At 53.3% G+C, this 69,754-nt stretch overlaps 2 protein-coding genes across 4 annotated transcripts; one reads left to right on the forward strand and one right to left on the reverse strand.

Annotated features, from left to right (window-relative positions):
• The first annotated feature begins 19,651 nt into the window (after positions 1-19,651).
• EVI5L (ecotropic viral integration site 5 like) lies at positions 19,652-50,550 on the forward strand. 3 transcript variants are annotated; one of them, XM_064280495.1, is made up of 19 exons: positions 19,652-19,698; positions 32,982-33,164; positions 34,024-34,213; positions 34,932-35,156; positions 35,310-35,384; positions 36,011-36,136; positions 37,476-37,619; positions 37,758-37,847; positions 38,771-38,868; positions 38,950-39,010; positions 41,981-42,034; positions 43,982-44,122; positions 46,396-46,524; positions 47,925-48,065; positions 48,135-48,290; positions 48,418-48,564; positions 48,652-48,747; positions 48,828-48,923; positions 49,046-50,550. In XM_064280495.1, exons 2-19 carry the CDS (start codon positions 33,028-33,030, stop codon positions 49,322-49,324), a joined length of 2,385 nt encoding a protein of 794 aa, XP_064136565.1. In that variant the 5' UTR covers positions 19,652-19,698; positions 32,982-33,027; the 3' UTR covers positions 49,325-50,550. The 3 variants fall into 3 exon arrangements, with proteins under 3 accessions (XP_064136565.1, XP_064136567.1, XP_064136566.1); XM_064280497.1 differs by lacking the exon at positions 19,652-19,698 and adding an exon at positions 43,008-43,040 and having other exon boundaries at positions 20,508-33,164; XM_064280496.1 differs by lacking the exon at positions 19,652-19,698 and adding an exon at positions 20,508-28,035.
• Positions 50,551-52,606: 2,056 nt separating this feature from the next.
• PRR36 (proline rich 36) lies at positions 52,607-57,314 on the reverse strand. Its single transcript, XM_064280494.1, has 6 exons — positions 56,837-57,314; positions 56,625-56,724; positions 56,258-56,370; positions 55,141-56,174; positions 53,991-55,053; positions 52,607-53,831 (listed from the first exon to the last, which is right to left on the reverse strand). The coding sequence occupies exons 1-6, from the start codon at positions 57,093-57,095 to the stop codon at positions 53,317-53,319; spliced, it is 3,084 nt and encodes a 1,027-aa protein (XP_064136564.1). The 5' UTR covers positions 57,096-57,314; the 3' UTR covers positions 52,607-53,316.
• Positions 57,315-69,754: the final 12,440 nt, after the last annotated feature.

The following is a 69,754-nucleotide window of genomic DNA, read 5'->3' on the forward strand; positions in this document are numbered from 1 at the left end:
GACAGGGAGCAAAAATCTTGTGAGTGGATCACTAGGGGTAATAGTGAATGGTGCCACTCCCATTTCCACCCCTCGATTCCTGGGCCCATGAATCACGGCTATGGGAGAAACAACACCATATGCTGAACTCTAGTTTAGAGTATATACAGCCTCCTGGCATTGCCACCTAACTGGTACCGTAATTTTGTCTTTAGAAGGTCATTCCATCATTCTATCAAGCCAGCTGCTTCAGGATGATGGGGGACATGGTAAGACCAGTGAATGCTATGAGCATGGGCCCACTGCTGCACTTCATTTTCTGTGGAGTGAGTCCCTTGATCCAAAGCAATGCCGTATGGGATACCATGATGGTGGATAAGGCTTTCTGTAAGTCCACAGATAGTAGTTTTGGCAGAAGCACTGCATCCAGGCAAGGCAAATCCATATCCAGAGTGTCTGTTCCAGTAATAACAAAATGCTGTCCTTTCCATGATAGAATTGGTCCAATGTAATTGACTTGCCACCGGGTTGCTGGCTGATCACCTCAAGGGATGGTGCCATATTGGGGACTCAGTGTTGGTCTCTGCTGCTGGCAGATTGGGCACTCAGCATTGGCTGTAACCAGTCAGCCTTGGAGAGTGGAAGTCCATGTTGCTGGGCCCATCCATAACCTCCATCCCTGCCACCATGGCTACTTTGTTCATGAGCCCATTGAGCAATGATGGGAGTACCTAGGGGAAAAGGATGACTGGTTTCCACAGAACACATTGTCCTATTCACCTGATTGTTAAAATCCTGCTCTGCTGAGGTCCCCTTTGGTAAGCATTCACATGTCATGCAAATATCTTCACTTCTTAGGCTCATTCGGAGGTCTATCCACATACCTCTTCCACATAAATCCCTGTCTCCAATTTTCTAGTTATGTTCCTTCCAAATCCCTGACCATTCAGCCAAACCATTGGCCACAGCCCATGAATCAGTATAAAATTGCACATTTGGCCATTTCTCCTTCCAAGCAAAGTGAACAGCCAGGTGCACTGCTCGAAGCTCTGCCCACCGAGAGGACTTCCCTTCACCACTGTCCTTCAGGGAGGTCCCAGAAAGGGGCCGTAGTGCTGCTGTTGTCCATTTTCGAGTGGTGCCTTTGTATCTCCAGAACCGCCAGTGAGCCAGGCACAAGTTTTCTCTTCTTCAGTCAACTGATCGTAAGGAACTCCCCATAAGACCATAGGTGAAGACTAGGAGATGGAAGGTAATGTGACAGGAGTGGAGACCATGGGCATTTGGGCTACTTCTTCATGCAACTTACTTGTGCCTTCAGGTCCTACTCAGGACTGATCTCATATATACCACTTCCTTTTAATGATGGAGTGCTGATGTGCATGTCCAACTTTATGACTCTGTGTGTCAGACTACACTCAGCTCATGATGGGCAGCTCAGGCCTCATGGGGACTTAATGGCCTGTGGTTAAGTGTTCAGTCTGTACTAAGGTAACAAGCCAAAAGCTGTTTCTCAAAAGGAGAATAGTTATCTGCGGAAGATGGCAGGGCTTTCTCGAAAATTCTAAGCATCTGCACTGTGATTCACCAATGGGGGCCTACAGAAGGCTCCAAACAGCATCCGTATCTGACACTGATACTTCAAGCACTGTTGAATCAGCAGGATCATATGGCCCAAGTGGCATAGCAGCTTGCACAGCACACTGGACCTGTTGCACAGCCTTCTCTGGATCTGGGCCCCACTCAAAACTAGCAGCTTTTCTAGTCACTTGATAAATAAGCAGGAGTAGCAGACCCAAATGAGGAATACGTTGCCTCCAAAATCTAAAGAGGCCCACTAGGCATTGTGCCTCCTTTTCAGTTGTGGGAGCAGCCAAACACAATAACTTATCCTTCACTTTAGAAGGAATATCTCAATATGCTCCACACCACTGGACCCCTAGAAATTTCACTAAGGTGGAAGGTGCCTGAATTTTTATGGGATTAATTTCTCACCTTCTAGCACAAAAATGTTTTACCAGTAAGTCCAGAGTCATTGACACTTCTTCCTTACTAGGTCCAATCAGCATAATTTCATCAATATAATGGAGCAGTGTGATGTCTTGTGAAAGGGAAAAGCAATCAGGATTCCTGCGGACTAAATTATGACATAGGGCTGGAGAGTTGATGTAACTCTGAGGTAGGCATCTGAAGGTGTATTGCTGGCCTTGCCTGCTGAAGGCAAACTGCTTCTGATGGTCCCTCAAAACAGATATGGAGAAAAAGGCATTAGCCAGATCAGTAGCTGCATACCAGATACCAGCAGATGTATTAATTTGCTCAAGCAATGAAACCACATCTGGAACAGCAGCTGCAATTGGAGTCACCACCTGGTTAAGTTTTCAGAAATCCACTGTAATTCTCCAAGATCCATCTGTTTTTCGCACAGGCCAAATAGGTGAGTTGAATAGGGATGTGGTGGGAATCACCACCCCTGCATCCTTCAAGGCCTTGATGGTAGCAGTAATCTCTGCAATCCCTCCAGGAATGCAGTATTGATTTTGGTTTACTATTTTCCTAGGTAAGGGCAATTCTAATGGCTTCCACTTGGCTTTTCCTACCATAATAGCCCTTACTTCATTTGTCAGAGATCCAATGTGGGGGGTTCTGACAGTTGCTGAGTATGTCTATTCCAATTATGCATTCTGGAATTGGGGAAATCACTACAGGATGGGTTCAGGAACTCACTAGACCTACTGTGAGATGAACATGAGACAAAACTCCATTAAAAACCTGATCTCCGTAAGACCCCACTCTGACTGGTGGGCCACAGTGACATTTGGGTCTCCTGGAATTAGTGTTAGTTCAGAGCCAGTATCCAGTAATCCCAGAAGAGTCTGATTATTTCCTTTTTCCCAATGAACAGTCACTCTTGCAAAAGGGCATAGGTCCCTTTGGGAAAGGCTGGGAGAGACACTAAGAGTAAAATTTTTGGCAGTGTATTGGAGTCCTTCCTCAAGGGGACCTGGCCTCCCCATCATTTAAGGGGTTGTCGGTCTTTACACTCGCTCAAGCCTGGGAATTGATTGAGGGACCGTGACTCTCTGTTCTGGCAATTCAAGTTAGATTGCTGTTCACCTGACTTAGAATTCATCCCTTTCTACGGATCAAATAAATTATTTAATAGATTCCCTATCTATTTCACTCCTAGAGACATCATGACTAAGTAGCCATAAGCCCACAGGAGTCAGACTATTCTAATTACTGCTTCAACTTCCCTGTCCATTACAGTAACCACGCCCACCTCGTCTTTGTTGATTGAGTGCAGCCACTTTGCTCCTACTATCACAGGGTCCAATCAGCCCCATTGTAATTATATGTCTTAATTCAGTTACAGGAGTTCCCAGGGTTAAATCTGATTTACATAAAATAGCAATCATAGCAGTCTTCAAGGATGCTGGACTCCCTTCACAAATTTGTTCCTCACAGTTGTGCTAAAAGGTGTGTCCTCTGGGCACTCCATGTGTAGGTCTGTGGGTTCCACCTGATAAACCCACTCTAGCATGCCAATTTCCCTAAGCCTTTGGATACTTTCTTCTACAGCATACCAAGGCAGGTATGGTACGTCAACTTGATTTAGTGTAGGCCACCAAGTAATCCATGCTTCAGCAACCCAACCAAATAAACTATTAGAACATTTCCTAACTTCTCAAGCTGAAACGTTGAATGAAGAATTTGTGCTTAGTGGACCCATATCAATAAACTCAGACTGATCCATCTTTATGTTCCTTGTACTATTATCCCACACACTTAATACCCATTTCCACACATATTCCCCAGGTTTCTGTTTGTACATATTAGAAAATTCAAGCCGGTCTTTAGGAGTGTAGTGTACCTCCTCCTGGGTCACACTTTGTACTTCACCATTTGGGGATCACTGGGACTTAAGTCTAGTTACAGGTCTAGAAGCCAGAATCAGTAGTGTGGAACTATTTTGAGAACATTCCGCATTGTCTTGTAAAACATCTGCCTCAGGCAATGCCCTAGGCAATAACTCAGGCAAGTGTACTTTAGAGGCAGCTGAACGAAGGCTAATCTCATTAGATAGAAGTGGAGGGGCTAATGGTTTTCCTGGGCAGAATGGTTTAGCAGAAAAACATGAAGTAATCTCTTCAGAAGATGTCTAAATTATCTAATGCTGCTATAACAGAAATACCACAAGTGGATGGTTTTAACAAAGAGAAACAGTAAAGGAAGCTAAAAGTCCAAATTCAAGGTGTCAGCTCCATGGGAGGGCTTTTTCTCTCTGTCGGCCTTCTCATCAATCTTCCTCCAAACTAGGAGCTTCTCTGCATAGGAACCCCAAGTCCAAAGGATGCACTCTGCTTCTGGCACTGCTTTCTTGGTGGTATGAGGTCCCCTGTCTCTCTGCCTGCTTCTTTCTTTTATATCTCAAGAGATTGCCTCAAGACACAATCCAGTCTTGTAGATTGAGTCTTGCCTCACTAACACAACTGCCACCTATCCCCTTCCATTAACATCATAGAGGCAGGATTTACAACATATGGGAAAATCACAGTACAGGGAATCATGGCCCAGTCAAATTGATTCACACATTCTTTGGAACACAGAATTCAATCCATGACAGAATGGAGTGGTCCTGTTGGCAGGAATGGTTCAACAGAATTTAGGGACTCAGTATCTCCAGCTTCCTGATTATCTGCCCATATGTCCCCATCCCAAATTTCAGGGTTCCATTTCCTCCCAATTAATGCCCTTTAACTTCAGACACCTCTCAAGGTTAGCAATTGACCTGGCATTGTAATTCAGTCACTCTTACAACAAGACGCTTCTTTTGATGTTTGGCAATATCTGTTCTGTTACTACCAGAAATAAAGCTTTCTTTCAAAACACAAGTGGAAACTTTGAGGTCATTTATGTGGCACTTGAGCTTTGACTCTGAAGCCCTAAGCTCATCTCTTTCTTTCACCACTTCGTCTAGCAGAAGTAGAACCAACCAACCAGCTTTCTAATACGTCTCATTCTGACAAAACTACAGAAAGATATCACACATGTGTTCACCCAGAGCCTCACCTTTCACCAAGACCTGATCTATTGGTGGTAATATTTTGTGTATTTGCATCACCACCTCACTCCATGGATTAGCAGTGCCCTCTTTCCTGCTGGAAGCAGAGTCATCAACATCTTTAAGACTAACCAGATTTGAGAAGCAATATAGAAACCTCATCCTTAAAATTTTGTTTCTCTTGACCTACTCTTGGTGCGAAATGTCTCAGGCTGGGGTGTCTAGAGAAGCAAAAACAGTGAAGCATATAAAATATAGAGAGATTTATGTCAAGGAAATGGCTCATGAGGTTGTAGAGGCTGGAACATCCCAAATCTGTGGATCAGGATCGAGGCTTCTCCTGATTCACACAGCCACAGGCTCTGGCAAACCCAGGATTGGTAGGTTGGCGAGCAGGGCTCTTGCTCAGAGGCTGTAAAGATTTATGAATCCCAAATTTGGCTGGTAAGCTCCTAGCTCAAATCCCAAGAACCAAAGGCCTTACGAACAAGAGCCAGGTGCAGGATCCAGAGTGAGTAAAAAGCCAGGATGTCTGCTTATATTTGGATGCAGGCCATGAGCCCAAGGAAACTCCCATTCACCTGATTGGCTACTCAAAGCAGATCCCATCATGGAAGTGATCACATGTAAATCACTGAATATCATATCCCAGCCAAGGTGACACAGTATTAACCATCATAGTTGCAACCCCACAATGTGTCAACACTCTCCCCTTCTCCACCCCAAGTTCCCTGTTTTCATTCATCCAGTTTTCCTGTTCCTTCCTGCCTTCTCTTCTTTGCTTTTGGGCTGGTATGCCCATTAGTCTCATATACATGATTGAACTATGAGGCACGTTCCTCACATATGTTATTGTTGGCCCTATAGGCCTGTCTAATCTTTGGCTGACCTAATCTTTGGCTAGAGGGCAAACCTCAAGAGTGACTTCAGTACTGAGTTAAAATGGTATCCGGGGCCATACTCTCGGGGTTTCTCCAGTCTCTGTCAGACCAGCAAGCCTGGTCAGTTTTTTTGTTTTTTGTTTGTTTTTTTACTTTGTTTTGTTTTGTTGTGAGTTTGAATTTTATTCCACATTTTTCTCCCTCTCTGTCTGGGACCCTTTATTGTGATCCCGGCCAGAGCAATCTGTGGTGGTAACCAGGCACCACCTAGTTTTTCTGGGTTCAGTCTGGTGGAGGTTATGGTAGTTGTGGTCTATTAGTCCTTTGAACTAATCTTTCTCTTTTGTCTTTGGTCTTTTTCATTCTCCTTTGCTCGATCCAGGATGGGACCAGTAGATGTGTCTTAGATGACTGCTTGCAGGCTTTTAAGATCCCAGTCACTACTCACCACAGTTGAATGTAGAACATTTTCTTTATAGATTATGTTATGCCAGTTAAACTAGATGTCCCCAGTGAACAGTAACTGTTTTGTTGTTGTTGTTTTTAATGGTGCTTATAGGAGCATTGGTGGTTCAGTGGTAAAATTCTCACCTTCCATGCAGGAGACCTGGGCTCACTTACCAGCCAATACACCTTATGCACAGCCACCACCTGTCTGTCAGTGGAGGCTTGAATGTTGCTATGATGTTGAACAGATTTTTCAGTGGAGCTTCCAGACTAAGACAGACTAGGAAGAAAGGCCTGGTGATCAACTTCCAAAAATCAGCTAATGAAAACCCTGTGGATCACAACAGTTCGATCGACAACTGATCATGGATGGCACGACACCAGACAGCATTTTGCTCTGTTGTACGCGGGGTCATCATGAGCTGGGGATCTTGACTATAGCTAACATCTAACATAGACAATTATGGTGCATTGATTGCAATGGCAAAGTTGAGTGGCTGTGGCAGAAACCATACGGTCTACCAGGTCAAAAAGTATTTACTAGCTGGCCCTTTAAGAAGCCCTGTTGAGGCAATGGTTAAGTGCTCAGCTGCTAACTGAAAGGCTGACGGTTCAAATTCAAGAGCTGCTCCGCAGGAGAAAGATATAGCAATCTGCCTTGGTAAAGATTACAGCCTCGGAAAACCTATGGGGTAGTTCTACTCTGTCCTATAAAACAAAACAAAACTGTTACCGTCGAGTCGATTTCAACTCTGTCCTATAAGGTCACTACAAGTCAGAATCAACTCAACAGCAGTGGGTTTTTGGTTTATCTGGTCCTTTGAAGTGTTTGTGAATCCTTGGTCTAAAAGGTTACATTCTGGAGGAAAAATATAACAGATAAACAAATTTTGATACTTCCCAGCTTAAGAGGCAAAACAATCCTTTTTTTCTTTTTTTTTTTGAGCTAGTTTGAGTTGGGGGTACAGAGCTAAATGAAACTTGCTTTCACAATTTGAAATCCAGCTCTACTTTTGACAGCTGATGGACCATGGGCGTTGATGTTGTTCGGTGCCATCGAGTCAGTTCCGACTCATAGCGACCCTCTGTACAACAGAACAAAGCACTGCCCAGTCCTGCACCATCCTCAGAATCATTGTTACGCTTGAGCCCATAGTTGTACCACTGTGTCAGTCCATCTACTGAGGGTCTTCCTCTTTTTTGCTGACCCTCTACTTCACCAAGCATGATGTTCTTATGCAGGGACTGATGGCTTCTGATTACGTGTCTAAAGTATGTGACATAGTCTTGCCATTCTTGCTTCTAAGGAATATTTTGATTGTACTTCTTCCAAGACAGATTTCTTGAAGAAGAATTGATGCTTTTGAACTATGGTGTTGGCGAAGAATACTGAATATACCATGAACTGGCAGAAGAACAAACAAGTCTGTCTTGGAAGAAGTACAGCCAGAGTGCTCCTTGGAAGCAAGGATGGCAAGACTTCATCTCACGTATTTGCACATGTTATCAGGAGGGACCAGTCCCGGGAGAAGGACATCATGGTTGGTAAGGTAGAGGGTCAGCAAAAAAGAGGAAGACCTTCAATGAGATGGACTGACACAGTGGCTGTAACAATGGGCTCATAAATAGCAACGATTGTAAGAATGGTACAGGCTCGAGCAGTGTTTCGTTCTGATGTACGTAGGGTCTCTGTGAGTTGGAGCCGACTCGACGGAATCTAATAACAACAACATACTGTATATATATATTTATGTTTTATGTATTTTTAAATATATTTGTATATGTGTGTGTATATATATATATAAAATACTTCACTGGTTTTGCTTTTCCAGAGAACCCAGCCTAAGACATTTGGTTCTATAGAAACAAAATTTTAAGGAAGAATTTTCTAAATTGCTTCTCAAGTCTGGTTAGTTTTCAAGATTCAATGACTCTGCCTTCAGCAGTAAAGAGGGCACTGCTAATCCATGACATGAGATGGCAATAGAAATACACAAAATATCACCACCAATAGATCAGGTATTGGTGAAAGGCAAGGCTCTGAGTGATCGCATGTTTGGTACCTTTCTACACTTTTGTCCGAATGAGAAGTATAAGGAAACTGGTTGGTTGGTCCTACTTCTGCTAGACAAAGTGGTGAAAGAAAGAGATGACCTCAGGGCTTCAGAGTCACAGCTCAAGTACAGCATAAATTACCTCAAAGTTTCCACCTGTACCTTCAAAGAAAGCCTTATTTCTCACAATAACATAGTTGATATTGCCAAAAATTAAACCCAGAGTCTTACCATAAGAGCAATTGAGTTACAACGTCAATTAAATTCCCAACCTCAAGTGGTGTCTGAAGTTAAAGTGAGAGCATTGGTTCGGAAGGGATAGGATTCTGAAACTTTGAATGGGCACACATGGGCAGATAATCAGGAAACTGAAGACACTGAGCCCCTAAATTCTGTTGAATCACACCTGTCAACAGAACCAGCCCCTTTCACTCCCACTTGAAGAGATTACTCCACCTTTTTCTGCCAAGCCACTCTCCCCAGTAAAACCATTAGCCCCTCCACCCCTATCTGATAAGGTTAACCCAGCTGTGTCTGAAGAGCCTTTGTCTTAGTCTTCTCCTAGAGAGGCATCTGAGTCATTTTCTGGGACATAACCTTAGGCAGATGCCTTACAACCCCTTGCTGAGTGTTCTTAGAACACATTCCTACCATTCATTTTTGCTTCTATACCTATAATTAGACTTAAATCCCAGAAAGCCCCCAAAGGTAAAGTACAAAACGTGACCCAAGAGGAGGGACACTACATTCCAAAAGAACTACTTGATTTTTCTAATATGTACAAACAGAAACATGGGGAATATGTGTAGGAATGGCTATTGAGGGTGTGGGACAATGGTGCAACGAAAATAAATTCGATCAGTCTGAGTTTATTGATATGAGCTATCACAGACTGAATTGTGTCCCCCAAAAATGTGTCAACTTTGTTAGGTCATGATTCCCTTGTATGATTGTATGATTGTCTACCATTTTATCTTCTGGTGTGATTTCCCAATGTATTGTAAATCTTATCACTATGATGTAATAAGATGGACTAGTGGCAGTTATACTGATGAGGTCTACAAGATTAGATAGTATCTTAAGCCAATCTCTTTTGAGATATAAAAGAGAGAAGTGATCAGAGACACATGGGGATCTCATATCACCAAGAAAGCAGTGCTGGGAGCAGAGTACATCCTTTGGACCCGAGGTTCCTGCACTGAGATGCTCCCAGACCAAGGGAAGACTGATGCATCACAAGGCCTTTCCTCCAGAGCTGACAGAGAGAGAAAGCCTTCCCTGGAGCTGGTCTCTACTAGCCTACTGGACTGTGAGAGAATAAACTTCTCTTTGTTAAAGCCATCCACTTGTGGTATTTCTGTTATAGCAGCACTAGATGACTAAGACATAAGCCCACTAAGCACATATTCATCAACGTTAAAGCTTAATAAGTTATGAAAGGATCTAATAATTTATTTGGTTGGTTCACTGAAGCATGGATTACAGGATGGTCTACACTAAATCAACATGAAGTACCAGACCTGCCTTGGTACACTGCAGAAGCAAAACCAGTAATGTGTATAAATATAGAGAGAGAGAGAGAGTTTTTTTTTTTATTAACTTTTATTGAGCCTCAAGTGAACGTTTACAAATCAAGCCAGACTGTCACATATGTTTATATACACCTTACTCCTTTCTCCCACTTGCTCTCCTCCTAATGAGTCAGCCCTTCCAGTCTCTCCATTCATGACAATTTTGCCAGCTTCCAACTCTCTCTATCCTCCCATCCCCCCTCCAGACAGGAGGTGCCAACACAGTCTGAAGTGTCCACCTGATATCATTAGCTCACTCTTCATCAGCATCTCTGTCCTACCCACTATCCAGTCCCTTTCATGTCTGATGAGTTGTCTTCGGGAATGGTTCCTGTCCTGGGCCAACAGAAGGTTTGGGGACCATGACCGCCGGGATTCCTCTAGTCTCAGTCAGACCATTAAGTATGGTCTTTTTGTGAGAATTTGGGTTCTGCATCCCACTGATCTCCTGCTCCCTCAGGGGTTCTCTGTTGTGCTCCCTGCCAGGGCAGTCATCGGTTGTAGCCAGGCACCATCTAGTTCTTCTGGTCTCAGGATGATGTAAGTCGAGAGAGAGAGATTTTTGAAGGGAAATAGTTCACACGGTTGTAGAGGCTGGAATGTCCCAAGTCCACAGGTCAGGATAGAGGCTTCTCCTGATTCACATAGCCACAGGGGCTGGTGAATCCAAGATCGGCAGGTCAGAGAGCAGGGCTCTTTCTCACAGGCTGTGAAGATCAATGAATCCCAAGATCAGCAGACAAGACTGCCGGTAAGCTGCTAGCTCAAGTCCCAAGAACCGGAGATCAGATGAACAGGAGCCAGGTGCAGGATCCAGCATGAGCAAAAAGAACCCAAGCCTTGCCAGACTGTCTACTTATATTCAATGCAGGCCACATGCCCAAGGAAACTCCCCTTCAACTGCTACTCACAGCAGATCCCATCATGTTGGTGATCACATCAAATCTAATCATGGAAGGTGTCACATCATACGACCTCCAAACCACTGAGAACCATGGCCCAGCCAAGTTGACACAAAATCTTAATCATCACAAACATCATGTAAGAAGTCCAATTTCCTTGTAAGACCAGACTTAATGGTCTGACTGAGACTGGAAGGACCTAGGTGGTCATGGCCCCTGGACCTTCTGTTGCTCCACAACAGGAACCATTCCCGAAGCCAACTCTTCAGACATGGATTGGACTGGACAATGCGTTGGAGAGGGATGCTGGTGAGGAGTGAGCTTCTTGGATCAGGTGGACACTTGAGACTATGTTGGCATCTCCTGCCTGGAGGGGAGGTGAGAGGGTGGAGAGGGTTAGAAGCTGGCGAAAAGTACACGAAAAGAGAGAGTGGAGGGAGAGAGCGAGCTGTCTTATTAGAGGGGGAGTAATTGGGAGTGTGTAGCAAGGTGTATATGGGTTTTTGTGTGACAGACTGACTTGATTTGTAAACTTTCACTTAAAGAACAAAAAAGATTATTAAAAAAAAAAGTCCAATTTCCCTGAGACTGCTGTGTTGGAAGGGTTAGATGGAGAGAACACATGAAGAATCCCTAGTAGAGAGAGAGATCCCCAACAAGACCCAGCCACTTGAGTTATCCCCTCTCAGGAACCAGGCATGTGAGTGAAGAAACTCCCAGATAATTCCAGCCCCCAGTCACTCAACTCACCCCCAGCCATTCAAGTCTTCCCAGCTAAAGCCCTAGATATCATGGAGCAGAAACATGCTATCCCCACTGTGCTCTGTCCAAATTCCTGACCCATAGAACCCATGAACATATTTTAAATAGTTTCTGTTTTATGCTACTACGTTCAGGAGTGGTTTGTTACACAGCAATAGAAAACTGGAACAGATGGCCTCACTCATGGCTGGAAGTTGGCCAGGCGGTTGTGGTTGGGGTAACGTGAAAGAATGAGTCGTGCACTTCTTATCTTCCAGGCTAGCGCAAGCTTATGCAAATGGTGGTTAAGAGCAGAAGCTGCAAGACCATGGGAAGTCTAGGCTCCAAACTAGCACCACATCATTTCTAGTGTGTTCTAGTGGTCAGAGCAAGCCACGAGGCCAGATTCAAGTGATAAGGAGACAGACTCCACTTCTTGGTGGGAGGAGCTACAAGTACCGTGGCCTCTTTTCTTGTCTATAGAGTTCCTGGGTAGTGCAAACAGTTAAGCTACCAGCCAAGAGGTTGGAGGTTCAAGTCCACCCAGAGGCACCTCAGAAGAAAGGGCTGGTGATCTACTTGCAAAAAGCAGCCATTGAAAACTCTATGAACTGCAGTTCTACTCTGACACACAGGATGTTGCCATGAATCAAGGTTGAATCGGTAGCAACCGGTTTGGGCTTTTTTTGCTTTTTTTTATTTATTTTTTTGCTATCTTTGCGAAAAAGTGTGAATTCAAATCCACATTGCTCAGGATTCATAACAACACAGTTTTGAATCCAAGATGTGACCCAGAAAAAATTTTGACCATGGAAAAATGTGTTACCGGCTAAACATGAACAGAAGAAAGTATCTTTTTTTAAAAAATCTAATATGCAAATCAAATGTGCAAAATGCAATTTGGAAGCAATAACAACCACAAGACTCACAGTGGTAAGAATCCATAGTTGGTAAAAATTGTACAGAAACAACTTGATGGATAAATCAAATGTTTACTGTAAAAATCACACAGAAAAGAAATGGTCCTGATAAAAAATGATTTGTCAAATGAAAAGGAAAATTGGACCAAATTTGGAAGTGTTTTAACTGTACTGAATGGAAAAAGGAATCTAGGAATTTAATTGTCTAAATGCGATTTGTGATTGAAAAGCCTTTTCCAACAGAAATATGTTGGATTCTTTTCCACTTGCAACATAAAAATGGAATCAAAGTGACCCTAGAATAAAACCATCCTTTGTGTCAAAATGGCAGTGCAAGAACCAGGAGATCCAAACATCCTGAGTGTCTTCATTGTGTCTGATATTATTCCCCAGAAACCAGCTGCCATTTATATCCCTGAAAAGACTTCAGACTCTGATGTAGAAATTTTTTTGCTGAACCCAAGCCCCACCAGCCCCAATCCTTCCTAGACTCCTCTGTCTCCCTGGCTACTCTTCTAGGAGTCCCCGGGTGATGCAAACAGTTAACACACTCAGCTGCTAATTGAAAGGTTGGTGGTTCAAGTCTACCCAGAAACACCTTGGAAGAGAGGTCTGGTGATCTACTTAGGGAAAATCAGCCGTTGAAAACCCTATGGAGCACAGCTCTACTCTGACACATATGGGGTCGCCATGAGTTGGAATTGACTTGATGGCAACAACACACAGACACACACAAAAATTCTAAGACCAAAGGCTCCAGGGTTTTCTGTTCCTAAGAAGCTGAGGCTCAAACCACACTGTTCTTTCCTGAGCTTGTTCACAGGGAGATCTCGGGGAGTGGTAGTGAACGCCAAGACTTGGGATCTGGTGATGGCTCCCGAGTCCTTCACACTGTGGGACCACAGGCATCATGTCTCAGGATGGCCCCTCGCTGGGGTCACTTGGCTCCACTCCTATGGGCATCAGCCCTGCCCCCTGACTTAACACCCTGTAACACAACACTAACCATGTCTACGGGGGAGGGGGTACAGCCTCTCCCAGACCCCCAGGGCCTCAGGAGTCAGAATCAGGGGACAGTGTTGATGAGATGCACTTCAGTGTCACTCTACAAAGCCAATGTCACCTTATAACTTCATCAGGACTATAAAATGCCTGGTACACAACCTGCCTTGTACGGGATGAAGGTAGAGACCCGCTTTAGAGAAAAGGGGTGGGGATCAAAGACCTAAATATAAAGCCAAAAACTATGAAGTTCATAGAAAAAAAAAATAGGATCAATGCTAACCCCAAAAAAACCCAGTGCCCATTGCTAGAGACCCTGATATACAGCATTAACAGGATACAAATCACAACCAACACACAAGCTCCAGAGGATAAGCTAGATAACTGGGATCTTCTAAAAATTAAACACTCAGGCTCATCAAAAGACTTCACCAAAAGAGTGAAACGGGAACCTACAGACTGGGAAAAAAAATTTTGGCTATTACATATCAGACAAAGGTCTAATCTCTAAAATCTACAAGAAAATCCAACACCTCTACAACAAAAAGACAAATAATCCAATTAAAAAATGCGCAAAGGAAATGAACAGACACTTCACCAAAGAAGATATTCGAGTGGCCAACAGACCCATGAGGAAATGCTCACGATCTCTAGCCATCAGAGAAATGTAAATCAAAACCACAATGAGATACCATCTCACCCCAGCATTACTGGCACGAATCAATAAAACTGAAAATAACAAATGTTGGAGAGGCTGCGGGGAGACCGGAACTCTCATGAACTGTTGGTGGGAACGCAAAATGGTACAACCTCTTTGGAAAACGATATGGCGCTTCCTTAGAAAGCTAGAAATAGAAATACGATATGATCCAGCAATCCCACTCTTAGGAATATAGCATAGAGAAATAAGGGTCATCACACCCGTGTTCATTGCAACATTGTTCACAATAGCAAAAAGGTGGAAACAACCTAGATGCCCATCCACAGATGAACGGATAAACAAACTGTGGTACATACACACAGTGGAGTATTACCCAACGCTAAAGAACAATGATGGATCTCTGAAGCATCTCATAATATGGATGTATCTGGAGGACATTATGCTGAGTGAAATAAGTCAATCAAAAAGGACAAATATTGTATGAGACCAATACTGTAAAAACTTATGAAAAGGTTTACATACAAAAAGAAAAAATATTTGATGGTTACGAGGGAGGGGAGGGGTGGGATGGGAAAACACTTAACAGACAATAGATAAGCCATAACTTCGGTGAAGGGCAAGACAGTACATGATACTGTGGAAGTCAGCACAACCTGTATAAAGCAAGGCCATGGTAGCTCCATAAACATCCAAACTCCCCGAGGGACCAAATTGCTGGGCTGAGAGCTGTGGAGACCATGGTCTCAAGGAACATCTAGCTGAACTGGCATAACAGAGTTCATAAAGAATATGTTCTACATTCTACTTTGGCGAGTAGTGTCTGGGGTCTTAAAAGCTTGTGAGCGGCCATCTAGGTTACTCCACGGGTCTTACCCCTTTGGGAGCAAGAAAGAATGCAGAAAGCTAAAGACATAAGGGAAAAATTGGTCCAAAGGACTGATGGACCACATCTACCATGGCCTCCACCAGACTGAGTCCAGTACAACTAGATGGTGCCCGGCTACCACCAATGACTGCTCTGTCCCTGACAGAGCTGGAGATAAATGTAGAACAAAAATTTAACTCAAAAAGAAAGGCCAGAATTTCTGGCCTGACAGAGACTGGAGAAACCCTGAGAGTATGGCCCCCGGACACCCTTTCAGCTCAGTAATGAGGCCACTACTGAGGTTCACCCTTCAGCCAAAGATTAAACAGGCCCATGGAACATAACAAGACTAAAGGGGAGCAATAGCCCTGGGCAGGGACTGGAAGGTAACAGGGAACAGGTAAGCTAGTAATAGGAAACCCAGGGTTGAGAAGGGAGAGTGTCGACATGTCGTGGGGTTGTTAACCAATGTCATACAACAATGTGTGTACCATTTAATGAGAAACTAGTTCATTCTGTAAACCTTCACCTAACGTTCAATTAAAAAAATTATAAAGAAAAGAGGATTGGGTGATATGGAAATGTGGAGAGAAGGAATGCATTCTATTTATTTTTACCACTCGAGTTTTCAGAAATATGTTTTTGGGATTATCGTTTCCAGAATTTTAATAGATGCAGTATAGATAGAAAGGGTGTGGGGGGAGGAAGGCATACAGAGGCAGAGAGAGTTTACACAGAACCAGTGAGAGTATAGACAGGGAGACAGAGTGTAGACAGGGAGAGTGTAGACAGGACAAGAAGAGTGTAGACAGGGCAGAGAGGGTGTAGACAGGGCAGGGAGAGTGTAGACAGGGCAGAGAGTATAGACAGAGCAGGGAGAGTGTAGACGGGGCAGGGAGAGTGTAGACAGGGCAGGGAGAGTGTAGACAGGGCAGAGAGAGTGTAGATAGGGGCAGAGAGAATGTAGACAGGCCAGAGCTAGTGTAGACAGGGCAGAGAGAGTGTAGACAGCACCAATGAGAGCGCGGACAGGGCAGAGAGTGTAGACAGGTGTAAAAATGGCATGGTGGGGGGCTTCTGACTTCCTCTAACTTCACGAAGGGGAGAGAGAATCACCATCAGCAGCATCAGCCCAAGGCTGATTCCTGTGAAGCAGAGGTCAGATATGCCTCCTCTCTCCAACCTTTTTACCTAATTCTGACACCAGCCGTACCTCCCGTGGCACTCTCTCCTTCTCTGCTGGGTTCAATAATTCGTTGCAATGGCCTCACAGAACTCAAAGACAATACTCAGGATTACGGGGTTTATTAGAGAAGTAAGATTACAATTCAGGGTCAGGAAAGACTCAGGATACCATTCGTGGGTCAGGACAGCCTCTTCTCAGCTGTGCTCAAAGGCAGGCCTCTTTCTGGCCCTTGGCCCCTCGTCCCCTTGGGCCTCTTGGGCCTCTTGGACCTACCCTCCTTGGGCAAGAGTTACAAAGTTCTTTAGCTCTGCCAATAAGTGCCTAGAGGCACCCCATTCCACCAGCAAGCCCGCTGCCCTGCTATCCAAAGGCACTCAGCTCTCTCACTCCATGAGCCAGGAAGCCCACTGTGCCATCTCCTGTCTATCTCCTGCTGTCTCTGTTGTTGCTGTTTCTCTACCGCTGCTTCTCGTCATCTCTAGTGTTATAGTTCTCTGTCTCCTGGGTCTAAGAGGTTCATCAGTGCAAGGACTCTGGGTCCAAAGGAGGTGCTCTGTTCCTGTCTCTTCTTCTTGGTGGTAGTCAAGTCCCCCCGTCCGTCTCTGAGATGGCTCATTTTAAGCCAGCAGGATGAGAAAACTGATCAATCCCCCTCAATAGGATTCCATACATCTTATTTGCATGGTCCTATCCCCACAAGAGTGCCATGCACCTTACTTGCATTACCAAGCTATCCAAACATCTTGGTGGGACACAAACATCTCATTTTCATAGCTTCACCCAATCTTTTGGTGGGAGTTTCAAGATCATGGCTAGAAAGCCAAAAAGCCCACTGCCATCAAGCCAATTCCAACTCATAGCAACCCTATAGGACAGAGTAGAACTGCCCCGTAGAGTTTCCAGGGACAGCCTGGTGGATTTGAACTGCCGACCTCTTGGTTAACAGCTGTAGCACTTAACCGCTACGCCACCAGGGTTTCCATCATGGCTAGAAAGGTCAAATAATATTGTGATCCATCGTACCACAACAGGGCAGAGAGAGTGTATAGACAGGGCAGAGAGTGTGGACATGATCAACGAGAGGGTAGACAGGCCAGAGAGAGTGTAGACAGGGCAGAGGGAGTGTAGACAGGACCAACAAGAATATAGACAGGGGCAGAGTGCATGTGGACAGGGCAGGGAGAGTACAGACAGGGCAGAGAGAGTGTAGACAGGACCAACAAGAGTGTAGACACGACCAGCAAGGGTATAGACAGGGCAAGGAGAGTGTAGACAGGGCAGACGGAGTGTAGACAGGACCAAGAAGAGTGTAGACAGGGGCAGAGTGCCTGTAGACAGGGCAGGGAGAGTGGAGACAGGGCAAAGAGAGTGTAGACAGGGCAGGGAGAGTGTAGACATGATCAACGAGAGGGTAGACAGGCCAGAGGGAGTGTAGACATGACCAACAAGAATGTAGACAGGGGCAGAGTGCATGTAGACAGGGCAGGGAGAGTGTAGACAGGACCAACAAGAGTGTAGACAGGGCAAGGAGAGTGTAGACAGGGCAAAGAGAGTGTAGACTGGGCAGGAGAGTATAGACGGCAAAGAGGGTGTGGGGCAGGTACAGAGAGAGTGTAGATGGAGCAGAGAGTGTAGACAGGGCAGAGATTGTAGACCGGGCAGAGAGAGTGTGGACGGGGCAGAGAGAATGTAGACAGCGGCAGAGTGCAGACAAGGCACAGAGAGGCGCACAAGGGCAGAGAGAGCTCGACGGATGTCGGGCATTGCTCCGAAGAGCAGAGCCCCCTACTGTTAGAAGGTGGAGATCTCAGCCTTAGAAGGTCCTGACACACCCCACTCTGGGTCTCAGACTTCTGGATCCTCCCTCCGTCTCCCTATTTTCAGCCCCAATTTCGGTTTCAGGAGTCTTGGTGGCGCAGTGGTTAAGTGCTGGGCTGCTAACCAGAAAGATCGGCAATTCGAATTCACCAGCCCACCGAGGGATAAAGATGTGGCAGTCAGCTCCGTAAAAATTACAGCCTTGGAAACCCTACGGGGCAGTTCTACACTGTCCTATAGGGTCACTATGAGTCGGAATCGGGTTATTTCCGACTTCTGTCATGCTAGTCTGTTCTGTGATGGAGTCCTTCCCTGCCCCGCCCCCTGACGGCCCATCCCTGCATCTTGGCGTGGAAGCGCGTTGTCCTTTCTGCTGAATGCCTTTCTGCCGTCAGTGCCTGTCTCTACATGTCCTTCCCCAGCCTGAGCGGCTCTCTCCCCTCACATCCCTGTTAAGAGTCCTAGTCCCACCATTCATATAGTCATTCATTCACTTATAAGCTGTTAGGCAGCGCTGGGGACCCCAGGGAGCTCTGACCTAGGCCCTGCAGCCCCCTCTGAGAGGAGCTATCAGTTTGGGGTGGGTGGGCGTTGAGTAATAACACGGTGTGATCGGTGCTTTGATGAGGGACCGTAAGGCACTGTGAGCCTCGGAGAAGACACTTAACCCGGCCTAGACTAGGGCAAGGGACGGCCTTGAGTCTTCTGTGTGACCCCACGTCCCGAGCTCAGACAGGATGCGGTCCCATCTCTTCCCCCTCTGCAATTAGGGATTTCTTGGTAACGCCCCTTCTCAGACCCACCCAGTTAGTCTCTCCCTAATTTGATTTCTCCCCCAACCCGTGTCGGCCTAGGCCCCGCCCCCTTAGCCCCGCCTCCATTTCATTCACCCAGTTCTCAAGCCCCGCCTCCCAGGAGACAAACCTCACACCAATCTCACGACACCATTGGTCAGAAGGTGTCACTTCAGCTCCCTCCTTCAATGTCATTGGCTGACTGGATGTCAATCTTTATAGAGCCCCAGCAGTTGCCAGGGCCGAAGTTTGAGATACAGATAATAATGGACGTCTCGTTATTGGGCAGAAAGCCCGGATCTGGGCGGGGCTTAGTGCCAAATGCTTGGCTTCTTCTAGCCGGGGTTCCTCAGAGCCTCAGCCTTGCCTCAGAGACACACCCCTCTTTCCCCGCTATTGGTCCTGTCAGGTGTTGCTCAACAGTATTCCTCATTTCCATAGGCAAAGCCACCTGTCCGTCATTGTTTCCCTAATTTCAATTCGTTTCTCTCCTAAGAGGCGTCAAACTTCTGACCGTAGCCGGGGCCCTCCTCACGGAATGGCCACGAATTGGCCAGGCCCCCCGTCACTCCTGATGATGGGCGGAGCCAAGGGGCCTGGGTGTGGCGGATTGGCTGACCGGGCTCCGGGGGCGGGGCAGCGGCTCCTGTCAGCGGGTATAATGGCAGCGGCGGAGCCGGCGGCGGCCGCGGTCCCGGGGGGCGGCTGAGGGGGCCGGGCCCGGGCTGCGGGGCGAGCGGCGCGGCGGGGATCCGGCGGCTCGGCCCGGGACGGCGAGGCTCCGCACGGCGATGGCGGCGCGCTCGGCGCAGGTAAGGCGGCGTGGGCCGGGCCTCCCGGATGCCTTCTCAGGCCGGCGGCTCTGCGCTGCGGCCCGCAGGGGCCGGGCAAAACCGCGACTCGGGCCGCCCCACCCGGCCCTCCTGAGAGCCCGCGCTGGGAGTCCCGCACCCTCGTCCTCGGGCCCTGACCCCCGCCCACCCTCGTTCCCCATCGCTCCGCACCCCTTTCGAATCCCTCGGGACCACCCACCTCCCACTACGCCCCCCTTCCTGTGAAGGTCTTTCAGGCCCATGACCCCCGCCCACCCTCCCCCCTGACCCTCAGGACCCTTCCCCAGACCCTTCAAGCCTCCCCCTACCCCCACCCGGAGACCCGCCCACCCCCAAAAGGGCCCCGCTCTGCCCAGGACCCCCACACACCCTCTGTCCAGATCCCTCAAGACACCCCTGCAGAACCCTTGCCACACCATCCTCCCCTCACTGTACCATCCTCTGACCTGGACCAGACCTGCCCCCACCCCCAAGGAGGTGGCCTCAGGGCCTGCTCCCACCCTTCTGATCCCACAGGACCCCTCTCTAGTCTCTGGAAATCAGGAGTCCTGCCACAGGCCTCTCCTCAGCCTTTTGGCCCACCTCCTACTCCCAGCAACGGGAGGCTCAAGGGCACCCCCCAAATCCTCCTTCCATATCCTCCCAGCACACTCCAGTAACGTCACACACACCCCTGATCCTGACCCATCTTCCTAAAAACCTACCTTCACCTCATGCTCAGGACCACCCAACAGTCATTCAGGAACCACTCACCCACCCACCCACCCACATACACACACATACACACACACACACACACACACACACACACATATATCTGGGAGCCTCCAGTTCTACACAGAGAGATAGCCTTGAGCCCCAACTACTTATACTGACAGATACCCAGACCCCCAACACAGAGACACCAGGAGATGCCAACACGCATTCCAGAGTCCCACAGACACTTGGATCCTCCAGCATATACAAGAAACCCAGAATGTTCCACATAGATCCCCCACCGTACACAGACACACCACGCACACGCACACAGAGGACGACCCTCAGCACTTACACTGCCCTGGGTCCCACCTGACCAGACCCTCCCAGAGCTCCCAACAGGTCACAGTTCAAGCAGAGATTCAGAGACTGTAGGGGACTGGCCTGCTCCAGGTAACCAGCCTACCCAGCCACACCAGCCTCCCTGGACCAGACGCTGCACTGGTGCCCTGGAGGGTGGCAGGGACCCAGAATCTCCTAGTGCCCCGTGGGCACCAGCCCCTTTATCCATCTCAGCCTGATTTGCCTTCTTCAAAGGGAAGGAGACTCACTCCTCCTCCTACACCAAAGTGTCCCAAAAGGAACCACTGCCCGCCCCCTAATTTATGCCACCCTCTGTGGGGAGCTCAGACAGTGCCTGGCCCCGGTCCTGAAGTGTGACCAGACTGGTAGGACCAGCATCCTGACCCCATCACGCCTGCTGGCCTCAGCCTGCAGTGCCCGCGCCATGGTCGGGGCTGCTTCTTGCACTGACTCCTGTCGGCCCACTGGGTTCTTTCACCCACGATGGGTGTGCTTTGCCAAAATGAAACGGCTGCCTTCTATCCTGGCGTTTAGGACCTGTGGGCTGGGTTTGGCCTGCCAGAAGCAGGCATCTCTTTGTTAAGGAATATTTCCAGAAGGGAAAAATGTGCTGAAGAGGCTCGGGTGGAGCGTGAGTGTGGAGACTGCTCGGTGTTGTCCCTGGGCCGGGCTGTGACTGAGCTCAAGGACCTGTTATGCAGCCCCCCTCCCACTCATCCTTCCACCCCATGGTTCTCACCCTCTGGTCTGACCCGTGGATTCCCCTGGGCCTCTGTGGTCAACTGCGGGTGGTTTGGAAGGAATTGCAGATGGCTTGGCCCTGGCACACGGATGTAGCGAGACAGGAGAGGAGCAGCCAGGCCATTTGAGATGGTGTGCCTGCAACTACAGGGCTTAAGGAGGAGCCCCAGTTCCCATGAGTTGGACCCAAGATCAGCCCAGCCCGATAACCACTTGTCTGGGGCCCTTCCCATGACCCAGAAAGCCCCAGATTAAGAGGCCTGGGCTTTCTTGTGGATAGTCACCAGTGTATCCTAGGTAGCCCTGGACAAATCTCATCTTGGCTCAGTGCCTCAACTTCCCCACCTGGAAAATGAAACAGAAATCTTTGGCACAGTACTTTGACCCACTGAGGTTAGGATATGGCACTGAATGTTCTCTGGGCATTTTGTGGAAGGGAACAGTGGCCTCTGCCCGTGTAGTCACCTGTCTGTAGATTCTAACAGAGCCACTGGCCGCCTCAGCCCCCGGGTTATTATAGGATGATGCCTTACTGGATACCAGCCGCCACCTTGAAGTGGGACTGGTGGGATGAGGGGGAGAGATGGTCTGTTGTGGGACATGTGGCCTCACAGGGACCCCTGGGGGACTGAGGGGTAGGGGGCTGCTTGCTATCCATGCAGACACCCCACATAGACCCCTGACACCAAGTGAGGAGAGGTTTGCTCTGTGCACTTACTGAAGGTCATGTGGCACCCAGGAAGCAAACCTCACAGCCTCCCCAGGGTGGGACTCTGTGAGGACAGAGCCATGAGCTGTTTAGGAAAACACAAGAAGGCTCCTGAGTGAGCTGTAAACTATATCAGCATGGTCTTATGCTAGACTAGGGGCCCAGACCTACTATTTGTGTGCATTGGCAGGTGCAGGCATACAAGGGAGAGCAAGGACATCCATCCCTCACACAGGACACAAATGTGGGAAGCCCTGCCATGTACCAGGACTTGAGTCAGACAGGGGCTGGGCTTGGAGACATGTCAGATATGGTCCCTGCCCTGCATCTAAAGACTGTCTCCATATCACGAGTCGAGAGCTGAAGCCGGCAGCGTACACTGATCAGGCTCGGCCCTGGGCTCCATGCCAAGTGCCATTTATCTATTATCTCATTTAATCCTCACAACAACCTAGAGGCACCAGGAGCCCAGCTCATGCTTGCTCTTCCTACCTCGGCCTGCCACCTGCCAGGTGCACTTATGAGACAGAATTATGTAGTATGTGCTGCAGGAGCAGAGAAAAGGGCCCGGCGCATTCCTGGGGCTGGCAGAGAAAGTGTGTAGCAGGCAGGGGTGACGGATGGACTGATGGACAGGCCTGGGAGAGGAGATGCACTCACCAGGCAGGCACGGCAGGGAAGGGTCCTCGGTAGTGGAAGTTCCTGGAGAGAGGCCCAGGAAGCAGGAATAAGCGTAGTGCATTCAGAGAGGGGGCCTCCTCCTACAGGCCTCTGTGTCCCAAATACAATCCATGGGACACACACCGTGGCATGGGACACTCCCTGGCAAAAGGGTTCCGTAGTTAGAAGAATTTGGGAAAGGCTACACTTGCCACCCTCCTCAAGGACATTTGCAATACACGCACTCTAGAAGCCTAGCAGACAGATGGACGGACACTGGATGGACAGGCAGGAGGAGGAAGGTCAGTCAGGAGAATAGAGCAGGGCCAGAGCAGAGACTGTGGCTTCAGGGAGATTTCAAAGGCTCTGTTGGCACGGGTCACCTATGCCTTTCCTTCATTTTTCTGCATGCTAACTGTGATGTTGTGTGGGGTTATATGAGTGAGGCCTGTCCCCCACACTGGAGTCCCTGGGTTGTGCAAACTGTCAACAGTGCTCGGCTGCTAACCAAAAGTCACCTCGGAAGAAAGGCCTGCTGGTCTACTAGAAAAGTCAGCCATTGAAAACCCTATGGAGCGCAGTTCTGCTCTGACACATGGAGTTACATGAGTCAGAATTGACTTGACAGCAACTGATTAACTGGTCTGGTCCTCCACACCAGCCTTTGAGTCCTACCAGGGCGGGCGCATGCCTGTTTTGTTCCCAGGTGTGCCCCCAGCAAGGTCCCCGGGTGGTGCAAACAGATTGCACTCAACTCTTAACCTAAAGGTTGCCGGTTCCAACACACCCGATGGCACCACGGAAGAAAGAAACTGGCAATCTGCTTCCTGTAAGATGACAGCCAAGAAAACCCTCTGGAGCACAGGGTTACTCTGTAACACATGGGGTTGCCATGAGGGAGTTGACTCAACGGCAGTGGGTGACGGGTCCCCCTGGTGAGTACAAGGCACAAAGCAGGTGCTCCATAAGTACTTGTTGGGTTTTAGGAGCTGACAGTCTACACACTCACTTCTGAAAGAGGGCCTGGAGAATGGCCCTTCCACAAAAGGAGGTCTGACCTGTCTTCCTTGCCAAGCTCCCGAAGGCAGGGCTGACCCACCTCACCTCTTCCCCCAACCCCGGAAGGCTCTGCAGCTCACAGGACAGCAGGAAAGATACCATCTGGGCCTTGAAAAGCCGAGAACCTTTGCTGGGTGTCATTTATCTGATTCTTCTGTCCCTGGAAGAATTTATGAGGGCTTAGTTTTTTCCCAGAGTCCCTGGGTGGCGCAGACGACTAATGCACTGAGCTCCTAACTGAAAGGTTGACAGTTCAAGTCCACCCAGAGGCTCCTCGGAAGAAAGACCTCGTGATCTACTTCTGAGGAATCAGCCACTGAAAACCCTGTGGGGCACAGTTCCACTGTTCTGTTCTGACACACACAGGGTCACTGTGAGTCAGAGTCTACTCTCCGGCCATTGGTCTGTTTTTCTGTTTTTTCCCCTTTGTCATTCTCAGAGGCACTAAAGTATAGAGAAATGGATTTGCCAGGCACAAACGTGGTATGGTGGCAGAAAGCAAGCTGGTAAGGCTACAGGGTAGTAAACTTTTTTTTTTAGGTCGAAAGGAATTCCACAGGCTGTAACGGTCCACCTCTCGGATTTAGCCCGCAGGTGTTTGCTGGTGCTGCTGGTGCTATTATTACCAATAATGGTTATAATTTTATGGTGTTTAATCTTTAAACAAGGTCACCGCGTAAGGGGCGGGCCTGCTGAGGAGGGAAGATTTTTTTCATTCATTCCATAAATATTCATTGAATGTTGTTCTTATTAGCTGCTGTCAAGTTGGCGCCTACTCATGGTGACCTCATGCTCCCCAGAACGAAATGTTGCCCAGCCCTGCTCCATGTTTACAGTCGTTGGTGTGCTTGAGTCCATTGTGACAGCCACTGTGTATTTTGAGTGTCTTCCAGCCTAAGGAGTTCATCTGCCAGCACTATATTGGACAATATTCTGTTGTGATCCATAGAGTTTTCAATGGCTGATTTTTGGAAGTAGATTTCCAGGCCTTTCTTCCTAGTCTGTCTAGGTCTGGAAGCTCCGCTGAAACCTGTCCACCATGAGTGACTCTGCTGGTATTTGAAATACCGATGGCATAGCTTCCAGCATCACAGCAACACACAAGCCACCACAATACAAAGAACTGACAGATGAGTGGTGGCTTTAATTATTGAAATGATTCCAATTCATAGTGACCCCATAGGACAGAGTAGAACTGCCCCATAGGGTTTCCCAGGAGTGGCTGGTGGATTCGAACTGCTGACCTTTTGGTTAGCAGCCAGGCTCTTAACCACTGTGCCATTCCTGCTCCATGCGTGGTGGTAAAACTAGGTCCTGGGGACCCAGTAGTAGGCTAGGCACCCAGCCCCTGCAGAGGGGATTTACCATCCAGCAGGGAATAAATACCATGGCCCAGGCCTTATTTTAAGCACTTTGTAGGTCTTAGCTTATTTATTCCTCCCAAGAGGACCTGTGAGGCTGTCGTTAGCCGCTGTCGAGTGGGGCCCCCGACTCATGGCGACCCCATGCACGATGGAACAAAACTCTGCCCAGTCCTGTGCCATCCCCACAATCAGTTGCAGATCAGACCTGTGATCCATAGGGTTTTCATTGGTTGATTTTTGGAAAGAGATCACCAGGCCTTTCTTCCTAGTCTGTCTTAGTCTGGAAACTCCACTGAGACTAGTTCAGCATCACAGCAATATACAAGCCTCCACTGACAGATGGGTGGCAGCTGGGCATGCGGTGCCTTGACCAGGACTCAAACCTGAGCTCCTGCATGGAAGGTGCAAATTCTACCACTGAACCACCACTGTCGCTATTTTCAAAGGAAAAAACTGAAGCAAGAGGTCATACCTAAGATAGAAAGTGGCAGAGGAAGGATTTAAACCCAAGCCACCGGGGACCGAGAGATCTGGGATCAGCTACCCAGACTTCAGGAAAGCCATGAAGAAGTCACATCAACGTGGAGACATCGTGGAGCATTACAGAGCAGCAGCTAGACCAGGGGGCGAGAGGAAGGCAGTCAGGGACCTCTGAGTTCCAACTGTCAACGTTGTTATCCGAGGGGCAGCTTGCCTGTCAGTTGCCCACCTCTTGCCAAGGAAAAGAACCCGAGACTCTAGGCTGGGCCATTTCCTCAGTAGTCGGCAGAGCCAGCCAGGACCATAACCGTCTGTTGGCCCGCGCTGGTGTCTATCAGGCTGAGCAAAACTGAGGTCATGTGGTATCTATCAGGGCTTCAGATCCAGAACTGAGTCTGTGTCCTGGTGATTACTAGAGTCGAGGGATCAGAAACCAGGGGTAGAGGAGGTCACTTCCAACTCATGGTGACCTCGAGTGCTACAAAATAGAATTGCTCCGTGGGATTTTCTTAGCTGTAGTCTTTACAGAAGCAGATCACCAGGCTTTTCTTCCGTGGTGCCGCTGGGTGGGTTCAAACCACCAACCCTTTGATTACTAGTCAGTTCGTGCCACTCAGGGGCCTGGAAGGGTGGTATGCAATAGACATTAAGAGGAAACGTGGCGTCTTTTTTTTCCCCAGCCCCAAAAATACCAAGCTGTAAAACATGGCACCAACACACCCACTTGCTCACCCCACTGAAAAATTACGACTGTGGTTTACTGAGTGCCTACTGCCCTTGGCAGAGTCCCCGTGTGGTACAAATGGTTAACGTGCTCGGCTGCTAACCGAAAGGTTGGCAGTTTGAGTCCACCCAGAAGCACCGCAGAAGAAAGCCCTGGCAATCTCCTTCTGAAAAATCAGCCATTGAAAACCCTGTGGAGCACAATTGTACTCTGACACACACGTTGGGCCGCCACAAGTCAGAGTCGGCTTGGCGGCAACTGGTTTGGCTGCACACGGTGAATTCTGTGTCTTATTACGGAAGAAAAAGAATACGGAGAGCACGGTGGCGCAGCGGAATGATTTGGAACACAGGCCCTGGAGTCAGAGAGCCAAGTTCGAACCCTTGTTCCCTTACAGCCGAGCCGAAGGACTCGGTGAGCGACCTCCCTATGCTATGGCACTTCTCCTCTGACAGAGCTGTTGTTCACTTGTCAGCCTCCACCAGCCCAGAACCTTTTGTTTTGTTTTAATTTTTTAAATAGGCTTTATTTTATAGAACAGTTAGATTTACAGAAAAATTGCGAAGAGAGCACAGAGAGTTCCCATGTACTGGACACCCCATCTCCCCTGTTATTAACATCTTACATTAGGGTGGTGCGTTTGTTACAATTAACGAACTGGAATTGATACATCGTTAATCACTGAAGTTCATGCTTTATTCACATTTCCTTCCTCTTCCCCTAATGTCTCTTTTTCCGCCCAGGATCCTACGTCACATTTAGTATCATGTCTTTGTAGGTTCCTGCGGGCTGTGAATTTCTCAGACTTTCCTTGTGTTTGATGACCTTGACAGTTCTGGGGAGTACAGGTTAGGGATTTTGTAGAATGTCCCCAATCTTGGTTTGTCCGCTGTTTTTCTCAAGGTTAGAGGGGGAGGAAACCCACGGAGGTACACTGCCGTTTTCACACATCCTATCAAGGGTACATGCACTCGACATGACTTATCACTGATGATGCTGACCTTGATCACCTGGCTGAGCGGCACAGAAATTTTTGTCTTCATTCATTCAACATACGTTTATTGAACACCTACTGTATGCCAGATGCTGCATTGTTATTTTTGTTGTTAACTGCTGTTGAGTCAGCCCGTCACTCACGGCGACCTCATCTACCACGGAACCAAACGCTGTCTGATCCCACGCCATCCCCGTGATCAGTTACAGATTGAACCGTTGTGATCCGAAGGGTTTTCATGGGCAGATTTTTGAAAGGAAATTGCCAGGCCTTTCTTCCTACTCTGCCTTAGTCTGAAAGCTCCGCTGAAACCTGTTCAACCTCCTGGCAACACACAAGCCTCCGCTGACAGACAGGTGGCGGCTGTGCGTTAGGCACATTGGCTGAGAATCGAACCCAGGTCTTCCTCTTGGAAGGTGAGGCCCCACTGACCCACCACAACACCCTGAGGCTGCGTTACGGCTTGGAATGGAAAATTAAGAAGATAGGCCCTTAGCCTCAGAACTCTCACGACTCAGTAGGGCAGGTAAGAAGGCGTTTATGGAAGTAGTTGCCATATACTGTGCGCTGGGGTGGGGAGGAGGAGGGGAGGCGTTCCCAGGGAGAGATAAGGAGTGAGCCAGAATGGGGACGGGGCGTGGCAGGAAGGACTTCACAGGAAAAAAATGTTCAAGCCAGGTCTTGGCAGATGACTTCCCAGTCAGAGGGAAGTGCAGAGGCACAGGCAGGAGAAAGCTGGTGTGCCTGGAGGGCTCGGGGTGGGAGAAGGCGAGGCCGGTCGAGTTCTGTGTGTTGTGCCAAGGCGTTTGGGTTCCATCCCGCAATGGAGAACTGCTAAAAGGTTTGGGGCAAGTGAATCACATGGTTGTTATTGTAGTTAGCTGCTGTCGAGTGGACTCTGACTCCTGGCAACTCCACGTACGACACAGCACAGCGTTGCCCGTCCTGTGCCCTCCTTACGATCATCGGTACGCTTCAGCCCGTTGTTGCAGCCACTGTGTATTCGGAGTGCCTTCCAACCTAGGGCGCTCATCTTCCAGCACGATAACAGACATCTTCTGTGTCATCCATATGATTTTCGTTGGCTGATTTTCAGAAGTAGATTCCAGGCCTTTCTTCCTAGTCTGTCTTAGTCTGGCAGCTCTGCTGCAACCTGTCCACCGTGGGTGACCCTGCTGGTTGCCGTGGTGTTTCTTCCAGCATCACAGCAACATGCAAACCCTCACAGTAGGACGGACATGATTAGAGCTGCTTTCCTCTGTGGCTCTGGTGGCCCTGTGGACAGAACGTGGGAAGGGGCAGAGAGCCCAATGAGGACCGTGTTCCCTGGGCTCAGACTGGATGTGGGGAGGTGGGATTAAGACAGCAGCTTTGGGGCTGGAGAGGAGAGGTCAGGAGGGAGGGAGATTTGGGTGGTGGACTTTACAGACTCTGGAACGCGAGAGGAAATAGGGTGACACCCAGGTCTCTGGCCTGAGTGGGTAGGTGGAGGGTGGCACCACAGACCGAGAGAGGCCTCCCATCCCTTTAGCCTGGCTCAGCTTCATGAGCTGCGGACCACCCTGGGGAGGTATGGTGGGAGGCGGGGCCAATAGGGACAGAATTACGTGGCTCACTGCCCACTCTGCAGGAGCCAGGACCCCCCAGGCAGGGTCTGGGGCAGGCCGTGGAAGTGGGGGGCTGAGGTGGAGCAGAATCGAAGGGATGAAGTTGAGAAAGTTGAGTGGCTCAGAGGACAGACCCGAAGGCCGAGGCATGGCATCGCAGAGGCTGGTAGCCCCTAGGCACTCAGGGGGCCTGTCTTGCCTTTGCGCCTCTGTGCCCATCCAGCAAGGGTGGATGAGTGGCCACATGCCCTTGCCACCACATTCCACTCCACATCCCACACCCAGGACAGTGACTGGCCCAGGAAAGCTCTCAGGAAACGGCTGGAATGAACAACTGAGTCAGCGGGAGTTGTGCCCCTCTGGAGTGGGAGGAGGCCTGCTGACAGGCTGGGGCAGCAGTGCCTCCACCCCACACCAGCTGGGTGCCCAGGGGTGAGGCCTGGTCAGTGCAGGAAGTCTGTGTGTGTGTGTGTGTATGAGTGCAGGAGTGAGCGTGTGAATGTGGGGGTGAGTGTGGGAGTGAGTGAGTGTGTGGGTGAGAGTGTGTGAGTGAGGGTGTGGGTGAGAGTGTGTGAGTGAGGGTGTGAGTGAGAGTGTGAGTGAGGGTGTGGGTGAGGGTGTGTGAGTGAGGGTGAGAGTGTGTGAGTGAGGGTGTGGGTGAGAGTGTGGGTGAGGGTGTGTGAGTGAGGGTGTTGTGAGAGTGTGCGAGTGAGGGTGTGGGTGAGAGTGTGTGTGGGTGAGAGTGTGAGCGAGGGTGTGGGTGAGAGTGAGTGAGGGTGTGGGTGAGAGTGTGTGTGGGTGAGAGTGTGAGGGTGTGGGTGAGAGTGTGTGAGTGAGGGTGTGGGTGAGAGTATGTGGGTGAGAGTGAGGGTGTGAGTGAGGGTGTGGGTGAGAGTGAGGGTGTGGGTGAGAGTGAGGGTGTGGGTGAGTGTGTGAGTGTGTGGGTGAGAGAGTGTGAGTGAGAATGTGTGGGTAAGAGTGTGAGAGTGTGAATGAGAGTGGGTGAGTGTGTAGGTGAGAGTGTGAGTGTGTGGGTGAGTGGGTGAGTGTGGGTGAGAATGGGTGAGTGTGAGTGTGTGGGTGAATGTGTGGATGAGTGTGAGAGTGAGTGGGTGAGAGTGTGTGAGTGTGTGAATGGGAGTGTGTGGCTGAGTGTGTGTGTGTATAAATGCATGTGAGAGTGTATGAGTGTGCATATGTGTATGGGTGTGAGTGTATGTGTGTGAGAGTATGAGTGTGTAGGTGAAAGTGTGAGTGTGTGAGTATGTGAGTGCATGTGAGCAAGTGTATAACTATGTGTATGCATGTGCATGTGAGAGTATCAGTGTGTTATGAGTGAGGGTATATAACATGCATGTATGTGAGTGTACGTGTGTGAGTGGGCATGTGAGTGTGCAAATGTGAGTGTGCATGTGAGTGTATGAGTGTGTGTGGGTGAATCTGAGTGAGAGTCTGTAAGTGAGTGTGAGGGTGTGTGAGTGCATGTGAGAGTGAGTGTACGTGCAAATATGTGTGTAAGAATACACATGTGTCTGAGTATGTGTGTGAGTGCATGTGCGTGCATGTGTGTGAGCGTATATGAGTGTGTGAGTGTGCATGTGTTGGAGAGAATATGGGTGTGTGTGTGAGTTGCGTGTGAGTATGTGATTGCATTCTGTGTGAGTGAGCATATGAGAGTGCGTGTGAACGTGTGTGTGTCCGTGTGTGCCTGTGCATCAGAAGGGTGGTTTCCAGGGCTGAGCAGTGTTTGGAGCACGCCGGGCTTAGTTGGAAGCAAGCTCCTGAAGGACCAGGAGGTTCCTGCATCTCAGACTGCAAATTCCAGGCCTGTGTATTTCATACTCTTTATTTCCTCAATGAAATATACATTCATATGTGGTAAAGAGCAGAACAAACTCTGCTAGTAGATGGCCCTGGTTTTTTCAGAGACCCAGAGCAGACCCATTCTTGCAGGTTCTTTGCTGGAGAGAGGGAGGGGCTGGCTACTCCAGGGCTGGGTCCCCACTGCTGCACAGCCACATGTGGTCTCCCTCTGAGCTCCTCCTGCTCCCCAAATTCAGCTGTGGTCCTGAGTCTCCATCCTCACCTCCACCACCCCTTTCCCACCCTGCTAACCCTGAAGTTTGAGCATCCACGCTCCCTGCTCGGGGAGATTCTTCCAATACAACACTTCTCATCCACAGCCCCCGTCTCTGCCCTGGCTGACTGCAGACTTTGACTCTGCAGAAGGCCCCAGAGCGGCCCCCCACGCCCCTCTTTCAGGAATGATTAACTCCTAGTTAGGCGGCACACAGCAGCTTGATCTCAGGGTGGGTGGTCCCTGGTCAGCTGGCCAGTGGAAAGAGAAGTTTCCTGGCTCTGCTGACAGCTGCTGCCTGAGAGTTCGTTCAACTCACCAAAAGCCAGGGCCGTTGGTGCCCAACAGACCAGGGAGCCCTCGTGGGCCAGAGGTAGAACCAGTGGCACTGGGGAACCATGGGTGCTGGGGAGGGAGGGCTCTGGGCTCCCATGGGGTAAAAGAAGAATGGTGACCTCCCCCCACCCCCACCATGGCAGGGCTACACAGGGGAAGGAGGGCTGGAATGGGCCTGGTGACCAGGGTGGAGTCTAGCTGGCCAGAGCCCTCAGGTATCAGTCGGGACTGAGCGCTGGCTGTGAGAATGTGCCCAGTGGCCAGAGGGTGGCCAGGCAGGTGTGAGGTGCCCTGCTGTCATCCTGTCACTGCCCCCCTACCTGCTGGAAGACCAGATGCCACCTCCCCAGGGTGCCCAGAGCAGGTGGAACTCCTGGTACAGAGAGTGCAGAGAAGGGGCAAGCAGGACAGCATCCAGAGTCGGGGTAGGGAGCAGGTTTGTCTTCCTGCCATCACGACACAGGACTGAGCAGAAGGAGCACTGTCCCCGACCCTGCCTCCCTGCCCATAGCCATTCCTGTTCCCTAGAACCTCCTGCCAAGGTCATGCCAGCCTCCACGGGTGACCCCACACAGGGCAGGGCAGAACCCGGGCACTGTCCTGAGCGTGTGATGTGCAGTTCGGTACTTGACTTTCACAGCCGCCCCCAAGGGGGTTCTGTATAAGCCTCACTCTGTACACTCTGAGAAGCAAAGCAACCAGCCCAAGGTCACACAGCTTCAGAAACAGGTCCACGTGAGCCAGAGCCTGGGCTTCTCACCCCGCGCTGACCTGCCTCCCTCGAGGCTGGCAGACAGTGAGAGGGCTGTGTCCACACCAGGGGGAAGACAGGCCAAGGAGCTCGGGTCACTGACCCGAGCCCGCACTCACCCCACAAGCTCCAGGGCTCAGATTCCCAGCATTCCACTGTGTCCCTGGTTTCCCAGCGAAGGGGAGACAGTGCTTCCGGTTCTTGGCAGCACCAGACAATTAACAGCAGAGAATAATTGCTTTGGCAGTGCCAGCAGCCCACTTTGGCTGATGAGATGGGGAAGGTCAGATGCTGATGCTAGGTATCAAAACCGACCGGCTGCAGTGGGGACAGGGACCAAGGCTATCAGGAAGGGTCACAAGAGCTACACACCACGCATGCCCAGCAGGGTCCTGGGGCCCCCGAGGGACAGGGAGCCTCCTCTTTGGCCCTGCTGAAGACTTGGGATGCCAAGTGGAACTTGGCCCCGGGACAGCAGGGTTGCTCGGGTCCTGGCCTTGGTCCTCCTGCCTCCATCCAGGCATCTGGCCTGACGACACAAGCAAAGAGGTGGCCAGAGTCCGGGCAGGAAGGGGTCGGTACTGTAGTCAGTTTGGCTAGGGGTGCACAGAGTGAGTGGACTGGATCTGGGAAGCCCCCGAGGTAGCAGGACAGGGCAGGTGCCCCGCTCAGTGCTGACCCCTTGTGTCTCCGGCCCCCAGACAGAGCTGTGACACGGCCCCCTCGCAGCTGACGACCCTGCCTGCCATGGCGAGCCCCACGCTGAGCCCCGACTCCTCGTCGCATGAGGCCCTGTCGGCCCCCACCTGCTCCCCCACTTCTGACTCCGAGAATCTCAGCCCCGATGAGCTGGAGCTACTGGCCAAACTTGAAGAGCAGAACCGGTGAGTTGGGGCCTGGGGCGCATCTTGGGCCCCACCCACAAGCTCCTGGGTGCCCCTTCATCTCGGAGCTGGGCCAGACCCCTGCCAGGCAGTCACAGCTACCACTAGCTGTTTAATGAGGGACGTTCTATCCTCCTGCCAACCCCGAGTAACCAGTCCCACCGTTCAGATGAAGAGACTGAGGTTCCGAGAGGTTGAATGGAACTGGCCATCATATATGCACTTGCTGCTAACCAAAAGGTTGGTAGTTTGAGTCCACCTAGAGGCACCCAGAAGAAAGGCGTGGCAATCTACTTCCAAAAAATCAGCTACTGAAAACCTTATGCAGTACAGTTCTACTCTGACACACAGGGGTCGCCAAGAGTCACAGTCAACTCCATGGCCACTGGTTTCGTTTTTTATTGGGAGGAAGAGGCTAAAGCCTCAGCCTCCAGGGGGACTTTCCACATTCCTCTCAGGCTCTGCCCCTTGCTAACTGTGCGCCCTCCATCGGTCGTTCACCCTGTCTGTGCCTCATCTGTAAAGTGTGAGTCATCACAAAACCCAGCCCACCAGTTTGGTAGGACAGTCAAAGGAGCTGTTACACATGGTGCTCAGCCCAGAGCCCGGCACAGAACAGGAACAGACAAAAACAGAAGCTGTTTCGGGTGACAGATGAGAAAATCACAGCTCAGAGAGGTTAGGTGACTGGCCAAGGTCACACAGCAGAAGCTACCAGCCCCTCAGCAGAAGTGACGTGGACCCGACCCATGGCACCTCTGAAACCCCAGCTGGAGGCACTAGGCTCCCTAGTGGCAACCTGGACCCCAGGAGTGTGGCCTAGCCCCCCCACCCACCTCCAACGGCCCTTCCCACCCAGGCTCCTGGAAGCAGACTCCAAGTCCATGCGCTCCATGAACGGCTCCCGGCGGAACAGTGGCTCCTCACTGGTGTCCAGCTCCTCGGCCTCCTCTAACCTGAGCCACCTGGAAGAGGACACGTGGATCCTGTGGGGCCGCATCGCCAACGAGTGGGAGGAGTGGCGGCGCAGGAAGGAGAAGTTGCTCAAGGTGGCGGGAGCAGCCTGGCGGATGGGTGGGCAGGCGGGTGGGCAGCATGGGCAGTGCTGACATGGTTACTGGGCCACCGCAAGGCACCAGGCCCCACACCAGGCAGACCGTAGTGAGAAGCACCAGGAAGGTGAGGCAGGGCCTGTCAGGGGCCCCAGCTGGGCACAAGGCAGGGTGGAGGGGTGCAGGTACTTCCTGGTTGTCTCACATGGAACCCTGGGTGGTACAAACAGTTAAGGTGCTCAGCTACTAACCAAAATGTTGAAGGTTCGAGTCCACCCAGAGGTGCCTCGGAAGAAAGGCCTGGTGACCTACTTCTGAAAACTCAGCCACTGAAAACCCTGTGGAGCACAGTTCTGCTCTGACACACATGGGGTCGCCACGAGGCAGAGCCGACTCAAGAGCAGCTGGTTTTATTGCCAGAGCAAGGGGTGGGGAGAGAGTGGACGGGGCGTGGGGGCTTCGTAGGCAAGCGGCTGAGCGCCGAGTTCCACATCTCAGGGACGCACGCATTTCTGCTTCTGGGTTCCAGGAAGGACTGGGGGCAGCACATTAAGGACTGTGGACTCTTTATCTGCAGCATGCTGGCACAGACAAGCTCAGTGCCAGGAGCACCTCGGGGGCCCGCTACATCTCAGGGTGGCTGGGGTGGCGGTGTGGAGGCCGGCCTGGGGCAGGGTCCAGCCCAGCCTCCCGCTGCCTGCCCACGCGTCCCCAGGAGCTGATCCGCAAGGGGATCCCGCACCACTTCCGGGCCATCGTGTGGCAGCTCCTGTGCAGCGCCACAGACATGCCCGTCAAGAACCAGTACTCCGAGCTGCTCAAGATGTCATCACCCTGTGAGAAGTTGATCCGCAGGGACATCGCCCGCACCTACCCGGAGCATGAGTTCTTCAAGGGCCAGGACAGTCTGGGCCAGGAGGTCCTCTTCAATGTCATGAAGGTGAGGCCAGGGTTCCCAGGCTCCTGTCCTCCACACCCAGGCCTTGTGCCCCTGGCCCTGCCTGGGGGGCCTGCACGAAGAAGCACTTCCCACCTTGCCGGCTTCTGCTGGGCCGCAGGACCCCGCCCTGACAGCATGTGCATTCTCTTCCAGGCCTACTCCCTGGTGGACCGCGAGGTAGGCTACTGCCAGGGCAGCGCCTTCATCGTGGGCCTGCTCCTCATGCAGGTAGGTGGACACAGCAGTGTCCCCTCCACCGAGTATCCTCCCAGGGTCAGAGCCTGGAGCCTCCATCTCTGCCCACCTCTGTCCCTGACAGTCCCCAAGCCAGGCCCCCAGTGGGTGGACATGAGGGGCTGGACACCTGTCCTGGCTGGGTCCTGTCTACTGTGTCATCCAGGGCAGAGACAGGGCTGGAGAGCCAAGCTGTCCTACTCCGTCACCTCCCAGGGCTGGATGGGGAACTCAGGACAGGGACTTAGGCAGTGTCACATCTGTGGGGCCTGAAATTTTCCTTCAGAGAAGCCAGAAGGCTTAGGAGGAGAGAAAGGAGACAGCTGGGAGTAGACTTTGGGCTCTGGAGCTGGCCACACCTGGATTCAAGTCCCAGCTCCACTGTTTTCTGCCATGTGGCCTTTGGCAGGTTACCTAACCCTCAGGTTCTCCATCGGTAAAGCGGGGTGGCAATATCTACCCCAGAGACAGCCAGGCCTGGCTCAACCTGGTCATTAGGCACAGTCAGTGTCCATTAAACATAAACGGAACAGGCCCCAGGTGAAGTGCCACACACCAGGACCATGAGAGGAGGAGCGAATACAGCCCTCACTGCCCAGTCTCCCACCCCTGCCTCCCAGATGCCCGAGGAGGAGGCGTTCTGTGTGTTTGTGCGGCTGATGCAGGAGTACCGGCTCCGGGAACTCTTCAAGCCCAGCATGGCCGAGCTGGGGCTCTGCATCTACCAGTTCGAGTACATGCTGCAGGTGAGCGGTCATCTAGCCCACTCCACCTCTGCCAGCCCACCCACACAGCAACAGGCCCATGGGTGCTAACCTAGGTGGTCCCCAGGACTGAGACAGCACATCTACACGTTCCAGCTCACAATGGGACAGCTGTCCCCAGGGGCTGTATGGCCCTGCCCCAAAGGATGTTTCCAGGACAGACCAGGGACCAGGCACTTAAAGTGGGGCTTCCAGAGCTGGCTGAGGCAGAGGGGTGGGGCAGGCTCCTGTACTGAGACACACCCCCCCGGCCCTCTCCCTGTCTGTTCCGGGTGTGTGGAGGGGAGGGAAAGTGTCGTCTGCCTGCCTCTGCTGATTACTGGGGAGCCGCAGACGTCTTTGTTTATAAATAGCAGCCCCCACAGGGCCCTGCTCCTGGCTGGCAGACCGAGTGGGCTCTCGTGTGCACACACGCACGCACACACACACGTTTATGTGCATGCTACAGTCTGCTCTGGAAACTGGGTGCAGGTGGGGCTGTGAGGCCCCACTCCTCAGGCCTGGAGGATGGAGAGGTGCTGTGCTCAAGATGACCTGGCAGCTCTGGCAAATGGGTGCCCTAGGCTCGCAGTGGGTCTCTGTTGCCCCAGAGGAGCAGCCAACCCCGCCTCAAGAAGGAGATGACACCACATTAACCAAGGCCATGGGGCAGGAGAGACCAAAAGTCCATTTCCTTGATGAAGGACATGCAGGGGGTCCTGACGCCTTCTCCCTTCTCCAGCCTCAGTTTCCCCAGTGGCCTGTCATCGCTTCTCAGCAGTCATCGTAGTCCAAGCCAATAGAACAAGCATCCCCTGAGCTTGGCGGGGCCCAGCTTCATGCTGGGAGCTACGGGTGGGCACAGGCAGGCAGGGGAATATCATAGGCACTCACATCACTTGATAATGGTGGGCTGTGATGAGCACACACCAGGGGCAGAGGGCGTGAGGTCACTCCCTGGGTGACCTTTGGGAAGTTATGTCACTACTCTGAGCCTCAGAATCTCCTTCCGGGGTGATCTGTGGATTCATGAGTTGCTGCAATGGAGCAGTCGGGCCAGTGCCTACCTGGGGTGAGCACCCAACACCTGCCGGCTGCTCTCACCACCTGCCTGCGTGCCTACCTCATGTGGCTCAAAGCTCTGAAGGGCTCCAGCACCTAGCACACACAGTGCCACATACAGGAGCAGGAGAGGGGAGCCAAGGGCTGCCGGACAGTCAGGGAGGGCTCCCTGGAGCTGGCAGCACTGAGCCCAGCACAGGCTGGTGGAGGGGGCTCAGTGGGCAGGGACAGCCACCCCAGGCCCCTCCTCACAGCACCCACCTGCCTCCCCCACTCACAGGAGCAGCTCCCAGACCTGAACACCCACTTCCGCTCCCAGAGCTTCCACACATCCATGTATGCCTCGTCCTGGTTCCTCACGCTTTTCCTGACCACCTTCCCACTGCCCGTGGCCACCCGCATCTTTGACATCTTTATGTATGAGGTAAGGACCTGGCCTGGCCCGGGAGGCCCCAGGAGGCTCTGGACCCAGACATTCTTGCCCCACACAGGAAACGGGAAACAAATCCTGGGCTGGGGAAGGGCCGGAGAGGGAGATACAACACCACTGCTGCCTTCCCAGGGGCTGGAGATCGTGTTCCGTGTGGGCCTGGCCCTGCTGCAGGTGAACCAGATGGAGCTGATGCAGCTGGACATGGAGGGGATGTCCCAGGTGGGCTGGCGGGGGACATCCCTGAGTGTCCCTGGTCCTTTCCTACCAGCTCTACCCTCCCTATAGGAACCAAGGGGTTCCTGAGCAGCAGGCAGGCTCTGCTGCAGAGACAGAGGGAGACCCCTGCCCAGGAAGAGGTCCCACCCCTTCCCCCTGCCCCAGCTCTGGGTCCCCCAAAGCGTGAACATCCCCACTGGTAAATAGTAGGACCAGCCAAACCACGGGGCTTGGGCTGTGGTTTCTGCCCCAGTTGACCGGCCAGCAAGGGCACAGCAGGGGTGAGGGGTCAGGGCAGCCCCACACCTGCCCTGCCTGCACGCCGGAGCAGAGGCTGCCTACTTCCAGTCACCCCACCCCGCACGCAGGCCCTACCCCCTCCAGCACCCTCCAGCTGGTGCTCAGGGAAGAATGCACAAAGGCCATGGTTGTGTCCACAGACACGGGCATCCATTGTCTGCAGCTGCCGGATGGGGCCAGCTGGGCGGGGGAGTGGGAGCCAGGCTGCCCCCGAACCACGACAAGCTGTGGCCACCGCCACTGGCACTTAACCCTTTGCTGAGGCAATGCCTCAGCCTCCCCTTGCCCCTGCTTGTCTGGGTTTTGCTAGTCCTCCCTCCTCCTCCCTCAGAGAAGGTTCTGGGTGCTCAGACACCGCCCCAGCCCAGCCTTCGCCCTCAGGACACCCCAGCCTTCGTCCTCCTGGACATTGAAGCCCTGGCCTTCTGCACTCAGTCATTCAGTCCCCCCCACAAGCACTGCCAGGCATCCACACAAGCAGACCCTGCACGGGGACATGGTGGCATCCAGGCAGACGGTACCCCTTCCTCGCCCAGTACCCAGGCCCCACAAGGAGGCAGACGCTGCAGGGGCTCAGCAGGCCCGCAGTCAGAGCCGCGTCTCGGTGACTCCCTATGTCCCCACAGTACTTCCAGAGGGTGATCCCCCACCAGTTCGACAGCTGCCCAGACAAGCTGATCCTCAAGGCCTACCAGGTCAAGTACAACCCCAAGAAGATGAAAAGGTCAGTGCCAGCTTGGCAGCCCAGGGGACTGGGGCATCCCCAACAGCAGGACAGTGATTACGTCGGCCTCCCCCTCTGCAGGCTGGAGAAGGAGTATGCAGCCATGAAGAGCAAGGAGATGGAGGAGCAGATCGAGATCAAAGTGAGTCTGTGGGAGGGGACAGCATGGGGCGCCCTGGGGGGCTCCCCACCAACACACAGACCTTCCTTGCTTGTGGGCTGGTGGCCACTAGAGGGCAGCCCTGCCCTACACATGCAGAGAACCAAGCTATCCTTCTTTCCTAAGACAGGCATCCCTCCACTCACCCCCAGCGCAGAAGCCTGCCCCCCAGGCTCTGTTCTCAACGCCAGAAACGGGAGCTACTGAGGCATCCAAGGGCCTTGTTCTCCTGGGCATAGTGGGGAGAATAAGCTGATATAAAGTAGAGGGCGCCTGCTATGAAGTACCCCAGGTACCACGTGCAGGGAGATAGAGAACGGCTGGGCCAGAGCTAGCCTGGAGAAGAATGTTCCAGGCACTAGAACCCAGCTGAAAGGGCCCGAGGCAGCAGTGTGCTGGGGGCTATGGGAGTATCCAGAAGGCCGAGAGAGCAGGAGCCCCCCAGGCCAGCAGGGACCAGACACCCGGGTGTATGGGCCAGGTTTGGGAGCTCCCTATGCATGCAGCACCTCTGAGCCCAGGCTTCCTTCTCCTTCCTTCTGCTTTTATCCCTCCACACGTGACTGGTAACCCACTCAGCAAGCATTTATTGAGCACTTGCTGTGTGCCAGAGCCACGGTAGAGACTGGGGGATCCCCCCAGTCCGGCGGGAGACAGGCCCAAACACAAACTCCAGCATAGCCTGGCTCTGCCCTCTTCAGTGGAAGTGGCTCAGACTGGAGTCCAGCAGACTGGGATTCAAGTCCCAGGTCTACCATGGATGGCTGCGTGAATTCACCTCTCTGAGCCTCACTGTTCTCTTCTCTAAAATGGGGATGATACTTGCTCTGCTGTTCAAATTATTATTACCCCCACCATCATCATCTCCACCTTCCTAGACAGGCAGGGGTAGAACCTAGATGAGAACCTGGCTTACCTGCTGCCCATACCTGAGCAGGGGAGAGGGCATCATTGCCCTAGCCATGTTTGTAGGTTCCCCAGAAAGGCTCTTGGGCCCTGATTTTTGTAGCCTCTCTCTCTCTCTCAGTAATGACAGCGTGACAGATAACACCAGTCCAAACGTGTGTCTCACTCACATGCAGACAAGGGCCTGCTGCCATCTGGTGACCACGAGGGGCACAGCAGGCCCTTGGGCATCAGGCCACATGCCCAGCCTACAAATTTCCCAGGGGGAGGACCTGAGAGCCCCTCACCGGCCTTAAAGGGTTCAGGCAGGTGCCTTCTCCTACCACCCGACCCTTTGTTCTTTCCCCTTACCCCCATGGAACTCTTGGTCCCTCTTCCTCTCTTGTTGGTAAGCAGAAGAAAGGCATGCTGGTTGTCAGGGCACCTCCAGCTCCTCTGGGCTGGTTCTACTTGGTGCAGCAGTGGGTTGAGGCCGGAGGGAGAACAGGGCAATCCAGAGGTCAGGGGTCAGGACTCCCAATCACGGTGAGGCACAGAGACCTGTGCCTTCACAGCTCTGACCCCAGCCCACTCTGACTCAGTTTCCCCTCTGACTCAGCGTGATCTCCTGAGATGAGTCAATGACTAGATTTTCTCTGACCACAGTTGCTTCCTGGGAATGTTATGTGTGATTCCATCACATTTTCTCCCAGGAAGAAAACAAGGAAATTTCCTGTGTAATCCACGGGGAGGCAGGACCCTCACCAATTTGCTAATCTAAACGAAATCTGTGTCTGATTTCTTATGTGTGTAGGTAGACACTAGCTATAAGACATGTATAAACTTCACCTGAGGACGCTGATGTTCAGTGGTAGAATTCTCACCTCCCGTGCGGGAGACCCGGGTTCGATTCCTGGCCAGTGCCCCTCAGGCACAGCCACCACCTGTCTGTCAGTAGAGGCTTGTGTGTTGCTAGGGTGCTGAACAGGTTTCAGCAGAGCTTCCAGACTAAGATGGACTAGGAAGAAAAGGCCTGGTGATCCACTTCCAAAAATCAACGAGTGAAAACCCCGTGGATCACGATTCGATCAGAAACCAATCATGGGGATGGCACAGGACCAGGCAATGTTTCATTCCATTGTGCATGGGGTCACCACAAAACCAGGATCCAACACAACTGCAGCCAGAGACCAACAGCAACCTCACCTGCATCCCCAAAGCTGGCCGGGTCACCTAAAACCACAGCTACTAACCGGAGTCTGTCATTGCAGCAAGAGAGACCATCTCCAAAACCTGACTGGGGAAAATGACAACCATTGAGTGCAGCTTGCCCTTGGCAGCCCACAGAAACGTAGTTGTTGAGCCAAAGGAAATGGGTGTGGTCAGCAAAGACACTCTCGCCAGGACTCACACTGTGAGAGGAGTTTGTCCTGGGAGATTTGAACCCAGGGGCCTGGAGCAAAGCAATGAGGGACACAGGGCAGGGAGTGCCATCTGATAGTGGTGTCAACAGAAATGCAGAGATACCGCACTGGCCGGGGACAGACCCTAGTGTGGGGCGGACACAGGCTCCCAAGCAGGGAGCAGGGGCTGACCACAACCACAAACAGCACTCACATAATTTTCCTGAACCAAGGTTTGCTTTAAAAAATAGAATAAAATGAACGGCCCTTCTAAACAGAAAGGAGCCCCAGGATGGTGCAAAGGGTTAATGCACTCAGCTGCTAAGCAAAAAAGGTTGGAGGTTCAATCCACCCAGAGGAACCTAGGAAGAAAGGCCTGGCAAGCTACCACCCAAAAACCAGCCATTGAAAACCCTGTGGAGCCCAGTTCTGCTCTGATATAAATGGGGTTGCAGTGAGTCAGAATCGCGGAATGGACTAGAGGGAAACTTTTTTTCTGAACCGGAGTTGGTCCCTATATGTTTTCTGAAATTCCTGAGCTAAAAGGGAAGATGCTGGCTGAGCTCCAGCGCGAGTGGCTCCGTCCTGCCCAGCGTGGGGGTGGGAGTGCGTGGGGGTGCACGAGTGGGAGGCGGGTCTGACATGCTTCCCCCTCCCCCCATAGAGACTTCGGACGGAGAACCGGCTCCTGAAACAGAGGATTGAGACCTTGGAGAAGGTGAGGGGCGTGGCCACCAGCCTGTGGCACCGAATCCGCCAGCCGGGGAGCAGGACCCAGGAGCCGAGGGCCGGCCCGCCCCTGCCCCCTGTCTTTGAACTGTGAATGAACCCCACCCGGCCCGGCCCCGCCTCGAGCCCCGCTGAGATTTGGGCTGCGGCTTAATTGGAGGCTGCGGCGAAACTTCACTTGGCGCTGCTAGCCACTGTAATTAACCCTGGGATTGGGGTTTAGTCATCGCCCGATTAACTGCAAACGCCGGAACCCGCTTGTCTTTAGTGCCCCGCCCCCGTGCCGCTCGGGTAGGGGAGGAGGCAGAACTGCTTTGACTGAAGTGCCGAGGAACTGGGCAACAAGGCACCCCACCCTGCAATTTGGAAGTCTCAGCCTCAAAAAAAAAAAAAAAGGCAGAGTAGAGGAAGAGGGGGCGGCACTGCCACCCCAGCCTTGATCCTGGATCCCGGCTCTTTAAAGATGGGAGAACGGGGGCGCCCACTTCCTGTCCCTCCTCCTTTCTGGGTGGTGGGCCCTCCTTGTCACTTGACCCTCCGCTGACCACAGGAGTCAGGCCGTCATAGGATTCTACTGCCCTTGACCCAAAGCTCGGGTCTCCCCTTGATTCTTGGCCACAAGGCCAGCGCCGCCACCCCAGTCCTCTGGGGCGGCCCCTCCTCACTCGCATTCCAGGCGCCAAGGCCTCCCACCCGAAGGGTGGGGCGGTGGGCGGCCCAGCCCGGCCCCTCCCCTCCCCACACACTCGCACCCAGACCCCTCTCCAGGATGGACTGGCTCTGGCTTCGGTCTTCCTCCGGGTCCTCTCCTGCCGGGTCTCTGGTCTTCACTGCTCTCTCCCTGCTTCTAGAGATAGTCCACTGCGTTAGTGACCAGCGTTCTTGTCTGTCTCTCCCTCTTCTGTCCCGCGCCTTCCGCTCTGCTCCTCCCCCTGTCGCTGGGACCCCCCTCCACCGGGTAGGAGAGCGCTGCTCTGGCTGATAGGTTAATCCAGGTACTGTAGCTTTTTGTCTCCCTCTCCGACTCCCTTCCTGGCCTCTGCCCTGCACACGACAGCCAGTCACCGCCTCGCCCCTGGCCGCTGCCATTCTGAGGGGATGGGGGTAGGCCTGGCTCCGTGCATGGGGGCAGCTGGGGATGCTTCTCAGGGGAGACAAAGGCCTTCCTGGGGGACGTTTGAAATGGAGAGGAAATGTGAGGTGTGGGGATGCAGATTCACACATGTGTGTAGAAACCCCCCTTCCTTCAGGGGACACGGGTCGGGACCAGGGAGAGCTCCGGGACCCTAAGAGTGTGTCAGCTCCAGGCCCTGGTGTGTGCACTTTGCTAAGCTTCCCCACTACACACACACACACACACACACACACACACACACATTCATAATACCTACACACTGACACACATGTGTTCACACACTCATTCCACATTCTCACTTCTTTGCACACACACACACAGCTCCCCCTCCTGGCCTTTCACACTGCTCTCTGCTTCTACCTGCAAGGCCTGGCATCTTCTCTCACTCACCTGCTTCTGCTGCCACCTCATCTTGAATGGCTTTACCTGAAAGCTTCCACCCACCACCTGGTGGCTCCGAGCCTGGAATGGGGGACCCAAATTATTGGGTGGGGTGAGGGGATGAGGCTGTGGGGAGGCCTTGGGAGAGGTGTGTCCGACCTCCCAACCCAGGAAAGGCTGCCAGCCCCAAGGATCGAGCCCAGGCCCCTCAAGGTGTCCCATGCCTGTCTGCCCCCTGTCAGGGCAGGCTGGAGCTGCCCAGCTTGGGGGTACCCCATCCCAGGCTCTGGGTGCAGGAGGCCTTGCCCTCACTTCACCCCACCCCACCCTCTCTGAGCCCAGACTCCCTCATGCCCCTATGGCTGGAGGCAAGGCTGGAGGTCCAGCAGAGGGTCACGGCCCCCTCCTCACTGTGCTCAGGGGCAGGTGACACGGGCACAGGAGGCTGAGGAGAACTACGTCATCAAGCGGGAGCTAGCGGTGGTGCGGCAGCAGTGCAGCTCAGCGGCTGAGGACCTGCAGAAGGCGCAGAGCACCATCCGGCAGCTGCAGGAGCAGCAGGTACCCCCCTGCCCTCAGGCCTTCCCGCAGAGCCCCTGGCCACCTCTTCCTTTCTGGGTGCAGATTCTCCCCCAGCACCTCCCTGCAGCAGCCCGGGGAGGCGGGGGCAGAGTAAGGTGACCCTGTGAGTTCTGTTTTCTGCCACCCAGTGATGGTGTCTGGTCATCTGCCCAGACAGAGGGGGCGCAACTCCAGCCCCAAGGGCTTCCTTCACCACCAGCCAGATCTTTTTGGGCCCAGGTGGCAAACTGACTTCATCGCACCCCAGGTGGGCACCCATACATGGCCTCTGCTGATGGGGCTTGTGAATCCTTGGGGGAACCATGGCACCTACCCAGGGTTGAAGGGCCAGCCATGCAGAGTAGGAGCTAGGACAAGGGACAAGGGAGGGGCTTCCTTCTCCAGTGCCAGGGCTACGTCTCCCTGGTGCCATGCCCCAGTACTCTGGGTCTGGTCTGTGCTCCTCTGATCTGGAGGGAGGGGCAGCCCAAGTCTGCTGTGAGGTCAGGATCCAGTGGTGGTAGGGCCCAGGGCTGGAGCACTGTGTTCCCCACCCCACCCCACCCCCCGCAATCCGCTTCCCCAGGAGGGGCTCTGAGAACTCTTCCCTGCAGCTGCCCCCAGCAGGCGCTGCAGCCCCAAGACCAGCCCCTCACAGGTGCACACACACCTGGAGAGCGGGGAGAGATGCTGCTGGCTCCTCGGGCCTCTGCACCCTATGGCTGGACCAAGCCCGCCCTGGCGGGGGTGTGGAGGCCCCGATTTGGAGAAAGCACAGCGATGCTGCCTGTTGGGCCAGTCAGAGAGCATTTTCCAGCCGTGCCACCCACCAAATGGCTAGCACCGAGGTCAGGCCTTGCAGAGGGTGCAGAGATAGGTGGGGCCCAGGGCCATACCCCTAGACCCAGCAAGAGCAGCTGCAGGCACCAGGAAGTGGCAAGGGGGTGGGTAGCCCTGGGCTCCAGGAGGGGCTGCTGGGGGAGGTGCAGCCTGGCCTGGGCTTGGAATAGGGCCTAGAGCACATCTGGGCCAGGACTGCCAGCACCCATGAACCCCAAGACCCACAGTGGTGGAGGCAGAGGTCCATTATCCGATAGGCAAGGTAAACATAGTGCTTACCTTGCTTACCAGATCATCTGTAGTGAACCGTCTCACATGGGTTTCACCACATCAAAGATTACAAATAAGCACAAGTAGCCCTGTGCCTACCTTGCTTACTGGGGCATCCCCCATGTCAGGGATTACAAATTTGAAAAGAGGCTTTGATTCTGTAGGAAGGTGCTGTGCGGTTAAGAGAGAGACAGATGCCAGCAATATCTAGAAGCAGACTCTTTGATGTGGTGAAAAATGTGGAATTGCTCACTAAGCAAGGTAAACGCCGTGCTTACCTTGCCAACTGGAAAATCTGCCCCTGGGTGGAGGGCAGGGAGCCGTGACGGAGGCCCTCACTGGGAGGGGAAGAGAAGTGGCAGCCAGGGGCAGCCGGGGCTGGGAAGGCCGAGGCTGTCATCCAGAGAAAACACAGCCGCGCGCAGCCAGAGTGGGCACGACTCCGGTCCCAGGGCCTTCCCGCACCACCAGCCAGATCGTTTTGGGGCCCAGGCGGCACCCTGACCTACACGGCACTCATCGCTCCTGGGGCCCCTCTAGCACCTTTCAGAAGCCTTCGGGGCACTGAGCAAGAGAGTGGTCCCAGCAATCTTCCCCCACCCTTGCCAGTTCTGAAATGAAGACACCTGCCGGCGGAAGTGGGGGTGCGGTAGAGTGGGAGGGAGCAGATGCGGCGAGCCGGGCAGGAGCGCGCGTGCGCAGCGCCGAGCCCCGCCCCGGCCGAGGCTCCGCCCCCACCCGAACTCTTAGGTTAGGGCACCCGCTGTACAGCAGGAGCGCGGCCTCCCAGAGCCTGTCTTCGGTTGCCACCCCAGTCATCCCGGGAGGCCACACGTATCCTGGGGCCATGGAAGGTTCCCTTCACAACGTCCCCTCCACGCGGCTTGCCCAGGAAAGAGGCTGCACCAGAGTCAGGACTCCCAGGAACCCGCAGGCGGACGGGGACCCCAGTGGGGTTCAGCCCCCTTCACTCCTGTCAAGAGGGTGGGAGTCACAGGAAAGGTTATCCAGGGTTTCTCTTCACCTCCTCTCCACCCGCAGCCTGGTTTCTGCGATGCCCGAGCCTGAGCCCTTGTCCCAGCCCACAGGCTCTGGGGAGGGGGCCAAGGCCTTGGCCCGCAGCAGCTGGCATGGAGGCCCAGCGCAGCCCTCTGCCCACCCAGGATAATCCGCGCCTCACCGAGGACTTCGTGGCACACCTGGAGACAGAGCTGGAGCAGTCACGGCTACGGGAGACAGAGACGCTGGGGGCGCTGCGGGAGATGCAGGACAAGGTCCTGGACATGGAGAAGGTTAGCCTGGGCAAGCAGCTGGGGGGGCCTGGGCAAAGAGAGCTGGGGTTACTGGTGAGCTTTGGGAGGTGCAGGAGGTGGAGAAGCGGAAGCCAGTTGGGCCAGCACAAGGTCCTCTGGAGTCAGGACCCCTGCCCCCAGGTGAGTCCCCTCAGAAGAGGTATCATCTGCTGAGGCCAGAACCCAGGATGCCCTCCCTGGACCAGCCCCACTGCTTCCGTCCTGCCTGGACCAGGCACATCCTTGGCCCACTCCCCCGAGCCTTTCTCCCTCATGGTTTTTCACAGGGTCTGAGAGGATGGGAAGTTGAGCTCCTACCCCCAGACCCTCCCGAGCCCTAGAGATGCACTCGCGCACGTGCACGCACACATACACACACACACACATGCCTGGCCACCTGCACAGGAGGCCGCAGGACCCACATGGGTACCCTGCCCTCAGTAGGAGGCACAATCACCAGCAGTGTGGCTGGCCTTCATGAGCTTCAGGACACTGTGTCTCACCCGAGTGTGTCTCCCTGGGGCCCTGGCTCCCAGATGGAGGGAGGGGAAAGCCCAAGCGTATCAGGGCTGCTGCCACCACTACCCAGCAGCAGATTGGGGTCCACTCTCTTCTCACTGCAGCCCTGCCTCCTGGCTCCCTCCCCAGCTGCCCACATTGACTCAAGTCTCTCCCACAGAGCTGCAAGAGGAAGGGAGGCACCGGCCAGCCACAGGGCAGCTGGGACCACTCTCCCACTGCCCCCTGGGGCCTGCACTATTTTGGTATCCTCCCTGGTGTCTCTGCCACAGCCTTACCAGCAGCCAGCCCAGACCTGGGCTTCCCTCCTGCTGCCTCCTCCACATGGGAGCGAAATGTGCACACAGAACATCCTGTCACACCCCACCCACCCCCAGACCCAAAGGAGGGTTAGTGAGGGCTTTGTCCAGGAAGCTGGATTCTGGTCCATGAGGCTAGAGCACAAATTCCCTGTCACTGAGCTGGTGGAACACAGGACAGCCTAGGCTGGCCGTCTGCTGGCTCCCAGGGAGGGGCAGCCTATGGTGGGGAGGGGGGTCTTCTCACTCAGGGCTTGGTGCAGGTCCTTGGTCTGGCCATGGGGAGGGGGAATTTCAGGCTGCTTTCCCTGTGCTATTAGCAGGAACCTGGCGGTCTGTCCTGCTGGCTTTCCGGGGGTTGCCCTAGAGTAGGTGCTTCCTTACACACCTTTCACACAGGAAGGGCTCAGATTGGGGTCACACAGGTGGAGTCTGCTCCCTGTAGCCTCTGTGCAGGGTGCCACCTTCCCCCAGCTGGGGACTGCCAAAGGCAGAGCTCCGAGGAAACTTGGGTTGGGGACTCGGCCCTGCAGGAGGGACTGCCGCTGCTCCCTTGGGCTCTGACCGCCTCCCTTCACGCAGAGAAACAGCTCGCTGCCGGATGAGAACAACGTGGCGCGGCTGCAGGAGGAGCTGAAAGCGCTAAAGGTGCGCGAGGGTGAGGCCGTGGCCGCGGCGCGGGAGCTGAAGCTGCAGCTGCAGGAGCTCTCCGACACCTGGCAGGTGAGGGCCGCGCCGCCTCGGGCCGCTGCCCGGCTCCTCGCCCAGGCTGACTCCGGCCTCTCCGCGCAGGCCCATCTGTCCCGCGGCGGTCGCTGGAAGGAGTCCCCGCGGAAGCTGGTCCTGGGCGAGCTGCAGGACGAGCTGATGAGCGTGCGCCTGCGCGAGGCCCAGGCCCTGGCCGAGGGCCGCGAGCTGCGGCAGCGCGTGGTGGAGCTCGAGACGCAGGTGGGCCGCGTGCGCCGGGTGACCGACGGTGGCCGCACTGAGTCCAGTGCTTGCGGGTCTAGGGAGGGGCTTGGTGGCCTCGGCCGGCCCCTTGCCTGGGCCGTGACCCCTGCCCTCCATCCCCCAGGACCACATCCACCGCAACCTGCTGAACCGCGTGGAGGCGGAGCGCGCGGCGCTGCAGGAGAAGCTGCAGTACTTGGCGGCGCAGAACAAGGGGCTGCAGACGCAGCTCAGCGAGAGCCGCCGCAAGCAGGCAGAGGCCGAGTGCAAGGTGCCGCCAGCCCGGGGGACTTGCCCCGGGGACCCGCCCCGCGGACCTGCCTCGCGGACCCTGACGGCCCTTTCCCCCGCCCTCCAGAGCAAAGAGGAAGTGATGGCCGTGCGCCTGCGGGAGGCTGACAGCATGGCAGCGGTGGCCGAAATGCGGCAGCGCATCGCCGAGCTGGAGATCCAGGTGAGCGGCGGGAAGCGGGGGAGGGGGGCGGGCCCCAGAGCTGGGCCCTGCCGTGACCCCAGTGACCCGGCCGCCCGCAGAGGGAGGAGGGCCGCATCCAGGGCCAACTGAACCACTCGGACTCGTCGCAGTACATCCGCGAGCTCAAGGACCAGATCGAGGAGCTGAAGGCTGAGGTGAGCGCGAGGCGGGCGTTCGGCGCTGGCGCCGGGTGGCTAGACCCCGGGCGAGCACTGGGTGTCCTCGGCTTCCGTGGGTCCGGCAGTCCACGCCTCAAGCGCGCGCGTCCCCCGCCCAGGTGCGGCTGCTGAAGGGCCCACCGCCCTTCGAGGACCCGCTGGCCTTTGACGGGCTCAGCCTGGCTCGACACCTGGACGAGGACTCGCTGCCATCTTCCGATGAGGAGCTGCTAGGCGTGGGCGTGGGCGCCGCTCTGCAGGACGCGCTCTACCCGCTGTCCCCGCGAGACGCACGCTTCTTCCGCGGTCTGGATCGGCCAGCCAAGGACAGCGAGGGCAGCTCGGACAGCGACGCTGACGAGCTGGCCGCGCCCTATAGCCAGGGCCTGGACAACTGAGGCCGCGCCCCCGCCAGCCAGGAGCCCGGGGGCTGTAGCTGTTGGGGGTGCCCGGGGCCCTAGCCTCCGGCGCCTCTGGGTCGAGGTCCTGAGCCACGCCCACACCTGGGGCCTGGCGCGGTGGGGCTCAGAAGGCGGTGCCGAGCCCCGCGGGGTCCTCAGGATTCCTTGGCAGCCTCCCTTCCCAGCAGTGTTTACCCATCTTGGTCCGCACCCCTCCAGGACCTCCTGCGTCCCAGCGGTGCCTGGGCCAGTCACCAGCGAGGGCAGAGAGTGACCCAGAGTTCCCAGGACTGGGCGAGCTGGAAGCTCCCATCTCCAGCAGGCCTCTTTCTGGGACAAGGGTGGCCCTACCAGGAAGAGCCCAGGAGCTGGAGGGAGCCGAGGCAGGAAGGGCGCCTCTGGGCTGGATGCTGCTCACTACTACCAGATGTCCCTCGGGACACCGGGACCCTTGACCAGCCCTTGGCCGCTGGGGACAGGTGGCGGGCTGGGCTTTCCTGCCTGGTGCAGGTGTCATGGCCCCTGCAGCAGAAACCAAAGTCCCCCTTACTGTGTGCAGGGCCACTTGGGGTGTGAGCGGCCAGGAGGAGCCAGGCTAGGGCTGGGCAGTGTCTGTCCATGTTTGGGAGGTGGAGCGGCCAGAGCGGCTGCGTGGAAGGGAAAAAGCCTTGCCCCTCGCCCCACCCTTTCCTGTGAGACACTCCCATTACCCAGTTCTTTGCCGCTGATGGAGGAGGGCCCTCTCAGGGCTAGCCTCTCCAGGGGGTCCTCATCTCCGCTTCCCTTCCTTCCCTTTGCCCCCAGACCCCCCATCTCAGGCCAGGGCCAGGCCCCAGGTGAGGCTTTCCAGTGGAGCTGCCGCCTCCGCGCCTCCTCGTGGTGGTCCCGTGGTCTCTGCTAAGTCAGAGCTGAGAACGGTGCCAAAGCCCAACTATGCCCCCAGACCCCCCACCCCGGGCCTCGTGACCCTCGGGGCTGACCCTCGGTGCTCCTGGAGCCTCGAGTCGCGTCACAAGCAATCTCCCTGGCGCTTCTGGGGTAGGGATCCATGCTCAGTCCCCCCTTCCCAGTCGCCCACTCCTCAGTGTTAAAGCCTGGGGACACTGCCCACCACCATTTTGCACACTGCCTGTTCACACTCCACATGTCGCCCAGGCGGGAAAGATGGAAAATAAAGTGTATTTACACGGTCGTGGGCGAGGGGCGCTGAGTGGGGCAGGCCTGGGACTTGGGGGACCCCAGCAGCGGAGGGTGGGAGGGGCAGCGATGGGGTGTTCTTGCAGTGCCTTAGAATCGGGGTGGGGGGGTACAGTCACAGCAGGAGGGCCACAAGCTGCTGGGGAGAGTGTGAGCAAAGGTGTTGGGTTTAAGAGAGGGTTAGTATTGGAGAAAATGGGTGGCAGAGTGTCACCATGTCAGACTTAGAAACAGGACATTTATAATAGCATTTTGGAAGGGTGGCTTTGGAGATGGCAAGGACAGGGCGGGGGGTCATGATTCTTCACCTAGGTGACTCAACTTGGGCCTCCCCCGAGATAATGGAGGAGACACACCAGGATGAGGGCGCAAGGTAACTGTCCAATAGATAAATGTGCAGGGAAGGCTTCCTGGAAGAGGTGGTGCCAGAGCCATCTCCAAAGGCGAAGCATAAGGGTGAGACATGACAGGGATCAGCAAGAAGCCTCTGAAGGAGGGACAGGAGAGAGCGGGCAGGGCCAGACCCGGAGGGACCACTCGAGCCAGGAGCAAGAGTTGGCACTTTGAGGACAGCGGTGAGGAGGCGCCATCAGATGGGGCGCAGGGCTGCGGCTAGTGAGGAAGCCGGTGCAGACCAAGCTGGGACAGTGAGTGGGAACTCCCACTGGGGGAGGGGGGCTGGAGAGGCAGAGTTCTTCGCGGGGTCCCCCCACGGAGTGTGTGGGACAGCTGGAGATGGCAAAGCAAGCTTGGGTCCAGGCAGATGCAACAGGCCTCGCCCTCTGCACCCAGTGTGGGCAATGCCCCCCCCACTGCCTGACACTTGCTGAGCCACAAGTGGCAGCCACGTCCCACCTACTGTCCCAGCACATTCAGCTCTTGTGGGTTTGAGCAGCAGCCCGAGAAGGCAGATTCAACAATCAGACTGAGCCATTGTCCATCTTCCCTGCTCCCCCAGGGTAACTTCACCCCACAGGCCCCCAGGGTGGGGCAGGTCCTAGGGGAGTCATCCAAGACTCTGTCCTGCTCCTGATGGGCTGTCGCCTGGCCTTGAGGCCCTGGCTGCCTGGTGTGTCAGGGGTCAGCACCTCCTCTTGGGCTTGTCTCAGGGTCTGGAACCCAGGACACCTGAGTCCTCACTGGAGCTGGGCTGGAGAGGAAACCTCTATGGTTTGCCACAGAACCTGAAGCTTGAGAGCATGCTGGGCCCCAGTTGCCTCCCAGGTGAGCAGGTGGCAGTGCCCATTGGGGACAGGACCACTTTCTCCTGGGACCCCAGGCTGGAAAGTGGCCATGTCTGGGGGGAGAGCAGCCTGGACTTGGCGGGTCCGTGCCTGACAGAAACCTGGCTGCAGGGTGAGCTATGGGGACTGGGTCCAGGGAGAGACAGGGCCTAGGGCCTACCATGGGTCCTACTCTATCCTTCTACCTGCTAGCACTAGGGGTTGCGGTCTCTACCTTGCCTCCATCGTTCTGGGTGCGAAGCAGGAGACTCTCAGGGGTGAGTTTCCTGCAGGGGCACCTGGGCGGAGGGCACCCCTGGCAAGGGCTTGAGGGGCACAAAGGTGGGGGTAACTGGGCTGGGGAAAGACAGGAATTCTGACTGGGGCAGGCAGGTGAAGACATTGTTTGGGGGCCTGGTGAGGATGCCTGAGGTGGTGGACAGGGTAAGAATGCCAGGATGGAGGTGGAGCCAGAGCTTCCTGAGGACCCCTGATTGTGGACACCAGCGAGGTTGCCTGGCTGGAGGGGCCTGAGGAGGACACCCTGAGTTGGGTGAGGGCCATGGGCTTAGGCGCCGACAAACGGAGAAGAGGGTCAATCTGAGGACCCCCTGGTCTTCCACCCAGCCCTGGGAGAGGCCGCTTCTTCCCTACAGCCCCTCCTGGGGCAGTGGGTCAGGCCCCGGCAGAGCCAGGCCCGAGGAGTCCTCAGTCCTGCAGAGGGTCTCAGGCCCAACTGCCGGGCTGCCTTCTGCACTGCGACCTCCAGGGTTGGGAAGGTGCTGGACAGAAAGAAAGAGGAGACCACAGAGCTCAGCCAACACCTCCGTCCCTCCCCTCCCGCACTGGGCTCCCGCCTCCAGCCCCATCCTCGAGCAACCTCCAAAGAGCCGGCCGTCCTGGCACCCAACGCAGCGCCCCAAGGCGCATAAGGTAAGTGGGGTGCGCACTGTGAGAGGGGGCCGCGCAAAGGGTTCCGTGCCCTCCCAGGAGCATCACTTCCCCTGCGCCATGCTACGGGCCCTTTCTGCTCCGAGAGTTGTCACCAGAAGCCGGACGTGAAGAAGCACATATTCACACACATGGGTCGGGGCGACGCGCGGGGCTACAGGACACAGCGGGGCCCCGCCTCGTACATCCCTCCTTCCCCTCGGGAGAAAGGCCCTCAGCCAGAGCTCCGACCTGCTCACACCCAGCCGCCAGCAATGCCCAGCCCGAGCCCACCCCGCCCCACCCTCAGCGGTGACAGCGAGTTTTCAACCACCACCACCAACATACCAGCTTTATTGCAACCTCAGGCTGCCTGGGAGACGATACACTGGGCATGGGGCGGGGCTCGAGGGCGTGGGGCGTGTCCTAGGCCAAGGGGGCGGGGCTAGAGGGGAGAACCTGGGCCAAAAGACCAGGGCTCTGGGGAGCCTGAGGCCAATGGAACCGGGGCGGGGTTCTAGGGAATAGGTGCAGGGACCTAGGGTGTGGGGGTGGGGTCTAAAAGAAGCGTGACAGAGGCGTGAGAGGGGGCGGGTCCTAAGGCAGGAATGGGTGTAGACCGCGGGGCCGGAACATGGCTCAGTGAAAGGTCTCCACCTCCACCACGGTCCAGTCACCCTGCGGGGAGGCCACGTCGTCCGGAGAGAAACTGGTGACCGAAGTGATGCTAGCACGGGACTCGTCCAGTGGCGACAGCAGCTCGGCCCAGCGACCCAGCTCAGCATCGCTGAGCGCAGACCGGGCACTCCCCACGCCGCTGCCTCCGCCCGCGCCCCCTGAGTCCCTGCCGCCGCCGCCCGTCGACCCCTCAGCCGCCGCCAGCAGCAGCGTCCGGCTCAGCAGGTGCTGCACGACGCTCGCCTGCAGCGCCCCCAGCGGCAGCTCGCCCAGGCGCGCCGGCTTCGGGCCCCGCGGGGCGGCCCCGGTCCCCGCTGCCGCCGCCACGGCCGCCGCCTTCCCACCGCCCGCACCGGGCCCGGCATCCAGAGCGCCGGCGGCTGGGGGAGCCGCCTCAGGTCCTTCAGCCTCGTAGATGGTGCACAGACCGTCACCGGAGGCGGGGCCGGCAGCGGGTGACCACGGCAGGGGCGCTCCTGCGGGGAGAGGCTATGTCTAGGCCCAGGGAAAGCCCCGCCCTGCCGCGAGACCCCGCCTTTCTTAACAGACGCCCCGCGCCGAGCCGCGAAGCCCCGCCCTTCTACAGTCGCAGCCCACAGGCCGGTGCTGGCCCGCGGGTCCGGAGGATCGCTCACCTGGGGCGCTGCGGACGACCAGCGGCGGAGCGGGGCCTTGGCTCCAGGCGGCTGGGTGGCAGGCGGCGAGCTCCGCGTCGGCGGGCGGGGAGGCCGTGGCGCCACCCTCGGGCCCGCTGTCGTAGCCGCGCAGCTCCTCGGGCGTGCTGGTGGCGCTGCTGCTGTGGCCGGCCAAGTCGGGGCCGCTCAGCGTACTGGACGGGCTTCGCGAGGGTGGCGGCGGTGGGGCCGGGGCCAGCGCCAGGGTTAGCCGTGGGCCGGGGATCGGGGCATCGGGACCCGGGGTCGGGGGTCGGCGTGGGGACGGCAAAGGAGGTGAGGCACGAGGAGAGGAAGGGGCCTGAAGAAAGGGTGAGGCTGGGGGAGACAGAGGGGCCCGCTGAGGAGGTGAGGCAGGGGGAGATGGAGGGGTGTGCAGAGGCGGTGAGGTTGAGGGAGAGGGAGGGACCCCCAGAAGGGATGAGGCAGGAGGAGAAGGAGAGGCCCGCAGAGGGGGTGAGATTGGGGGAGAGGGAGGGGCCCGCAGAGGGGGTGAGGTTGGGGGAGAGGGAGGTGCCCGTGGAGAGGGTGAGACTGGGGGATAGGGAGGGGCTCCCAGAGGGGGTGAGGCAGGGGGAGAGGAAGGGGCTCCCAGAAGGGGTGAGGCAGGGGGAGGAGGGGCCTGCAGAGGGGGTAAGGCTGGGGGAGAGGGAGGGGCTCCCAGAAAAGGTGAGGCAGGGGGAGAAGGAGGGGCCTGCAGAGGGGGTGAGGCAGGGGGAGAGTGAGGGGCCTGCAGAGGGGGTGAGGCTGGGGGAGAGAGAGGGGCTCCCAGAGGGGATGAGGCAGGGGGAGAGGGAGGCACCTGCAGAGGGGGTGAGGTTGGGTGAGAGGGAGGGGCTCCCAGAAGGGGTGAGGCAGGGGGAGAAGAAGGGGCCTGCAGAGGAGGCGTGGCCATAGAAGGGGGAGTGGTTTGTGGAGGGGGCGTGGCCAAGGGAGAGGGAGGGATCTGCAGAGGCTGTGAAGCCAGAGAAGGTGGGACCTGTAGGAGGGGTGTGGCCAAGGGAGAGTCTAAAGGACAAGGATCCTGCGGAGAGAGTGTGGTCAGGAAACAGAGAGAAGCCTGCAGAGCAGCTGTGGCCAGAGGAAGATGGTCCTGCTTCGGATGCGTGGCCTGAAGAGATGGAGACAAGAGAGCTGGGGTCTGAGTAGGGGGCGTGGCCAGAGAGGAGGGCAGGCCCTGCAGAGGGGGTGTGGCTAGAGGAGAGGGCGGGTTCAGCGGAAATATTGCCGGAGAGATTGGAGCCTGTGGAGGGGGTGTGGCTGGTGGCGAAGGAGCCAACAAAGGAGGTGTGGCCAAGGGAGAAGGAAGAGGGGACAAAGCCAGAGAAGCCTGGGTAGTGGGCATACTCTGCAGAGGGGGTGAAACTGATGGAGAGAATGGAGCCAGAAAAGTGGGCGTGGCCAGGGGAGAGGCGCAGGCAGTAGTAAAGGACTTACCCTGGCAAAAGGGTGGAGCTTGCAGAGGGGGTGTGGCTGGTGGAGAGGGGAGGGTCGTTCGAGGGAGGGTAGAGGAAGGAGGGGTTAATGGAAGAGACGTGGTCAGAAAACAGGTGAGGTCGTGGGAAGGGGATGTTGCTGTTGGGGAGGGCAGGGCCTGAAGACCGAGGTTGACGGGCAGAGGGGGCGTGGTCGGTGGAGAAGGAGGGAGCGTGGCAGGCAGCCGGGAGGCAGTGATTTGGGTAGGTGGTGCCTGCTGTGCGCTCCGACCCTGCGGAGAGGATGTGGCCAAAGGGGAAGACTGGCTCCGCCCAGAGGCCGCGGCCTTCCTTGGGGGTGTGGCCTGCGGGGGGCGCAGACCCTGGGGTCCTTTTGACTGGGACTGGGAAGGATGCCCCGGAGCCCACGGTGTTCCTCGGGCCGAGGCCCCGGAGCGGGCTGGAGAGGACAGAGGGGCAGTGCTGGAACCCAGGGGGCGCAAGGCTGGCCTCTGGAGGCCCCCGCCAGCGCTGGGCCGCCTCCTGGCGGTGGGGCTCGGTTCAGCGGCGCTGCGCTCCACCGCGCTGCTCCCTGATCTCCTGGGGGCCTCGGTTAGGGGCCGCGGCCGGGCACTCGGAGCTGCCAGGGGGAGTCCCACCTCGGCTTCGGGCAACCGGGACCGACGGGTGACGACCGGGGATGGAGCACCGGAAGTGGGCCTGGAAGAGTCTAGAGGCGAAGCAGAGGGCCAAGGGGTCACCACAGGTCCTCCCTCACTGCCCAGGAACCTCGCTTCTCCCCAGGTCATGTACCTCTCCGCGGCCCGGCGCTAGGGCCGCTCCTTCTGGGAGCCCCCGGGGCTTTTCCTCTGGCCACAGGCTCCTCAGCTGAGGGTCGCAGTCCCTTCTGGCCAGCAGGCCCCACCCTGTGGAAGGGAGGGGCAGTGCTCAGGGCAGACCCCTAGCTCCTTGTTTGACCTCCCAAGTCTCCATTTTTCCATCTGTGAAATGGGGCATTTACCCTCTCCACAGACTAATAACGGCTTTCACACAACTTGCGCCCAGGAATCTGCAAACGTTCAAACGCCCCCGCAACTTATGTGTAAAATTAAAAGGTTTCAGATAGTGACGCAAACCCTTGCCTAGGGGCTTTTTTTTTGGGGGGGGGAGATGTTGTTACCTGGCTGTCCCGCTGGCATGTGCCGGGCTAGACTTACAGCCCGGGCCCGGAGCCTTGGCAGGGGCCCGCTCCACTCTCGCAGCTTCTGGGGGCCTGGAGGCTGAGGGGACAAGCCGAATCAGCTGTGCCCCGGAAGGCAGGAGGTGGGGCTAGTGCCTCGGGAAAAGGGGCGGGGGAGATAGGGCTGGGGTCGGAGAAAGAGGCTGGGGTACCTGGACTCCGGGTGCCTGTCCCGGTGCTCTGCGCTGGTCCCACCCGGGGAGCAGCCTTGGGGAGAGTGGCTCCCCCCATGCCCCCGGCTCGCTCTGCCAGGGGCCTTCGCCCAGCTGCTCCCAGAACTCGGAGGGCTGCGGTGGTTACTGGAGGAGGGGGTCGAGGAGACCCTGGCGGCCTAGGGGTCGGAAGGCCAGGAGGGCGAGAAGCCGGTGTCCGCGCAGTGGCCCCAGCCTTGGCCTTGTCCCTTTTGTCCATCCTGCACCTGATGAGCAGAGTGACCCATCAGCATCCCAGGTCCTGCACCGCGATGCTGCCTGCGGGGACTAGGGTCCTTGCTGCCTTTTCCCCAGCATCGCCACTCACGGGCGCCGGAACCTCAGCCTGCGCCTCCATCGCTTCCCTCCATCCTACCCACCCACAAGCGCTGCTCTTCAGCTGGTTGTCTCCAAGTCCCAACCCCATCACCTTCCCCAAATGCTGGAAGCCCTGCCCGCCCTGGCCCACCGCCGCCCCACTGCCCCTCCTGCTCCCTTCCAGGACCCGAGATCCACGCCCCCAACCCTCGCCCCCTCGGGGACCCAGACGGCCAGTCACTGGGACAGGGAGCCACCGCGGGCTCCAGAGCAGGGGAGGAGGCCCGGAGCACCCTCCCCGGCCTTCCCCAGGGACCCCGGCACCTGCCGGTAGAAGGAGCGGCTCCGGCTGCCCGAGAACGGATTCAGGAGACAAAGAGCCGCGTCTCGGCTGGCCCCCTCCCCGCCCAGCCCAGCCCGCGCCCGGCCCTCCACCTGCTCTGCTGCGCTCACCTCCGGCTCCGGCCGCCTACCGCTCGCACACCGGGTGCCTGGGACGGGACGGGTCCGAAGCCTGGGCGGCTGCTGTAGCCGAAGAACAAGGGGAGGGGGCGGCGGCGGCGGCGGCGGCGGCGCGGGGGAGCCGGCCGGCCCCGCCCCTCGGCCGCGGGACGGGAGGCGGGCGTGCGCGCGAGGAGGCGGCCGGGCGCGCGCTCCAACCAGAGCCGGAGCCGCGGGCGGGGGCGCGCCGAGGGGCGGGGGAGAGGCGCGCGCTGGAGGGAGGGACGGCGGCCCCGGGGTCTGGGGGCGACCTGTGTCTGCTGCTGCCGCCCGAGGAATCCCGAGACCGGACGCGACGGACCTCCAGGAAATCTCTGGGGAGCCCCTCTCGACCATCTCACCCCTCATCCCCCGACCCACACACCTGCCCCGGTCCGCACCCCAACCACCTGGCAACCCAGACCCTCCCGGACGCTGATAGGCTGGGTCCTGGCAACCAGGGGGCGGGACCAAAGCGCCTCTGGCTCAATCGACCAACCCTGACGCTCCGTGGCCCTGGTCTCTTCGCCTTCGCGACCTCGGGGGCCGGGCTCCCCGCCAACCAACGTCCTTGGGGGGCCTTTGCCCCTCTAAACACCTGGAGGCTTTTCCCAGACCCCGGAAATCCCCTTCCTGGTGGGGGAGGGGAGCTGCTGGGAGACAGCCCTGGGGATTTAAGGGATGCGAGGAAAAACGCAGATTTTGGGGAATACAAGAAGAAAGAAGGAGAGGGAGGCAGAGAGACAAATAAAATGGCAAGAGGTGACCCCAGCTTTCTGCAGGGCAGAGCACCCCGACAGAGACTTCCCCAGGGAGCCAGGCTCTGGAAGGAGAGAATTGAGTGTGGGGAAGTTGGGAGGTGACAAAACAGGTGCCTGAAGGAGGTGCAGAAAAAATCCTATCCCAGGGCCCCAGCCCAGCTGCAAGGAGTAAAAAACAACAACAACAACAACAACAAACAGTCTGTCGCCCTGATTTCAGACTCACGGCGACCCCATGTAAGGTCCCTGGATGGCTCGAACAGTTGGTACGAGATTCCTAACCTAAAGGTTGGCAGTTTGAGCCCACCCAGCAGTACAGCGGGGCAAAGCCCTGGTGATCTTCTTCTGTTAAGATTACGGCCAAGAAAACCCTGTGGAGAAGTTCTGCTCTGTAGCATATGGAGTCGCCAGGAGAATTGACCATAAGGCTGCTGGATTCGAACTGCCGACCGATTGGTTAACAGCCGAGCTCTTAACCACTTTCCCACCAGGGATCCCCGCAGGCAGTAGGAGGTGTCATTCTGGTGACTTAACCAACCAGCACAGGAGCCTCAGTGAAGGGCCTTGATAGGGGGCTGACATGAAGGGGAGGAAGCATGAAGGAGAGAGAAGGCCATCTTCAGTTGGCCTCTTGCCCCTCCTCTTGTCCTGGAGGTTGTGCCTTGTCCCCTCTGTCAGTCATGCCCCTTCACTGTGCTTTGCTGCTTTCCACCTCGATGCCTCATTCCTCCAGACTCGCAGCACCCACAGCACCCCAAAGAGCCAGCTACCTCTGCCCCAGCACTACCTCCATCACTCGCACTTACACGTACATCACACGCACACCACACACACACACCCCACCACACACACACCATGCACCACACACGTACACCATACACACACCATATACCACACACAGCACACTTCACACACACACCACACATACCATACACCACACACACCATACACCACACACACCCCACCACACACACACACTCCACACGCACACGCCCTTCCGGGACTTAGGAAAGGATGAGACTGGCACCTGGATGATGTAGGGTAGAGGTGGGTGGGCGTCACTAGGCTGTGCATGGACACAAGGATTTGGGCTTTCTCGCTCCGGGAGTTATGCCCACAGTTGAGGTTCAGAAGATGGGAGAGAGAGGTAGTAGCGTCAGAAGCGAATGCTCGCTTAACAACAAAAAGACAAACAACACAATTAAAAAATGGGCAAAGGCCTAGACCAGGCATCTCACCGAGGATATTCAAATGGCCAACAAGCACGTGAAAAGATGCTCGGCATCCTTAGCCATCGTCAGTTGTCATTGAGTTGGCCCCTGAATCCTGGTGACCCCATGTGTCACAGAGTAAAACTGCTCCAAAGAGTCTTCTTGGCTATAATCTTTACGGAAACAGATCACCAGGTTTTTCTTACGCGGAGCTGCTGGGCAGGTTTAAACCACCAACCTTTGGGTTAGCAGCCAGTGGCAAACTGCTTGCACCACTCAGGCTTCTACTAGAATGTCAGAGATAAGAAAAAAACAGAAAACAACGGGTATTGGCAACGTTGTGGGGAAACTGGAAACTTCATCCATTGCTGGTGGGAATAATGTAAACTGGTGGGCGCAGCCACCGTGGAAAACAGTTTGTTGGTTCCTCAAAAAAAGTTGAACATAGACCACTCCTAGGAATAGATCCTAGAGAAATAAGAGCCATCACACAAATAGACAAATGCAGACGCATGTTCATTGCAGCATTATTCACAGTAGCAAAAAGATGGAAACGACCTGAGTGCCCACTAACAGATAAATGGATAAACAAACTATGGTATAAACACACAATGGAGTACTACGCAACAATAAAGAACAATGACGAATCTGTGAAACACCTCACAACATGGATGAATCTGGAGAGCGTTATGCCAAGTGAAATAAGTCCACCACAAAAGGACAAATACTGTATGAGACCACTATTATAAAAGCTCAAGAAAAGGTTTATGCGCAGAAAGAAACAATATTTGATGGTTACTAGGGAGGGAGGGGTGGGGAGGGAAAAACACTAATTAGACAGTAGATAAGTGGTAACTTTGCTGAAGGGTAAGATAGTACACAATACTGGAGAAGTCAGCACAACTTGACCAAGGCAAGGTCACGGAAGCTTCCTAGACACATCAAAACTCCCTAAGGGACCGAATTACGGGGCTGAGGGCTGGGGATCATGGTCTTGGGGGGCATATAGCTCAATCGACATAACATAGTTTATAAAGAAAATATTCTACATCCTACTTTGGTGAGTAGCGTCTGGGGCCTAAAAAGCTTGTAAACGGCCATCTAAGATACTCCACTGGTCTCACCCATCTGGAGTAAGGGAGAATGAAGAAAACCAAAGAAAGACACAAGGGGAAGATCAGCCCAAAGGACTAAAGGACCACAACTACCACAGCCTCCACCAGACTGAGTCCAGCACAGCTAGACGGTGCCCGGCTACCGCCTCCGACTGCTCTGACAGGGATCACAATAGACAGTCCCAGACGGAGCTGGAGAAACAAGTAGAACAAAATTCTAACTCACAAAAAAAGAGACCAGACTTACTGGTCTGACAGAGACTGGAGAAACCTAGAGAGTTTGGCCTCTGGACACCCTTTTAACTCAGTCCTGAAATCACTCCTGAGGTTCACCCTTCAGCCAAAGATTAGACAGGCCCATAAAACAAAATAAGACTAAATGGGTACACCGCCAGCCCAGGGGCAAGGACGAGAAGGCAGGTTGGGACAGGAAAGCTGGTAACGGGGAATCCAAGGTCGAGAAGGGAAGAGTGTTGACATGTCATGGGGGTGGCAACTGTCCTAGTCATCTACTCCTGCTGTAGCAGAAATACAAGTGGATGGCTTTAACAAAGAGAAATTTATTTTCTCACAGTCCAGTAGGCTAAAAGTCTGCGTTCAGGCCTCCAGCTCCAGAGGAAGGCTTTCTCTCTCTGTCGGCTCTGGAGGAAGGTCCTTGTCTTCAGTCTTCCCTTGGTCTGGGAGCATCTCAGCGCAGGAACCTCAGGTCCAAAGGACACGCTCTGCTCCCAGTGCTGCTATCTAGGTGGTATGAGGTTCCCCAACTCTCTGCTTGCTTCCCTTTCATCTCTTGAGCGATAAAAGGTGATGCAGGCCGCATCCCAGGGAAAATCCCTTTACCTTGGATCAGGGATGTGACCTGGTAAGGGTGTTACAATCCCACCCTAATCCTCTTTGACATAAAATTACAATCACAAAATGAAGGACAACCACAGAACACAGGGAATCACGTCCTAACCAAGTTGATACACACTTTTTTGGGGGGATATAGTTCAATCCATGACAGCAACCAGTGCCACAAAACAATATGTGTATTGTTTAATGAGAAACTCATTTTCTCTGTAAACCTTCATCTACAGCACAATCAAAAATTAAAAAAAAAGTTGAACTCAGAACTACCATATGAGCCAGCAATCCCAATCCTAGGTATATACCCAGAAGAAGTGAAGGCAGGAACACAAACAGAAACCTGTACACCAGTGTTCACTGCAGCACTTTCACAACAGCCAAGAGATGGAAACGATCAAAATGTCCATCAGCAGATAAACAGATACACAAAGTATGGTGTACACACACAACGGAATACTACTCAGCTATGAAGAGAAATGAAGTGCCGGAACATGGAGGAACCTGGAAAACATCATACTGAGTGAAACGTCAGCCACAAAAAGACAAATGCTGTATGATCTCACTTATACGAAATAAGCAAATATATAGAAACCAAAGCTTATTAGTGGTTACTAATAAGGGGTGGAGCCCCGGTGGTGCAGTGGTTAAGAGCTTGGCTGCTAACCAAAAGATCGGCAGTTCGAATCCACCGGCCACTCCTTGGAAACCCTATGGGGCAGTTCTACTCTGTCCTATAGAGCTGCTATGAGTCGGAATTGACTTGACGGCAACAGGTTTAATAAGGGGTGGGAGGGAGGGGTGAGGGAGAGTGTCTACTTAGGAAGCATTGAGTTTATGTTAATGGTGATAGAATGTTTTAGAAAATGATAGTGATATTAATTGCATGTCACAAAGAATGTAAACAATGTCACTGAATTATACATGTAGAAATTGTTGAACTGGCAAATGTTTTGTTGTGTATGTTTTCACCATAATAAAAAAAAAATTGGAAAAATAAAAAAGAAGTGAATGCCTGCTTTGGCCAGAAGAAGCCAGCCTTCCTAACCTAGCCCTTCAAGGTCCCTGACCTCTGACTTTGGAGAGGGCACTGTCCTTTGAACTGGGTCACTCAAGGACTCTGAAAGGCCTCCCCAGGCCTACTGAATGTCACCTGTATGAGTCCTTCTGGCATGACAGCAGCCTGGTCCCCCTGCCTGCCACAGGGACATTGTCCAGCTAGCGGCCATCATGTCCTCCTGAGTCACATCCACCACACACCCGACCCCCCGGCGGCTTGCCTCCTATCTTCCAACTATGCTGGAAGGTCCCCTCCGAGGTTACACCAGACCCACTCTGCATTTCTGTGAAATCCAAACTCTGCCCTCTTATCAAAACGCTCTTCAAACATCTGTCTGGACAGCACAAACCAAAGTAGGCGCTACAATGGGATAACACTGAGCATTCAAAAGCAACAAACCCCTAATATACCAAAACACGGGCAAAGCCAGCCACCAAAAAAAAAAGCATACACTGTACAATTCCATTTCTGTCACAGTCTAGAAAATGCAAGGTAACCTAGAACTACAGGTAGCAAATCAGTGGTTGCTTGGGGCTGGTCAAGGAGAGACGCTGTGCAGCCACTCTCAGCTTGCCCAGCCACAAGAACTGCGTGAGGTAATAAATGTTTGTTGTTTTAAGCCACTAAATTTTGGGGTGATTGGTTACATACGCAGCAGTAGATAACTACCTCAGATTCACAGAATCTTAAAAGCCAGTGGGAATGCTGGTCTCCATGTAGTCTCCTCTGTAACAGTTTTGGAGCCCTGGTGGCACGGTGGTTAAGAGATAGGGCTGCTAACCAAAAGATCGGTAGTTCGAATCCACCAGCCACTCCTCGGAAACCCTACGGGGCAGTTCTACCCTGTCCTATAGGGTCACTATGAGTCAGAATGACTCAACTGCAACCGGTTTTTTAGGTAACAGTTCTGGAACCCTGGTAGCGCAGTGGTTAGCACTTGGCTGCTAATCAAAAGGTCATTGTTTCAAACCCACCAGCCGCTCCTCGGGAGAACGATGTGTCAGTCTGCTTCCATGAAGACTCCAAAACCAAAAACCAAATCCATTGCCATGCAGTCGATTCCTACTCACAGTGACCCCATGGGACAGTGTGTAACTGCCCCTTAGGGTTCTGAGGCTGTAATCTTTATGGAAGCAGATCACCAGGTTTTTCTCCCTCAGAGCGACTGGTGGATTCGAACCACAGTTCATAAAGACGAACCTGCTGCCATGGAGTAAATTCTGACTCATAGCTACCCTGTAGGACAGAGAAGAACTGTCCTATGGAGTTTCCAAGGAGCGCCTGGGGGATTTGAACTGCCAACCTTTTGGTTAGTAGCTGTAGCACTTAACCTCTATGCCACCAGGGTTTTCTCGTAAAGATTAAACCAAAAAAAAAAAAGACAAAAACAAACCCAGCGCCATCGAGTCGATTCCAACTCATAGCGACCCTATGGGACAGAGTAGAACTGCCCCGTAGAGTTTCCAGGGAGCGCCTGACAGATTCAAACTGCTGACCCTTTGGTTAGCAGCCATAGCACTTAACCACTAAGCCACCGGGGTTTCCTCGTAAAGATTACAGCCTTGGAAATCTTATGGGGCAGTTCTACTGTGTTTTACAGGGTCACTGTGAGTTGGAATTGACTCATCGCCCACAGGTTTGGTTTGGGTAACAGTTTCTCAACAGCAGAGTGTGAATACCAGGCCTCTTTAAAGAACACCTGTGTTTTACCCAGAGGTGGAACGGGGCTACTGAGGACTGAGCTTGAGCACCATCCAGAGTTGTGGATAACCTGTGCCCATCTCTTTGAAGAATCAAGGATTATTATGTCTTTGAAATATTTCTAGCTTTGTAGACTTCCTATTTGGAGAAAAAAAATAAAATCCTTTAAATAAACAAACAAACAAAAAAAGCCAGTGGGAATGTAGACGGAAGCAGCTTTCCAGAAGAAGAATTGGAAAGCATTCCACTCCTGTGCGTATAAACTGTGGTAAATGACGTAGCGTCACCTCTGTATGTATCCGCTTAGCACTCACTGTCCCTGTGTGCAGGGAAGGTCAGAAGTGCTAGGGAGTTCACACACACATACACACACAAATGCAGAGCAGCCCTCTGCCAATGGCAGACAGCAGGAGCTGGGAGATAGATGGAGCCCCCGTTTCCCACAGTGGTAACTTGCTCGTTAACACACCCTCATTAGTGCTTGCTGGCTTCCTTCTCTTTCCCTTGTGGAAGATCAGGTAGGTGGATGGATTTACATCTGGGTTCTGAATTCTGTTCCATTGGTCAGTGTGTCTGTCATTGTACCAGTACCAGGCTGTTTTGACTACTGCAGCTGTAGAGTAGGTTGTGAGGTCAGGTAGTGCAAGTCCTCCTACTTTATTCTTCTTCTTCAATAATACTTTACATCCGGTGCCTCTTCCCTTTCCATATAAAGTTAATGAGATTAGTTTTTCCATCTTTTTAAAGAATGTTGTTAGTATTTGGATCAGGATTGCATTGTATTTGTAGATTGCTTTGGGGAGAATTGACATTTTCACAACGTTAAGTCTGGCTATACATGAGCATGGTATGTTTTCTCATTTATGTAGGTCCCTTTTGGTTTCTTGCAGTAGTGTTTTGTGGTTTTCTTTAAATAGGTCTTTTACATCCCTAGTTAAATTTATTCTTAAGTGTTTTATTTTTTTAAGGGCTCTTATAACTGGTATTGTTTTCCTGATTTCCTTTTCATCATTCCCTTTATCGACGTATAGGAATCTAAATGGTTTTTGTATGTTCTGCTGAATCTATTAGTCCAGTAGTTTTCTCATGAAGTCTTTTGGGTTTTCTATGTGTAGTATCATATCATCCACAAATAGGGACAGTTTTACTTCATTACCAATTTGGATGCCCTTTATTTTTTTCTTGCCTTATTGCTCTAGCTAGGACTTCCAGCACAATGTTAAACAGGAGTGGTGATAAAGGGCATCCTTGTCTTATTCCTGTTCTCAAGGGAAATATTTGCAGCCTCTCTCCATTAAGAATGATGTTGGCTGTTGGTTTTGTATAGATGCCCTTAATTATGTTGAGGAATGTCCCTTCTATACATATTTTATTGAGAGTTTTTTTTTTTTTATCAGGAATGGGTGTTGGACTTTGTCGAACGCCTTTTCTGGCTCAATCGAGATGATCATGTGATTCCTTTATTTGATTTTATATATATGGTAGATTACACTGATCGATTTTCCAATGTTGAACCACACTCACATAACTGGTATGAATCCCACTTGGTTGTGGAGTATTATTTTTTTGATATGATGCTGAATTCTATTGGATAGAAATTTGTTGAGAATTTTTGCATCTGTGTTCATTAGAGATATTGGTCTGTAATTTTCTTTTTTTGTGGTGTCTTTGCCTGATGTTGGTATCAGGGTTATGCTGGCATCATAGAATGAATTCAGAAGTCTCCCTTCCATTCCTGTGTTCTGAAATAGTTTGAGTAGTACTGGTATAAGCTCTTCTCTGAATGTTTGCTAGAACTCTCCAGTGAAGACATCTGGGCCGGAGCTTTTTTTTTGTTGGAAGTTTTTTTTTTTCTTACCTTTTCAATCTCTTCTCTTGTTATGGGTCTGTTCAGATTTTCAACTTCAGTTTGTGTTGGTAGTGTGTTGGGTAGGTAGTGTGTCTCTAGAAATTTGTCCATTTCCCCTAGGTTTTCAAATTTTTGGAGTACAGTTTTTCATAATACTGTTATGATCTTTTTATTTCATTTGGGTCTGTTGTAATGTACCCCATTTCATTTTTTATTTCGGTTTTTTGCATCCTCTCCTGTTTTTCTTTTGTCAATTTGGCCAATGGTTTGTCGATTTCGTTGATTCTTTCAAAGAACAAACTTTTGGTTTTGTTGATTCTATTGTTTTTCTCTTCTCTATTTCATTTATTTCTGCTCAGATCTTTATTATTTCCTTTCTTCTGGTGGCTGTGGGTTTCTTTTGCTGTTCCCTTTCTATTTGTTTGAGTTGACTAGTTAATGTTTTGGTTTTATCTCTGTCTTCCTTTTTGATGTGTGCATCTATTGCTATAAATTGACCTCTGAGCACTGCCTTTGCTGTGTCCCAAAGGTTTTAGTATGGTGTGTTTTCATTCTTGTTTGATTCCAGGAATTTTCTTATTCCCTCTTTGATTTGTTCTATTACCCAGTTGTTTTTAAGCAAGGTGTTATTCAGTTTCCATGTATATGATTTTTTTTCTTTGTTCTTTGTATTAATTTCTATTTTGATGGTGTTGTGATCAGAGAAGATACTTTGTATTATCTCAATGTTTTAGATTTTGTTGAGGGTTGCTTTGTGGCCTAAGATGTGGTCTATTCTGGAGAAGGTTCCAGCAGCGTTGGAAAAGGATGTGTACTTTGCAGCTGTTGGGCGGAGTGTTCTGTATATGTCTATGAGGTCAAGTTGGTTGATTGTGGCCTTTAGATCTGCTGTATCTTTGTCAAGTTTCTTTCTAGATTTTCTGTCCTTTACCGAGAGTGGTGTGTTGAAGTCTCCCACTATTATTGTGGAACTATCAATTTCTCTTTTCAGTGCTGTTGGAGTTTGTTTTATGTATTTTGGAGCCCTGTCATTGGCTGCATAGATATTTATTATGGTTATGTCTTCATGGTGGAGTGTCCCTTTAATCAATATATACTACCCTTCTTTGTCTTTTATGGTGGATTTTGTCTTAAAGTCTATTCTATCTGAGATTAATATTTCCATTCCTGCTCTTTTTTGGTAGCTGTTTGCTTGGTATCTTTTTTTGTCCTTTACTTTTTAATAAATTTTTGTCTTTGTTTCTAAGGTATGTCTCTTGTAGACAATATATTGATGGGTCCTATTTTTTTTATCCAATCTCTCACTGTCTGTCTCTTTATGGGTGCATTTAAGCCATTTACAATCAATGTGGTTATTGATAGGTGTGAGTTTACTGCTGTCATTTTACAGTGCTTTTTTTTTTTTTTGCATGTGTGGTGCTGATGTTTTCTTTGTTCCTCTTACTTTTCTCTGCTGAACTCCTTTTGTTTGTGTAGGTTTTTTTTTTATTTCTTTCATTTTTGTAGATTTTGTGTTTACTGAGACTGTTTTTCTTCTTTATTTTGATGAGTAGGTCTGTTAACTTTCTTTGTGGTTGCTTTGAAATTTACCCTATCTTCCTAAGTTTAAATCAATTTTTTATTACTTGATAATGCCTTGACTTCCTCTGCATTTGAAAGTTCTATACCTACACCATTTATTCCCTCTTTTATTGTTCTGATATTGTTGTCATTTACAGATTGACGTCTCTGGCTCCCTGTTGTAAATTTTGTAGTATTGTTTTATTCTTGAGAGTTCATTATCTAGATTAGTATCTGGCTGGTGTTGTCTTATGTGCTAAATTCAGCTTGTTGTCTGGTGGTGTTGGTTTTCTAACCAAAGGACTCCCTTTAATAATTCTTGTAAATTTGGTTTGGTTTTTACATATTCCCTTAATTTCTGTTTATCTGGAAATGTCCTAATTTCACCATCACATTTGAGCGAGAGTTTGCAGGATATATTATTCTTGGTTGGCAGTTTTTTTCTTTCTAGATTTTATATATGTCATCTCATTCTTGCCTGCATGGTTTCTGCTGAGTAATCAGAGTGTAGTCTTACTGTTTCCCGATTGTATGTGACTTTTTGTTTTTCTCTAGCTGCTCTTAGGAGGATTATTTCTTTGTCTTTGGTTTTAGCGAGTGTGATTACGATATGTCTTGGTGTTTTTCTTTTGGGGTCTATCCTATATGGGGTTCATTGAGCTTCTTGGATAGTTGGCTTTTCATTTTTCATGACATTAGGGAAGTTTTCTGCAAATGATTCTGTGTTTTCAATTTTCTCCCCATTCTGGAACTCTGATCACACGCAGATTTTTGCTTTTGATTGTATCCCACAGTGTTCTCAGGGTTTCTTCACTTTTCTTTGTTTTCTCTGTTTTTACCTCAAAGTGGTATCAAAGGACTTGTCTTCAATTTAGCTGATGCTGTCTTCCATTGCTTCAAATTTGCTCCTAAAACCTTCTATTGCACTATTTTTGTAATCTTGTTGTTTATCTTTTGGATTTCTTACGGCTGTTTTTGTATGATTTCTAGATGTTTATTTGTTTTGACATTTTGTTTCTGTACTAGTTTCCTGATTTCTTCCACTGTTTTCTCTGTCTTTTTCATGATTTTGTCTGTATTTTCCATGATTTTGTGCTGGTTACTGGGTGCTCTGTCTCCTGTTGGGAGCTCTGTGAAGTTGCCTTCCCATGCTCCCTGTCTGAGTTTTTTTGTGGCTGTAGTCCAAGATGGCAAATCTGGCCACAGTAGCTGGTATGGGACTTCCACTCCATAGCTCTCCTTGTTCTCTGTTCTCTGTCAGTTTCTTATTCCATTTGGTTCTTGACTGAGTTTTCTATTCCTTCCTTTGGTACTTAGGGTTCCATGATCAATGTTTGTAACTGTTTTACCTAGTTTTTTGAGTCTTTGCTTCAAAGGGACAGCATGGTGCTTCTGTCTATAGTGCCATATTGGCTCCACCTCCGGCTTGCTTTGCTTTCCTGTCTTACTTCCTCATTGCCCTACTGGCACTTCCTAGAATCACCTTCCGGATGGACTATTTGCATCCAATTCCTTGTCTCAGGGTCTGCATCTGTTGTTGTTAGCTGAGTCCAGTTGGTCCTGACTCATGGCCACCCAATGCACAATGGAACAAAAGGCTGCCTGGTCCTGCCCCACTGCCATGGTTGATTGCAGATCAGACCTTTGTGATCCACAAGGTTTTCATGGGCTGATTTTCAGAAGATCACCAGGCCTTTCTTCCTAATCTGTCTTAGTCTGGAAGCTCCACTGAAGCCTGTTTATCATCCTAATGACACACAAGCCTCCACTGACAGATGGGAGTGGGCTGTGCATGAGGTCCATTGGCTGGGATCGAACTCAGGTCCCCTGCATGGAAGGTGAAACTTCTACCACTGAGCCACCACTGCCCTAAACCAAGACAACATCTCAGTCATTAACTCATCTGTCATTTATTTAGCGTCTGCTGTGTGCCAGGCATCATCTCAAGCGCTGAGGGTACAACAGGGAGCAAAAGAGG

The sequence above is a fragment of the Loxodonta africana genome, chromosome 3, assembly GCF_030014295.1.
Source record: "Loxodonta africana isolate mLoxAfr1 chromosome 3, mLoxAfr1.hap2, whole genome shotgun sequence".
Taxonomy (NCBI): domain Eukaryota; kingdom Metazoa; phylum Chordata; class Mammalia; order Proboscidea; family Elephantidae; genus Loxodonta; species Loxodonta africana.

Coding starts and splice junctions, on each gene's coding strand:
- EVI5L (XM_064280497.1), top strand. CDS start 33,028: ATGGCGAGCCCCACGCTGAGCCCCGACTCCTCGTCGCATGAGGCCCTG. Junction 36,137..37,475: donor AGTTCGAGTACATGCTGCAG/GTGAGCGGTCAT, acceptor CCCCACTCACAG/GAGCAGCTCCCAGACCTGAA. Junction 48,291..48,417: donor TGGTGGAGCTCGAGACGCAG/GTGGGCCGCGTG, acceptor TCCATCCCCCAG/GACCACATCCACCGCAACCT.
- PRR36 (XM_064280494.1), bottom strand. CDS start 57,095: ATGGACAAAAGGGACAAGGCCAAGGCTGGGGCCACTGCGCGGACACCG. Junction 56,725..56,836: donor GACAGGCACCCGGAGTCCAG/GTACCCCAGCCT, acceptor TTGTCCCCTCAG/CCTCCAGGCCCCCAGAAGCT. Junction 53,832..53,990: donor GGTCGTCCGCAGCGCCCCAG/GTGAGCGATCCT, acceptor CTCTCCCCGCAG/GAGCGCCCCTGCCGTGGTCA.